The sequence below is a fragment of the Anoplopoma fimbria genome, unplaced genomic scaffold, assembly GCF_027596085.1.
Source record: "Anoplopoma fimbria isolate UVic2021 breed Golden Eagle Sablefish unplaced genomic scaffold, Afim_UVic_2022 Un_contig_7711_pilon_pilon, whole genome shotgun sequence".
Taxonomy (NCBI): Eukaryota; Metazoa; Chordata; class Actinopteri; order Perciformes; family Anoplopomatidae; genus Anoplopoma; species Anoplopoma fimbria.
This window is the reverse complement of record NW_026551973.1, coordinates 1-72,089: the sequence shown is the minus strand read 5'-3', so window position 1 is coordinate 72,089 and position 72,089 is coordinate 1. Positions and strand designations below refer to the sequence as shown.

At 42.6% G+C, this 72,089-nt stretch overlaps 1 protein-coding gene, 2 long non-coding RNA genes and 1 pseudogene across 3 annotated transcripts in view; 1 reads left to right on the top strand and 3 right to left on the bottom strand.

The window, feature by feature from the left end:
- LOC129115870 (uncharacterized) overlaps window positions 1–2,358 on the bottom strand; it is a 6,573-nt gene extending 4,215 nt beyond the window's left edge. Inside the window, exons 1-2 of the long non-coding RNA XR_008533269.1 lie at window positions 2,313–2,358; window positions 1,905–2,021 (exon numbers count right to left, since the gene is read on the bottom strand). This is a non-coding gene — a long non-coding RNA (uncharacterized LOC129115870). The remainder of the gene's footprint in view (window positions 1–1,904; window positions 2,022–2,312) is intronic.
- A 10,143-nt stretch (window positions 2,359–12,501) lies between these two features.
- Window positions 12,502–28,805, bottom strand: LOC129115869 (NLR family CARD domain-containing protein 3-like; annotated as a pseudogene).
- Window positions 28,806–36,181: 7,376 nt separating this feature from the next.
- Window positions 36,182–62,534, top strand: LOC129115867 (NLR family CARD domain-containing protein 3-like). Its single transcript, XM_054627096.1, is given in 14 exon segments — window positions 36,182–36,237; window positions 38,881–39,033; window positions 39,325–39,441; window positions 51,168–51,281; window positions 53,706–53,784; window positions 53,940–54,168; window positions 54,331–56,134; window positions 56,243–56,416; window positions 57,776–57,949; window positions 58,321–58,494; window positions 61,103–61,149; window positions 61,319–61,642; window positions 61,645–61,725; window positions 61,728–62,534. Coding segments are annotated over 13 exon segments (3,624 nt in total). The 5' UTR covers window positions 36,182–36,237; window positions 38,881–38,899; the 3' UTR covers window positions 61,901–62,534.
- On the bottom strand, window positions 62,264–65,353 carry LOC129115868 (uncharacterized). Its single transcript, XR_008533268.1, has 2 exons — window positions 65,275–65,353; window positions 62,264–64,243 (listed from the first exon to the last, which is right to left on the bottom strand). It is a non-coding gene; the product is annotated as an uncharacterized LOC129115868 (long non-coding RNA).
- Window positions 65,354–72,089: the final 6,736 nt, after the last annotated feature.

The following is a 72,089-nucleotide window of genomic DNA, read 5'->3' as shown; positions in this document are numbered from 1 at the left end:
GAGCGCAACTACTCCACCGTGGAGAAGGAGGCCCTGGCCATTAAATGGTGCCTGGAGAAGTTGCGCTACTACCTCCTGGGGAGGGAGTTCACCTTAGTCACCGACCACGCCCCCTGAAGTGGATGGCGGGGGCCAAAAATACAAACGCCCGGGTGACACGGTGGTTTCTGGCTCTCCAGGATTTTCGGTTCCGGGTGGACCACCGACCGGGCCGGGAGCATGCCAACGCCGACGCCCTGTCACGTCGGGATGCCTGTCTGGGTGGGTTCCCCAGAGACCAGGGGCTTGAACAAACGAGGGGAGTGTGGCATCCCGCCCCTGAAGCCTCGGCCTGAACGGCCCCGTGGGACCGTGAAGGACGGGGTGTACCACCCCCACCCACCAGCCGGCGACGGAGAGCACCGGGTCCTTCCCCCACAATCAGCGGGATGGGGAACACCTGGCGGCTGGGAGGAGGAAGGCCCGGAGCCACTATAAGAGAGGCAGAGACACGCATGGAGAGGAGAGGCAGAGACATGCATGGACTGCAGAGGCTTGAGGCTCACGGAGACCCAAGCGTACCCTTGTCCTGTCTAAATATTGAAATAAACGCCGTCGGCTTAAACCTACCATTGCCACGTGTTTTCTCTGAATCCCGGCGGCTTCTTCAGTCCCGGACACCACAATAGGTAAGCAGCTGGTGATGAGAATCAGGTGTGTGTGACGGGAGCTAACAGGTTTTGACCGTGTCGTATCCTGTCGGGTCGTGTTCTGTAACGTGTTGGTGTGACTGGCATGCTAACATTCTTTGGTAGCTGAATTTAGATTGAACAATGCTGATTTAATGCTATGGTGTCATCATCATCATCATCATCATCATCATCATCATCATCATCATCATCATCATCATTTGTTTTCATTCAAGTTTGTTCATCATCAGTTTAAATCCTCACCTTTGAACAACAGAGTGGCGTCCATCTTTGAAGTATAACATATATAATATAACATTGATATATAATATATTACTGTGTCACTGTGTCTTTGAGCAGCTTAGCTTGAGTTGGTTCTGTTTGAACTGAGGTTAGAAGGTCTAAATGTTGTGGTGGACCAACAGTCTAAGACACAGCATGTAACAGTGGAGTCTCAGGTTCAAGTCCACACTCTTTCCTTTTTTATGTCTGTTTTCTGTCACTTTCTACTGTCAAATATCAAATGAAGGCATGAATTCAAATATAATATAAAAACAGAAGTGGTCCAAATGTACAGTTGACCATTTCCTGTCTGTTTTTTTTTCATCAGATAACTTTTACATCAGTACTGCTCCTGGATGTTTGTTCTTGACCTTCAGGAACAATATATGGAGGAGAGAATCTAAACTCAAAGGTCCACTTACTAATGATTTAAAGCTTTCAGCTGAAAGCTCTGAACCACGGAAATAAACCTTTGAGCTTCATTTTTAGTAGTTATTTAAAGAACAAACTCAAACATCAACACACAGAATCAAAGTGAGCAAAGCTTTTCTACAAATGCTTTTTCACCACATGTTGCACAGTTATGATGTGCACTGATTCAAGAAGCACCTGGTAGGTCTGAACAGCTGATTTGAGTCAAATATGAGAAAATGAATTAAACATTTGAAGCACATTCTCCCACATTATGAACAGTGACTATAAAGTTTGGGCAGAAATATATGAGTATTTTCTTGAAGAGTAAATTCTGAAATGGAGGTTCTCAGGTGTTTTGCTCCAGAGAAAAACATCAGTAGTTTGTGGCTATAAAACCCAGACTAAGATCATCTTAGTCTGAAACAGTATCTGCACTAATAGTTCTGCATCAGCAATATAAATCTTTGAGCAGAATATTTTGTCTTCATCCTCAATGCATCATCTTCATCAGGTCAGCTCACAGTAAAAACAGTCTCTTACTTTGTGTCTGAGGGTCCAGGTTCATTACTGAAGTCTGGAGGATGATCTTTGGACCGATCACTCTTCATAGACAGACAGCTGGATACTGGAGACTCTGCTCTCTGTCTGTACTGAACTCTGCAAACACCAACATGATTTTATTCATAATGAATCCTTGATAACAACAAAGACATTAAAGGAGCTCTGAATACACAAACTACTGTTACTGCTGATATTTAGAAGGTTTAACAGTTTGTATTAGTCCTCTTAGATTACATTACAGCTTTTCTAGGTGACTGACAGCGGTCACTGATAATAAGAGGAAGAACCTCAAACTCAACTTAAAATCTCTAAATCAACAGAAAACATTGTCAGAGGTACAGTAACTGAAAATGACTCCTATTAATGAGTTAGCAGCAGTTCTCTTACTTTGTGTCTGAGGGTCCAGGTTCATTACTGAAGTTCAGAGGAAGATCATCTTTGGACCGTCACTCTTCATAGACAGACAGCCGGAGACTAGAGACTCTGCTCTGTCCTCCTCTTCCTCCACACGATTACTCATTATCTGATCTGAAGTCAGTCTGAGAGTAAAACAGTAACACTGACTGTGAGCTCACAACACAAGAATCAAGACCGAGAGAACAGGAAGTAACACACACACACACACACACACACACACACACACACACACACAGTACAAAGTGTACACACACAACAGTACAAAGTGTAATAACAGCAGACAGTTCATTCTAACATGTGTCTCCTCTACAGTCCACAGGGAGAAAACTGACTCACAGACTTTGACAGTAAAACAATCAGATGTTGGATTAACACTCACCCTGCCTCAGCCTTCAGTTTACCTCCTTCTGCTCTGTCCACTCAACATGGAGTCTGAACTGACGCACTGAACTATTCAAGGTTCCCCTTCTGTTCTTATCTAACTGGACCACTTGGTCACTGCTGCTTCTCCCCTCTTCATTTACTGGAAATCAGCTGAGTTCATCTAGAAGTGTGTGTGTGTGTGTGTGTTGTGTTTTTATTCCATGTGTGTGTGTGTGTGTGTGTGTGTGTGTGTGTGTGTGTGTGTGTGTGTGTGTGTGTGTGTGTGTGTGTGTGTGTGTGTGTGTGTATTGTGTGTTTATGAGCGTCTCTCTCGGCTTAAACAGGTTGAATTAAAATGAGTTCTGGTCAAAATGTTGCTGCATTATCTTCATGTTTTAAATCATGAACATAAATCTATTAGAGCTTTCTGTGTAAAGTTTTCTGTTACAGACTGTGAGGGAACAAAAACACAGTTGAACATCAGCTCCTTCATATTCCACTGGATGTGGAGCTTTCTGTGTGACAGGAGGAAGAGTGTGAAGGTGAACCACCTTTCATCTTGACCTCTGACCCTCAGGAGACCCCCAGGGCTGTGTCCTGTCCCCCTGACTCTTCTCCCTTTACACAAATTAGAGACTCTGCTCTGTCCTCCTCTTCCTCCACACAACCACTCATCTTCTGATCTGAAGTCAGTCTCCACACACACACACACACACACACACACACACACACACACACACACACACACACACACACACACACACACACACACAGTACAAAGTGTAATAACAGCAGACAGTTCATTCTAACATGTGTCTCCTCTACAGTCCACAGGGAGAAAACTGACTCACAGACTTTGACAGTAAAACAATCAGATGTTGGATTAACACTCACCCTGCCTCAGCCTTCAGTTTACCTCCTTCTGCTCCGTCCACTCAACATGGAGTCTGAACTGACGACTGAACTATTCAAGGTTCACTCCTGTTCTTATCTAACTGGACCACATGGTGGCTCCTCCCCTCTTCATTTACAGGAAATCAGCTGAGTTCATCTTGAAGTGTGTGTGTGTGTGTGTGTGTGTGTGTGTGTGTGTGTGTGTGTGTGTGTGTGTGTGTGTGTGTGTGTGTGTGTGTGTGTGTGTGTGTGTGTTTATGAGCGAGTGACGACCAAAACCACACAGGAGAACAACTGCCAAAGTGACATACTTACACAGAACTGTTCACTCTCTTTATGCGCCCAAAATGTAGTTGTCACCACAAAAAACAGCTGATTACATTTGTATCTGAGCTTGTTGCTCAACAACTTTCACTGCATCCATCAAGTAGTCGTCCACACAAGATGTTCATTAAAGTGTAGTTTCAGGAGAAAGTGATTTAGTTCTAGAAGTTAAGACTAACCTGCTTCCTCCGAACTCTTAGTTTCCACGCAGCCAGCTGTCCAGTCATGACAGATCATTGATGAAGGACAGGGGAGCCTCACTGTCCTCAGGAAGAAACAAACCCACTGAGATGAAACTCACAACATCCTCAAGTGTTTCCATCTGTGACTGGAGCTCCTCTTCCTTCACATCTGAGCTGCTGACAAGAAAACAGAGTTTAAACATCTAAAACCAAATCAGTAAAACAGTGTGAACTGTGTGTCAAACATTTATCAGACAATTAGACTCCACAACATGAACACAGTGATGCTTATCAGACAGTGACATCTAATGCTTCATTTTACATCTAAAAACAGAACTGATCCAGGTATCAATCTGAATTATGATTGACAGCTGATTAAACATCTTACTGATAATCATTATTAACATTAAACAGGAGAACCTGATATTTATTGAACAGCTTTATATCACCAAAATATTTACCCAAACTTTGGAGCTTATTTATCATCTTTCCTAACAAGCTATCATGACCTGATTACTGCCAATGGATGCCTTAAGTTTTCTAGTTTAATGTGTTATAAACCGTCACTGGAGCTCTAAAACCTGATAACAAACAGCCTCTGGAAGAAGAAGAAAGGAGGCAGAGTGCGTCTCAATGAGAGGAAGAGGTTAAATCATAATATTGTTAAGAAAACCTGATTTTTAAATTTTCAAATGTTTAGCCCTAAAGTTAAATTAGACAAATATGTTTAAATAGCTAAAGAGCAACTTAACTAACAGTTAACTTAACCTTAAGATATCTCTATAAGTTAGTTTGAGTTACATTAGCTAACAGGTATAATGTAGTTTGACACACACAGATATTTACTCTCTTTATGGTCTAAAACGTTTCTAAAAGAGCCGCTGGAGCCACACAGTCAAGTTCACCGAAAAGACGTTAGCTAACCGGAAGAAACACAGAGGGGAAGGGGAGAAGAGAGAGAGAGAAAAAAGAGAGAGAGAAAACACAGAGGGGAGGGGGAGAGAGAGAGAGAGAGAGAGAACAGAGGGGAGGGGGAAGGAGAGAGAGAGAAAAGGGGAGCGTGCGAGGAGAGAGGAAACGAGGAAATGTGTTTTAAGAGACATGACACGTCATTTCCTCTGTAGCGTCACGTGAAGCGACGTCTGTTTCTGATGACGTCAGCACAGCTGGAGCTGCAGACAGCACAGCTGGAGAAGTGTCCTTTAAGGGCTTTCTGCCAGAACCGTCTTATTTCAATTCAAAGCATCATATTGTTCTAAACCTGAGCAAGTAGGTATTGTTGCCTTAACCACTGCATTCACACACAAACAATAGCCCCTCCACCTGCCAACACAGTCACTTTATTAACGTTTCCATCATTTATTGCAGAGGGAAAAAATCTATAGATGAAGAGCTCATTAGCATAAACAGAGAAAAGCCATCCTTTAAATGAATAAACCAACAGCAGTTTGATTCATGTTGCTGTAGTGGGCAAATAAAAAAATATATATAGTGTGTGATGTGTATATAGTGTGTATATAGTGTGTATATAGTGTGGTGTGTATATAGTGTGTATATAGTGTGTGTGTATATAGTGTGTATATAGTGTGTATATAGTGTGTATGTGTGTATATAGTGTGTGTGTGTGTATATAGTGTGTGTGTATATAGTGTGTATATAGTGTGTATATAGTGTGTGTGTATAGTGTGTAGTGTGTATATAGTGTGTGTGGTGTGTCTATAGTGTGTATATAGTGTGTGTGTATATAGTGTGTATATAGTGTGTATATAGTGTGGTGTGTATATGTGTATGTGTATATAGTGTGTGTGTATATAGTGTGTATATAGTGTGTATATAGTGTGTATATAGTGTGTGTGTGTGTATATAGTGTGTATATAGTGTGTATATAGTGTGTATATAGTGTGTATATAGTGTGTGTGTATATAGTGTGTATATAGTGTGTGTGTGTGTGTGTATATAGTGTGTATATAGTGTGTATATAGTGTATATAGTGTGGTGTAGTGTGTATATAGTGTGGTGTGTATATAGTGTGTATATAGTGTGTGTGTGTGTGTATATATATAGTGTGTATATAGTGTGTGTGTGTGTATATAGTGTGTGTGTATATAGTGTGTGTATATAGTGTGTATATAAATGTATTTATATGTATATTAAATATAAATGTTTTAAATATAATAAATATAAATCTTTTAAATATAAATCTTTTAAATATAAATATAAATCTTTTAAATATAAATCTTTTAAATATAAATCTTTTAAATATAAATCTTTTAAATATAAATCTTTTAAATATAAATCTTTTAAATATAAATCTTTTAAATATAAATCTTTTAAATATAAATCTCCAGCCTCTTCCTCTCTTTGCTCCACATCTCAAAGCCTCGATGAAGGTAATCTAGCGGATAAATGAAAAAGTTCTCCTGCTGATAAACTTTCATGTCCTCTTGTTCTGCTGCATTATCTGCCATCTTATTACTTTGTTATTATAACCTGCAGTCTGTAACTGTGAACAATAAGGAATATGCCCTTTTACACCTGGCGTGTGGACATTATTTTCTGAACACCTGAAGCGCCCTGTTGTCAGGGGAGCCTGGTGCCGTGCAGCATACGTCACTGGCTGTTGGTGGTGTGGCAGTAGCTTCTGCCACAGGGCTGTCATGCTGCTGGCCTGTTGGTTGCTGAGTGTTTGAGTCCTCAGCTCCACCAGGTCGTCTGCCAGGCCGTCCACTCGCTCAATCCCTGGGACACTTCCATCCTCCACAGCCTGGTAAATATAAGAAAAGAATACAAATCTAAAAACACTGTATCACAGGCAGAAGAATCACTCATCTGGCAGAGTGTAACAAGTCAAAAAAAAACTCCTTACCAGCTCAGCGGCTGCTGTCCTTTACCTCTTTAAATGTCAATGTGGCCCATATTCACGTCAACGATACATGAATTATTTTAAATTAATTCATAAACCCCTGGATTTTAATAGTTTATATGTGTTTCTGCAAGATTTCAAAACTTCCTGCACATTCAAAATTTTCCCACATATCTGTGTTCTCTAGATGTTGAGAAAGTCATAATGTTTTGTGAAAGACATAGTAATAGTACGAGAATAAAGTCTCCAATTTAATGGCAATAAATGAATAATATCTTGAGAAAAAGTATTGATATTACAAGAATAAAGTCTCAATTTAATTTAAATAAATTCATGATGATTTAAGATTTTTGTATCTATCTTACCAGAGCGAGCAGCAGTAGCAGAGGAGAGAGCAGCTGGGAGAGAGGTGGGGTAAGGCAAGGCTGAAGCTGAGCTGCTGGTGACAGCAGAAGGGCCAGAGGACGTGGAGATGTGCTCATACACAGTCTGCTAAATGTAATAAAATGAAAAATCTAAATCATACTATTACAAGTAAAACAAATAATATAAATAAATCACCAGCTGGCAGGTGATCCAAAGCTGGCAGTAGCCACAGCAGCAGAGGTCATGAGGTTGGTGGGGAGTGGAAGGACGAAGGCTGAACTAGAGGTTAAAGGTGAAGCCTGTAACAAAGAAAAAAAGAATACAAATGAAAGTCCACACCATACCGCAAGTAAAACACATCATGATTCATCACGTGACAGAAACACTTAGCAGGTGCTGCTGGAATGGTTGGTGTTGAAGCACAGGGACCAGCAGCTGCAGCAGCAGGGAGAGTAGCTGGAAGGCACTAGGGCAGAGCTGGGGAGGAGGGCAGACGGGCCAGAGGGCATGTCTGTGTGCGCATGCAGAGTCTGGAAAATGTAATGCAATCAAAATACAAATTCAAACTATCACGAGCAAATTTGAAGTCCAGTGACATGATATGATAAAAACACGAGACAAGAATAAATAGCGGTTGTTGCTCAGGTGGAAATGAAGGGACAGAAGGAGCAGCAGTGGTCTGGAGGGAGGAGGGAGCTGGAATGCAGGCTGAGCTGGGGGGGGCAGAGGGCGGGTCTGTGCTATTCAATAACCCCATGGTGGGGTCCAAAACACCATCATCAAAGCCCTCATCTAGCAACTCCTCCTCCGTGCCTTCATCCTCCAGCATCCTTCAGGATGAACACTCTGCATGGCCCTTCCTGTCTGGAGGTAAAGCTAATCTCTACCTATCAGCTCCTCTGGGACGGACAAGACAATACAAAGAGATTCGTTAGCTTTCAGACAATTCACGACAATATTATTCTATTTTATGGATCAAAATAAAATGAATCTAATCCCGATGGAAAGGTCAAACTCAGCGGAGTAAACAGCAGGCGGCTGTAAAGAGGGGACAAGCTTCCTTCCAAGCACCTGGACACTGTGAGTGTTGACACAGTGAACAAGGCCCCTGAGGAGCTGAGCAGTGAGGGGGGGCTTGACTGCCAGATGCAGCTCCACGGTCCTGGTTCCATCTGTTGAGGCCCTGTTGGCACTTGTTCCTTAAGAAGAGATTGAATTACTTATTACCAATTCATTTCATTAAAAAGTAACAATGTGAGCAATTACATTAAGTTCAATAAATCTCATTGTGACACTGTTTCCGAGTTACGTAATAAACTAATGTTAAACTGTACATATTTAATCTGGCTGATGATTATTCTTACTGACCTGGAATGAAGCTGTTAAGATGCAAGTGGAAGGACTCGAGCCATGTTGACCCTCTGGCACACCTGTAGTCGGGCAGGATGATGCCGTCCTTGTTGGTGGTGCCGGTCTCAGTGTACAGGAGAACACCTGGTTCCTCCTGGATGCACTTAACATGCCGCTTCTGGATTGGCCAGATGTTCTGCATCCTCTCCTGGTCCAAGAGAGGCACACCAAGAAAGTCTCTGGCCTTCACCCCCATCAGCTCTTTCAGAACAAGTTCAATCATAGAGAGTGTCTGCTGCTCTCCTCTTGTTGGCCTTCTGCAGTGCAGGGACAGCTCGTCCTTGGTGGTCTGCTGGTCCACTGGTTGTTCAGTGATGCCAGGAACACCTTCCCTTTTCCGCTGTTCTTTTTTTAGCTTGACGCAGCAAAGCAACGTCGAAAATGCAGCATGAAAGTTTAGCCATGAAGATCGGGTACAGAGGATGTGCATTTATTCCTTATCAATACTTCCAGTCACATCTATTAATATGTGATGTGCATCTACTGTCACCAGAGAACCTCAGAGTAATGACCTTTATCGGCAGCTTTCTAGTTTTACTCTCTTTAAAGACTTTATGGAACAACTCTAAACATTCTGTCACTCATTTTAAAGCCGTTGAAAAACATACAGAGCGACTTTTATTCTGAAGGACAACGCCAGAAGTGTTGTTTGTTTGTTTGTTTGTGAGTTTGTGCTGACATGAGGAGGACTGATTTATATATTTAATATTATTTGACATACATGAAGTGAAACTATATTTATACCTGATATTATGTTAATATATTAAACTGTTTTATTACAATATAGCTGAGTAACATTTATATATTTTTATTATTTGGTGGCTGTTTTACTGAGAACCTCATGAGATAATACAATTCTAAAAAAACTTTACAATACTTTGTGTATTTGACTTTTATTATTAGCATTATTTAAAACTATACTATTATTTCTACACTTGAATATCTTTGAATACAAATATGCAACATTTTACTTTAATTTAAAATATATATATATATTATTGAATTTATAATTTACAAAATGTTATTTATATGTTAATCTTTATTTTTTAAGTACTTATTATTACATTGGAAATATTTGATTTTGCTTTTAATTATTATCCACGTTTTGCTAATTCTGTGTACACTCTGTGTCCACCAGAGGCCTCCTGTGGTCACAGTGCGTAATTACATATTAGGAGATGTAGTTACACTCTGTGTCCACCAGAGGGCATTAATAAGCTATATATTCAAAAACAAGTTTAAAAATGCAGTGGGGTGTAGTTACAATGTGATCACTGGAGGTGTATGTGAGATATTGTTGTAAATATTAAAAAACATGATTGGATTAAATCATTTTTGTATTACTACTGTTTGTTATATTACTACTACCACTACAACTACTATTTTTTTGCAACACACATTAAAGAACTCACAGAGAATAAATAAATATAATACAATTGAATATATATAGTTTAAATCATACATATTAGTGCTCCGTTGTGTCTGCCTTTACTTTACATTTGATGTGGTTCATTTCATTGGAGCCATTTATAACCAGTGTTAATTACATATTACACATAAGAGATGTAGTTACACTCTGTGAGGCCTCCTGTGGTCACAGTGCGTAATTACATATTAGGAGATGTAGTTACACTCTGTCCACAGTCCTGTAATTAATTACATATTAGGAGATGTAGTTACACTCTGTGTCCACCAGAGGCCTCCTGTGGTCACAGTGCGTAATTACATATTAGGAGATGTAGTTACACTCTGTGTCCACCAGAAGGCCTCCTGTGGTCACAGTCCTGTGGTTTACATAATAAAAACATGATTGTATTACATTATTTTTGTATTACTACTGTTTGTTTTAGTACTACTAACACTACAACTAATATTTTTTACTAATCAGGGAACTCATAAAATACAGTATCAATTAAATTATATTAAAATAAAAGATAATAATATGGAACTTTTATATATAATCATTAATCATTCCCCACAAATCTTTCATTCTATTTCACAGTATTTTTGAGATGAGATGAGAAAAACAGATTTAAATAATTTTCTAACCAAACAGATAAGGGCTTACTATTTTTAAAATTGCTACGATGAATGACTTGTCATGTCAGAAGACATACATATAAAAAAAAGGAGTAATGTCAGAAGTGATTAATTTAGTTTATTATATTAGACACAGGTTATGAGATAAACAGTGTATGTGAGATATTGTTGTAAATATTTATATTATATTTTATAAAAAACATGATTGGATTAAATCATTTTTGTATTACTACTGTTTGTTATATTACTACTAACACTACAACTACTATTTTTTTCAAACACACTCGCAGAGTTCAAATCAAACTTTAATTTAATGATCTAAAGTTATGACGTCACTCTGTTTATCTCTGCTTTGTGTTAACCAGCTAATGTTGGTGCTGTTTAAACCGTTTAGTTCAGCTGTCTGCTGGCTGCAAACATCACTAACACAGCTGTCTGTTCAATAAACCTTATTTAATATTTAGTTAAACATAACTGTCACTGTTATTAATGTAGAGATAATAAAATGACCTGTTTCATTCATATACATATATGTCAACAGTCCAGTGGAGTTGTAATGTAACCGTGGAGGTTGAGACTAAACAGCAGAGACCATGTGACCTGATAGTTTTAGTGAAAGCAGCTCCGTTCTCCTCCTGATGATGTCATGAACCCAGACACGACAGCGTTGGTTTTCTACTTCACTCTGACCACTGGAGGAAAACTTTGGAATGAAGTGAAATTAAAACTTTATAGAAAAAACTGTTGAGTAGAAAACAAAAGATTTATTTTGTTTCAGAGTGAAAAGCTGCAGATTATTGAGTCTTTTAGCGGTTTGACGTCAGACTAATGTGACACTATCTCTACTATACTAACGCCAACATGTCGCTCTGATCTCTTTTATATTTGTTCATTCAATGATTCTTTATTGAATGATTGATTTCCTCACTACAGCTCCACCACAAGTTCACCTCTTTAACACAAGTGATTTTTGACATCAGTCCTTAAACCTGCAGATTCCTCCCAAATCATTTGGACTCTTTCAGGTCCTCATTAGTTTCTCACTTTATACCTGATCTGTGATGTTTGAAAATCCACCAACTCTCTGAATTGATCAGCCTTTCATTGAATAAACAGCTGAGTTGGTTCTTGATCAGTAGTTTGGTTCAAACTTCTTTTGTCTCTCTTTTGATTTGTTTCTATGAGTTTCCCCAAACTAGCACACCGTCAGTGATGAATGGAAGTCAAAGTGAACAATACAACGTGAATAATGAAGCTTTATTTAATAAATCAATCATTTTATACAGTGTTGTGATGGATTTTGTCATTTTTCCTTTGACATGTTTATGTGGCTTATTATCTAGAATCATCCCAAAACTTTGATTTATTATTATTTCAACATCACTTATCAAAGTTTGTTCATTTGTTACACAATGACACAAGATTAGTTTGTTCTAATCAAAACAACTCTTTACACGTTGTGATTATTTTCCCACAGATGATGAATTTGATCCAGAAAGACTCTTGTTTGACATTCGTAGGTTTTTCTTCACACAAACAAATGTTTCAAGACAACAAAGTTCAGTTTTATACACAAAGTAAAACATGTTTCACACCTTCTCTCAGACAACTGATCATTTCAGGTAATTACATGGACCTCGCTCAGCTCTTTCAGCCATCCATCTGCAACACCACAAGTCCCAGAGAGCTCTCAACCCCCCAGAGTCCAGACCAGCTCAGGTACCCCTCACCTGCTCAGACTGCATTTACAACCACTGAGAGATCAGGTTGGTACTAACTAACATCAGCTGTGTGTGATCCTGTACAGACTGAACTATCTGGTCAGCAGAGAGAAAGTTTCTCTACCAGGAGGAGACTCTCCCTCCTACAGAGAACACAGAGACACTGAGGAACCAGATGACCAGAACCCAAACCCAGGATAAAGAGGTTCAGTGAATGTGGTGTTGAAGGTGTGGAGGTGGATCAGTGTGTCAGAGGAGACTCTGTAGAAGGACAGAGAGCCAGCAGGACAGTCCACATACACTGCTACTCTACCAGAGGAGGAGGAGGAGGAGGAGGAGGAGGAGGAGGAGGAGGGTGTTACTGTCTTATTGTGACGGACATAGTAACCACCATCAGAGCAGAACAGACTCCAGGACTGATCATTCCATCCAAACAAACAGTCTCTACTGTCTCCTCTCCTTCTGATTCCTCTGTAACTCACTGATATATAAACGTCTCCTCTCCACTCGACCTCCCAGTAACAGCGACCAGTCAGACCAGTTCTACACAGCAGCTGCTTCCAGTGGTCAAATCTGTCTGGATGATCAGGATATGACTGATCCTCCTCCACATGTGTCACCTTCCTGTTGTTGTCAGACAGTTTGAGGTTTCTGTTCACTGTGTTTGTGTCGAGTGTGAGTTCACAGGAATCTGATGGAGAGAACAAGACACAATACAGCTGCAGTTATTAATCTATCATCTGTTCATCTGTTGACACTGTGATGATGACATCAGAGATGTGAATGAGTGATGTCACAGTTTGAAGATGGTTGAATGTGTGCTGCTTTGTTTTCATGAGTCAGATTCAAAGCACACTTACACTTCCTCAGACCTGGTCTGAACCATCGGACTCCAGCAGGCTCCACCCTGAAAGGAGGAGGGGGGTCAGAGCAGCATGGAAACATGGACATTACATCGTCTCATACACAGAGCTTTGTATTCATGTTCACATGGAGCACTTATTATTAATCACATGATATTCTTTTACTTCATGGAGCTTCTTCTGATTGGCCGATGACGACAGCTCATTATGTTCACTTATTCATGTAGCCCTGGTGTAAAAGTTAGGGATTAAAATAAGTTCCTAATAGTTTATTATAAAGTTGGATGAAATGACTCAGTAAGGCAATTAAACTGAAAGTAATTTAGTTTAATAAAAATGGTTAACTGAGAGATTAAGATACTTTAGTCATAAATAAGGCAGGATTTAAATAAGTGAATAAGAGTTGAAATAAACAGTTCTAAACAATATTGAAGGCAAACAGTGGGTTTAACTAAGTTAAAGTTAAAAGAAAAGTAAACTGATTGTGCCTTTAGTTTGAGCTATGGTGTTTGATTGGTTACGCAAGGTTTCAATCAGCCCCACCTGTGGTAATTGGGCGTAGCTAAAGGAGGGGGCGGGGTTAAAGAGAAAGGAAGAAGTAGTGAAAGAGAGAGTGAGAAGGACAGAACGGGAGAAACACAGAGAAACACGAAGTAGATAACTTGATGAATGTTCAAGTAAACAGAAGAAAAACTGAAGCTGTGGACACTAACGCTCATTTATTGATTAAATCTCAGTTGATTTTGAATGTTTGTGCGACTGTGTCTGTGTGTAGCTAAAGTTTGTCGGTCGCTGGAACAGAGGACGCCATTGTGGACTGAAGGACTGTTGGTTTGTGTTTCTGATGAGTGACCTGCCGTCACCTCGCTGTCGCCTGGTTTTTCTTCTGTTGGACAACGAACTGTTTCTACAAGACTTTCACTGAACTGTGAGTTTGACTTTCTGTGTCTTTGCTCTGCTGAGGACTCTGAAGGCAGCAACACACCAGAGCAACGCACACGCCTGTAACTTTTCTTATTTTGTGTGTGTGTGTGTTGGGCCCATGTGTGGTTTGGATTCTAACTAAGTATTTATCTGCTGTAGTAAAAAAGGGTCAAGAAAAAGGGACTTAAATAAACCTCTTTGGGCTCTGACACACCATGTCCACAATCTGCTGTTGGTGCGGTTGACTGTCACCTGTAGTTTCAACAAGTCGACTCTTATCAACCAGGGAACTCGCTCTCCGTGCAAAACAAACCAAAACCAGGTGAAGCTGAACTCCTTTAAAACAGCAAAACATTCCTATTGTGATGATTTATCAAGACGGTTTAAACAGGTTGATTCTTTGTCTGTTTTGTCTTTTCACAATAATGTCTGGACTAAAAGGCAACACACACTGGTGGCAGATGAAGAGCATCAAATCATCCAACTATTGTTTGATATGAGCCCACAAACCTGCAGCGTGACAACGTTGAGGCATGATGGCCGTCAACGTGTCAGGATACACCACTGTCCTATTTTCTAATGTTGAAACAAGACAACGCTCCAGAAAAACAACAGTTTCATCACCTTCCCTCCCTGTTCTGGCTCATCCTGGCTACTGTTCCCTGACTACTTCTGTCTGTATTGATCGTCTGATGTGGGACACAAACAGTTTGATGAGTCTCTGGTAGTTTGAGGTCAGTTTGGTGTGTCAGGGTCATATTAACCAGCTCTACCTCCCTCTATCAGACTGATTGTCTGTGGCTGCAGCAGGCCTCTTCATACCTGAGAGTTTCCAGTCTCCAGTGTGGATCCTCCAGACCAGCAGACAGCAGCTTCACTCCTGAGTCTCCTGGATGATTGTAGCTCAGGTCCAGCTCTCTCAGATGGGAGGGGTTGGAGCTCAGAGCTGAGTCCAGAGAAGCACAGCCTTCCTCTGTGATCAGACAGCCTGACAGCCTGCAAACACACCAAACAACACACATGTCACATGATCTGAGGGAACTGTGAGGGCTGGAAGGTTTCTGCAGTACTGAGATACTGTCGGCTACTGTGGGGTTCCATTAACATTGGTACTGATTGGTTTCTAGTCACAACCAAACACCCAATAATGTCATCAACAATCTGACAACATTACTGGTATCACTGGTTTTTGATATTTCAAATCATAACAGCAGAGTGAGAAGAAACAATCTAGTACATGTTAATATAAATATATTAAAATGTAGTATGTGATTGAAATCACACAAGCAGAGAGAATCTTATGAAAGTTACGAGTTTACCCATTAATGTAAATCAGGATTTAAGTGGACGTTCAATCTTAACCTGAGAATTTCCAGTTCACAGTGTGGACTCTCCAGTCCAGCAGACAGCAGCTTCCCTCCTGAATCCTGCAAGTCGTTATTACTAAGGTCCAGCTCTCTTAGACTAGAGGACTGGGAGCTGAGGACTGAGGACAGAGCTTCACAGCTTATCTCTGAGAGGTTACAGCCACTCAGTCTGAAGAGACAACAATCAACAACAAGAAAAAATTATAATTGTGTTAAAATGAAATCCTCTTTGATAATGAGTCTGTAATAAAGTAGAACCAGAAGGAACAAATATAATTTCTTTAGTGAAAGTGGATAAAATGCTTGCTGTTCTACACTAAACACGATACAATGTAGGTTCAGTGTACTCTACTGTATACAGGAAGGACTGTAGTACCACTATCAGGATGAGGGGTGGATATTTATATTTATATTATTATTTAGGAGATGTACTGCAGGTCCTTCCTTCCTGCTGCTGTCAGGCTGCACCACCATCTCTGCTCCCAGTAGACCACACATACAAAAAGACTGACTATATGAATATGTGTATTATAAAAATATGTCCACTGCACTGTGTAATGGTTAGCACTGTTGCCTCACAGCAAGAGGGGCCTGGGTTAATTCCCGGGCTGGACAACCTTCTGTGAGGAGTTTGCATGTTCTCCCCTGTGTCAGCGTGGGTTCTAATCCTTATTCTCCGATCTTCCTCCCACATGTCCAAAGACATGCAGCTTAGGTGCATTGAAGACTCTAAATTGCCCGTAGGTGTGGATGTGAGTGTGAATGGTTGTTTGTCTCTATATGTCAGCCCTTACAGACTGGCGACAAATTCCAGGGTGTACCCTACCTTCGCCCATTGACAGCTGAGATCGGAGTTCCAGCAGAGGGGATGAGACCCTTAACTGGATAAGCAGGTTACGGAAAATGGATGGATGGATGGATAAAAATATGTGCAATTCATCCATCCATCCATCCATTTCCTTCTGCTTATCCGGGGCCGGGTCGCAGGGGCAGCAAGCTAAAGGGTCCTCCAGACGTCCTTCTCCCCAGCAACACTTTCCAGCTCCTCCTGGGGAACCCCAATTTCGTTTTCCAGGCCAGACGAGATATATAATCTCTCCAGCGTGTTCTGGGTCTACCCCGGGGCCTCTTACCAGTTGGACGTGCCTGGAAAACCTCTAAAGGGAGGCATCCTGATATGATGCCCGAGCCACCTCAGCTGGCCCCTTTCGATGCGAAGGAGCAGCGGCTCTACTCCGAGCTCCCTCCGGATGTCTGAGCTCCTCACCCTATCTCTAAGGCTGAGCCCAGCCACCCTACGAAGGAAGCTCATTTCAGCCGCTTGTATTCGCGATCTCATTCTTTCGGTCACTACCCAAAGCTCATGACCATAGGTGAGGGTTGGAACGTAGATGGACTAGTAAATCGAGAGCTTTGCCTTACGGCTCAGCTCCTTCTTCACCAAAACGGTCCGGTACAACGCCCGCATCACTGCTGATGCTGCACCGAACCGCCTGTCCATCTCCCGCTCCATTTTACCCTCACTCGTGAATAAGATCCCGAGATACTTGAACTCCCTCCCTCTTGGGGCAGTGACTCACTCCCAACCCAGAGGGTGCAATCCACCGTTTTCCGGAAGAGAACCATGGCCTCAGACTTGGAGGTACTGACTCTCATCCCGACCGCTTTACACTCGGCTGTGAACCGCCCCAGTGCGTGCTGAAGGTCACGTTCTGAAGAAGCCAACAGAACCACATCATCTGCAAAAAGCAGGGATGCGATTCTGAGGTCCCCAAACCGGAAACTCTCCTCCCCCCAGTGCGCCTTGAAATCCTGTCCATGAAAATCACAAACAGGATTGGTGACAATGGGCAGCCCTGGCGGAGGCCAACATGCACTGGGAACAAGCTCGACTTTGTGCCAGTATCCGGACACAGCTCTCACTTTGGTCATACAAGGACCGAATGGCTCGTAGTAAAGAACCAGGTACCCCATATTCCCGCAGTACCCCCACAGGACTCCCCGAGGGACACGGTCGAAGACCTTCTCCAAGTCCACAAAACACATGTAGACTGGATGAGCAAAACTCCCATGCACCCTCCAACAGACCTGCAAGGGTAAAGAGTTGGTTCGCTGTTCCACGTCCAGGACGGAATCCACATTGCTCCTCCTGAATCCGAGGTTCGACAATCGGATGGAGCCTCCTTTCCAGCACCCTGGAGTAAACTTTCCCGGGAGGCTGAGCAGTGTGATACCCCTATAATTGGAGCACACTCTCCGGTCCCCCTTTTTGAAAATGGGAACCACCACCCCGGTCTGCCACTCCACAGGCAATGTACCCGACTTCCACGCGACAGTGAAGAGACATGTCAACCAAGACAGCCCAACAATGTCCAGAACCTTTAGCATCTCCGGTCGAATCTCATCCACTCCTGGCGCTTTGCCGCTGAAGAGCTTTTTAACTACCTCAACGACCTCCGCCAGGCATATGGACGAGTCTTCCCCTGAGTCTTCAGACTCTGCCTCTTCCACAGAGGACGTGTTGGTCGGGTTCAGGAGTTCCTCAAAGTGTTCTTTCCACCGCTCGACAATGTCCCCAGTCCGGGTCTGCAGTTCTCCCCCTGCTGAGCACAGCCTGAGAAAAGCCCTGTTTCCCCTTTCTGAGTCGTCTCACGGTTTGCCAGAACTTTCTTGAGGCCATTCAAAAGTCCTTCTCCATGGCCTCGCCGAACTCCTCCCACACCCGGGTTTTTGCCTCAGCAACCGCCGCAGCTGCAGCCCTTCTGGCCAACCGGTACCTGCCTGCTGATTCAGGAGACCCCTCGGCCAACCAAGCCCGAAAGGCCTCCTTCTTCAGCTTGACGGCCTCCTTCACCACTGGTGTCCACCAGCGGGTTCTCGGATTGCCGCCACGACAGGCACCGATCGCCTTCCGACCACAACTTGAACATGGCCCACTTGGATTCCATGTCCCCAGCCTCCCCCGGGATGCACGAGAAGTTATTCCGGAGGTGGGAGTTGAAGACCCTGCGGACAGGATCCTCAGCCAGACGTTCCCAGTTCACCCTCACTACACGTTTGGGTTTACCTGGTCTGTCCGGCAGCCTCCCCCACCACCTGATCCAACTCACCACCAGGTGGTGATCAGTTGACAGCTCTGCTCCTCTCTTCACCCGAGTGTCCAAGACATACGGCCGCAGGTCTGATGACACAACTACAAAGTCGATCATAGACCTTTGGCCTAGGGTGTTCTGGTACCAAGTACACTTATGAACCTCCCTAAGCTCAAACATGGTGTTTGTTATGGACAGTCCATGACAAGCACAGAAGTCCAACAACAAAGCACCACTCGGGTTCAGATCGGGCAGGCCGTTCCTCCCAATCACACCCCTCCAGGTTTCTCCATCATTACCCACGTGAGCGTTGAAGTCTCCCAGAAGAACTATGGAGTCCCCAGTCGGCGCCCTTTCCAGAACACCACCCAAGGACTCCAAGAAGGCCGCGTACTCCGAACTGCTGTTTGGTGCATAGGCACAAATGACAGTCAGAGACTTTCCTCCTGCGATTCCCAGTCGCAGAGAGGCCCTCTCGTTCTCCGGGGAGAACTCCAGAACAGCGGCGCTCAGCCGGGGGCTTGTGAGTATCCTCACACCCGCCCGGCGCCTCTCACGCCTCTCACCAGGAAAAAGTCCAGCCCCTCTCCAGGAGTTTGGTTCCAGAACCGGTGCTATGCGTGGAGGTGAGCCCAACTATATCTAGCAGATAGCGTTCCACCTCCCGCACCAGCTCCGGTTCCTTCCCCGCCAGAGAGGTAACATTCCACGTCCCTAGAGCTAGTCTTTGATGCCGGGGGTCAGCACGCCCAGGTTCCCGCCCCAGCCTGCTGCCCAGCTCACATTGAACCCGACCTCAATGCCTATCCCTGCGGGTGGTGGGCCCACAGGGTGGCGGCACGATGTAGCTTTTTCGGGCTGGGCCTGGCCGGGCCCCATGTGCCAAGGCCCGGCCACCAGACGCAATCGCCGGCGAGCTCCCCTACCGGGTCTGGCTCCAGGAGGGTGCCCCGGTTTAACTATTCCGGGCGAGGTGCCACAAACTCGCATTGTCCGATTCGTTGTGCAATCCACTGCAATACTAAAATTATTCTATCTGGTTATATAATATTTTAATTATTGTGGATACTCTGCATGGAGCTGATAGTTTAGAGACACATCATTGAACTTGATCTGACCTGAGATTTTCCAGTTTACAGTGTGGACTCTTCAGTCCAGCAGACAGCAGCTTCACTCCTGAATCCTGCAGGTTGTTGTTATTCAGGTCCAGCTCTCTCAGACTAGAGGACTGGGAGCTGAGGACTGAGGACAGAGCTTCACAGCTTCTCTCTGAGAGGTTACAGTCACTCAGTCTGAAGAGACAACAATCAACAAAAAGAAAAATAATAATAATGTCAGAAAGAGCAAAGATCATTACTTTTGTGAAAGTGGACACATTTATTTTTGTTCTACTCTAAACAAGCTGAACATTTTAAGCACTTTGTGCTCTACTGTATAGAGAAAGTACTGTAGTATTGATATCAGGATGAGGGGTTGAAATGTATTGTTGTTTATAAGTGTTTAAAACAGAGTAAAAGTTTTTCTGGTGTCTTCCCGACTCAGAAAGATTTAAAAAGAGAGAGGCTGTTTACACTGCATTGAGCTGATAGTTTAGAGACACATTTAAATCATTGAAGAGAAACTAACTTGATCTGACCTGAGAGTTTCCAGTTTACAGTGTGGACTCTCCAGTCCAGCAGACAGCAGCTTCACTCCTGAATCCTGCAGGTTGTTGTTACTCAGGTCCAGCTCTCTCAGACTAGAGGACTGGGAGCTGAGGACTGAGGACAGAGCTTCACAGCTTCTCTCTGAGAGGTTACAGCCACTCAGTCTGAAGAGAAAAGGATGAGCAAAAAATAAATAATAAGTAGAAAATTCTGGAGTGTATTAAAGTTTTGATATATGAATCTAACTCTCTCTGTACTTACAGAGCTTTGTTGGAGGCTTTGACCACTGGCAGCAGCCTCAGAAGAGCCTCCTCTGAAGCAGAGTATTTCTTCAGGTCAAACACGTCCAGATCTTTTTCTGATGACAGTAAGATGAAGACCAGAGCTGACCACTGAGCAGGAGACAGTTTATCTGTGGAGAGACGTCCTGAACTCAGGGACTGTTGGATCTCCTCCACTAGAGAACCATCATTCAGTTCATTCAGACAGTGGAACAGATTGATGCTTTTCTCTGCAGAGAGATCCTCGTCGATCTTCTTCTTGATGAACTGGACTGTTTCCTGATTGGTCTGTGAGCTACTTCCTGTCTGTGTCAGCAGACCTCGTAGGAGAGTCTGATTGGTCTGCAGTGAAAGACCCAGGAGGAAGCGGAGGAACAAGTCCAGGTGTCCATTTGGACTCTGTAAGGCCTTGTCCACAGCACTCTGGTAGAGATGTGTTAGTTTAGGTTTGTCTCTGAAGACTTTAGACCACCAGGAGGTTGTTTGTTCTTCTGACAGCAGATCGACACCAGAGTTGATGAAGGTCATATGGACATGAAGAGCAGCCAGAGAAACTCCTGAACACTCAGATGGATGAAGCAGAACACCTTGTCCTGGTACAGTCCTCTCTCCTCTCTAAAGATCTGTGTGAACACTCCTGAGTACACTGAGGCTGCTCTGATATCGATGCCACACTCTGTCAGGTCGGATTCATAGAATATCAGGTTTCCTTTCTGCAGCTGATCATAAGCCAGTTTTCCCAGAGACTCAGTCATCTCCCTGCTCTCTGGACTCCAGTGTGGATCCGTCTCAGCTCCTCCATCATACTTGATCTTCTTCAGTTTGGACTGAACCACCAGGAAGTGGTTGTACATCTCAGTCAGGGTCTTGGGCAGCTCTCCTCCCTCTCTGGTCTTCAACACATCCTCCAGAACTGTAGCAGTGATCCAGCAGAAGACTGGGATGTGGCACATGATGTGGAGGCTTCGTGAGGTCTTGATGTGGGAGATGATCCTTCTGGCCTGCTCCTCATCTGTGAATCTCTTCCTGAAGTACTCCTCCTTCTGGGGGTCAGTGAACCCTCTGACCTCTGTCACCATGCCAACACACTCAGGAGGGATCTGATTGGCTGCTGCAGGTCGTGTGGTTATCCAGAGGCGAGCAGAGGGAAGCAGTTTCCCCCTGATGAGGTTTGTCAGTAGCACATCCACTGAGGTGGACTCTGTAACATCAGTCAGGATCTCATTGTTGTGGAAGTCCAGAGGAAGTCGACACTCATCCAGACCGTCAAAGATGAACACAACCGGGAACTCTTCAAACCTGCAGATTCCTGCTTCTTTGGTTTCAGAGAAGAAGTGATGAACAAGTTCCACCAAGCTGTACTTTTTCTCTTTCAGCACATTCAGCTCTCTGAAGGTGAATGGAAATGTGAACTGTATGTCCTGGTTGGCTTTGTCTTCAGCCCAGTCCAGAGTGAACTTCTGTGTTAAGACTGTTTTCCCAATGCCAGCCACTCCCTTTGTCATCACTGTTCTGATTGGTTCCTCTCTTCCAGGTGAGGCTTTAAAGATGTCTTCTTGTCTGATGGTTGTTTCTGGTCTGTCTGGTTTCCTGGATGCTGTTTCAATCTGTCTGACCTCATGTTCATCATTGACCTCTGCAGTCCCTCCCTCTGTGATGTAGAGCTCTGTGTAGATCTGGTTCAGAAGGGTTGGGTTTCCTGCTTTAGCGATCCCCTCAAACACACACTGGAACTTCTTCTTCAGGTTAGATTTGAGTTCACGCTGACAAACTGCAGAATGACTTCCTGAATAAAAACACAACAACAAACCAGTGATCAATGACAATCAAAGAATTAACATTTGATTTCAACATGTATAGTTTTCCTCAATTAGTTGTATTTATCAGTGGAGGACAAACAGACTATATGATGAAGATCTCATCATATTGAGACATTAGTAAAGGTCCCATTCCTCCATTTCCAGCATGTTAAATCTGTAAAATCCTCTTACTGCTCTGCAGACAGTCAGCCAGCTCCTCCTGCTTCATTCTCCTCAGGAGGTGCAGTGTGATCTTCAGAAATGCCTCTCTGCTGCTCCTCCTCTGCTCTTCATCCTCACCTCTGATCCACCCTCTGACTCTCTAAGCATTCTGGGTAATCTGAACTCAGAACACTTCTGGATCTTCTTCAGCTCGTTCTTCACAAAAGTGAGGATGTTCTCCTCCAGCAGCTGGAACAGAATATTATATGAAGGACACAAACTAAAACCATGGAACCAAACATCAGATCCATGTTGGACAGACTGACAATCCACTGGTCTAAAAAGTGCAGCATGGAGATGATTGTGAACAGAATAGATGTAAAAGTAGTTGTACATGTACAGACCATAAATATGGAGTCCAGGTGTGTTTGATGCTGCTGGGCAGACTGACCTCTGGGAACCTGTGAGCTCTCCTGGTCCTCTCTGTGGAGGAATCATGAAGAATCAGCTCACATTGTGTCTGTCCACACAGAGACAAACACAAGGTAAAGGTCCATGAAGTGATATGTGGATGTGGATCAGATGACTCCCTGTACTGGTAAAGGTCTACTGGTCCTGCTGATCCCACTGAGAATCAACAGCTCCGTCTTTCAGCTCACTGTTTTCTTCAGCAGTCAGTTTGGTTTAGTCCCAACAGCTCTCACCAAGCCCTCCATGTAGCTCTCCCTCCCTCACTGTACACTGCTGAAGAGCCCTGGAGCAAGGCACCCAGAACCTCCAGCTGCTCCAGTGGAGCGTCTCAGTGTCAGACTGGTTGTACTGGGCAGCTCCCAGTGTGAATGTGTTTCAATGAAGAAGAGTGTTGGTGCTCAGAGAACTTCATCTGAGTCAGTAAAGGTTTAAAAACTGGAGATCTCACAACAGAGAGTCTGATAGAAACACATCATCACTTTGTTTTCATCATCAGTTTAAATCCTCACCTCTGATCATCTTTGAAGACTAAAGGAAGATCCATAGACCAGTCACTCTTCATGGACACACAGCTGGGTTCAGGTTGTTCCAGCTTCCTCCTGATAGAAACAAGAGATAAATTCTGCACTGAGACAAAACCTGTCAGTGATTTAATATAACTACTGTACTCAGTGTATTTGTATCCTGGTAGTTTTAGGAGACATTTTGTATGAAATCAATGTTTAATTTAGAAATGTTTCAGTGTTGATGTTGAAGCTGTATTCAGTGCAGCAGAGGCAGGAAATGATGCAGTGAGGTGACCATAATGGTTGAAGAGTAATGCTGTCCAATCAGGATGAAGAGAGGAACCATGTGGTGTTAAAGCAGAGAGTTTTACCTGAGTGACCTTCTGACCTCATCATCATCATCATCATCATCATCATCATCATCATCATCAGTTTAATGATTCATCTCTCACCTTTGATCAACAGAGTGGCATCTTTCCATCTTTGAAGACAGACTAGGATGTTCCATAGACCGGTCACTCTTCATGGACACACAGCTGGGTTCAGGTCCAGGTCCAGGTCCAGGACAGTCTGGTCTCTGATGGATCCTGATCCCATATTGATAAACAGAGTGAGTGAATGAAAGACTGTGTGACATGGAGAAGAGTGGTGGACAGTTAGAGATGGTCCTCTCACCTCTGACCTTTGGTCTGGCTGTCATGTTCCCCACACAGAGTGCTTTTAGAGGGAGGGACTCCCTCCTCTCTGTCCTCACACTGATTCATAGCAGAGTCCACACCTTCACACCAACACAACAACCTGCTGGGAGAGCTCACACATTATTTCTCTTCATCATGACAAACACACAGAGCTCATTCACCTCAATACTAAATACACTCATGGGACAGTTTCCATGTTGAAGAGTCATATCTAAGAAATGACATTCACAATGCTCTTTAGTCTTTAGGCTTGTTTGAAGACTAGAGGAATACACTTCATGTGGCTTTTTATCTGCCTTTCTTTGATTCAGATCACTTTTCACTTCTATATGTATATACTGCTGGGTGGCTCCATCTTTCATACATAATTTTCATACATAATATTATTAGTTGATTTGTATTTTTAATTACTGATATGGATCTGCAAACTAACAAATGACTGAAGTTATTAAATAAATGTGGTGGAGTAAAAATTATAATATTAGGTTAAAAAATGTGGTGGAATAGAACTATAAAGTAGCAGAAAATGAAAATGAAAAGCTAAAATACATGTACAATAAAAATGCACTTTAGTACAGAACTTGAGTGAATGTACTTAGTTACATTCCATCAGTGGATTTGTGGCAGTAAGAGATTGTTGTAAGGAAACAAAAAAGAGAACTGAAACATTCAAATATAAAGATGTGACTCATTACTAGTCTCTGCAAGGGACTTTTACATTAGATAAAAGTGACGGTAAAAGTACAGCTCCATGTTTGAACCATTGTTAACAGTTCTTGCGTCCGTTGCGCTCAAACTCACTGTCATCTCCCTGGATGATCTCTCAGTGCATTGAACACTGTATCTTTCATTCTTATCCATACTGCAAAAACAATGTGTGAAATTACTTTTTCAAATAGTAAAAAAAAAATAGGATAGTTAAATTTTGTTTGTTTGTGTGTTTTATTTACTGACTTTTTTTTTCCCATTAACAATTGAAACAATTTGCATTATTTTATGTTTACATTTGTTTAAATGTGTTTTGAATTGTGTGATGGCAAATTTAGGTTTTAGTTATACTGTGTGATTTATATTTGTGTATGTCTGAAGATATACTGTGTAAAATTTATTCCACATCCAGGTGCAGGGAGGTAAACACCTCTGTACAAAATTTTGTCTTTCATCCTTTAACCTTCACATCTTCATCCCCACACACACAGTACAAAGTGTAATAACACTTAATGAGTTAGCAGCAGTTCTCTTACTTTGTGTCTGAGGGTCCAGGTTCATTACTGAAGTCTGGAGGAAGAAAACCTTTGGACCAATCACTCTTCATAGACAGACAGCTGGATACTGGAGACTCTGCTCTCTGTCTGTACTGAACTCTGCAAACACCAACATGATTTTATTCATAATGAATCCATGATAACAACAAAGACATTAAAGGAGCTCTGAATACACAAACTACTGTTACTGCTGATATTTAGAAGGTTTAACCCTCCTGTGTTGTTCGTTTCTCCCCCTTACTTTAGTGTTCCCGGTCAAATTTGACCGGTCTGTTTTAACTGCTCTTACATTAACAAAAAAAACATTAATCATCACCAAATTTTATTTAACACCTTTTTAAGCTGTAAACAACGTCTCAGACTAGTGGTTTACATGAATAACTGCTGTGAATATACAAAGAATAGACACTGAAAATGCTAAATTAGGTCCAGAGCCTCTCTGACAGAAAATCGCCTCATCAGTCGCCTACTCATTGTGTTCACAGAGTAAAATGAGAGCAAGGCACAAATAAAGGTTTATATAGGGGGAAAGTGAGCAGATATGAAACATTGTTTAGTCTGGAAGGTGTGGTTCACGTGGGGGGATGGCACATAAGCGCAGGGATAGAGATGGGTTCCCATAACAAACACCTGATTTTTTTGTTTGAAGTTTGAAATGTGTACAACTTTATATATGGGACTGTGAACAGGTGTTCACACAGGTACACACACATGTGTGTGTGTGTGTGTGTGTGTGTGTGTGTGTGTGTGTGTGTGTGTGTGTGTGTGTGTGTGTGTGTGTGTGTGTGTGTGTGTGTGTGTTACAGTGTGGATTTAAAGATATTGTGACATCTTTTATCCAAAAAGCGACTTACAGGAAGTGTATTCAACATAGGTATTCAAGAGAACTACTAGTCACCAGAAGTCATAAGTGCATCTCCTTTCTTAAACAAGCATCTTAAAGCATAAACCAGAGCAAGAGTATAGTGCAGAGGCAAATTACTACGAAAACAATAATTGCAACAGACTAATACGACATAATAAGTGCTACAAACTACTACGAATGGATAAGTGCAGTAGAAATACGAATTCAATAAGTGTGTAGTTGTGGATGTGTGTGTGTAGTTGTGGATGTGTAGTTGTGGGTGTGTGGGTGTGTAGTTGTGGGTGTGTAGTTGTGTAGTTGTGGATGTTTGGGTGTGTAGTTGTGCAGTTGTGTGTGTGGGTGTTTAGTTGTGTGTGTGGGTGTGTAGTTGTGGATGGGTAGTTGTGGGTGTGTAGTTGTGGATGTGTAGTTGGGTGTGTGTTAATCTGGATGTGTAGTTGTGGGTGTGTAGTTGTGGGTTGTATTGTGTAGTTGTGGATGTTTGGGTGTGTAGTTGTGTAGTTGTGGATGTGTGGGTGTGTAGTTGTGGATGTGTGGGTGTGTAGTTGTGGACCACTTGTAGTTGTGGATTGTGTATGAAAGGTGTGTAGTTGTGGGTGTGTATGTGTGGGTGTGTAGTTGTGGGTGTGTAGTTGTGTAGTTGTGGATGTTTGGGTGTGTAGTTGTGTAGTTGTGGATGTGGTGTTTAGTTGTGGGTGTGTGGGTGTGTAGTTGTGGATGGGTAGTTGTGGGTGTGTGGGTGTGTAGTTGTGGGTGTGTAGTTGTGTAGTTGTGTATGTTTGGGTGTGTAGTTGTGTAGTTGTGGATGTGTGGGTGTAGTTGGATGTGTGTGTGTGTGTAATAGTGGATGTGTGGGTGTGTGTTGTGTAGTGTGTGTGAGGTAATTGTGGATGTGGATGTGTGGTGTGTAGTTGTAGTTGTGGATGTGTGGGTGAAAACATGGATGTGTGTGTGATGAGTTGTGGATGTGTTATTGTGTGTAGTTGTGGTGGATGTGTAGGTGTGTAGTTGTGGATGTGTGGGTGTGTAGTTGTGGATGTGTGGGTGTGTAGTCAACAGATGTGTGGAATGTGTGGATGTGTGGGTGTGTGTGTAGTTGTGGATAGTGGGTTGTGGATGTTGTGGATGTGTGGGTGTGTAGTTGTGGATGTGTGGATGTGGTTGTGTAGTTGTGGATGTGTGGGTGTGTAGTGTGTATGGGGGCTGTTTTCCATCTGATGAATGGACATAATCTAGTGTTTCCCATTCATTTCCTATGGTCACTTTTGACCGGGAACACCATGGGTGTAACAAAGTTGACTAAACCACTCAAAATTCAATGAAAGTAGTGATCAGCAATTCCATATGTTCAAATGCCTAGTGTGGAGGATATCATAAAGCCTTGGGGCAATCAGATGTAAAACACAATAGTTATGATTGATTAAAGTTGTAAATCGGTCAGATTTGACCCGAACACGACAGGAGGGTTAAACGCTTGTATTAGTCTCTTAGATTACATTACAGCTTTTCTAGGTGACTGACAGCGGTCACTGATAATAAGAGGAAGAACCTCAAACTCAACTTAAAATCTCTAAATCAACAGAAAACATTGTCAGAGGTACAGTAACTGAAAATGACTCCTATTAATGAGTTAGCAGCAGTTCTCTTACTTTGTGTCTGAGGGTCCAGGTTCATTACTGAAGAGAGGAGGTTCAAGTTTTGGACCGATCACTCTTCATAGACAGACAGCCGGAGACTAGAGACTCTGCTCTGTCCTCTCTTCCTCCACACGATTACTCATTATCTGATCTGAAGTCAGTCTGAGAGTAAAACAGTAACACTGACTGTGAGCTCACAACACAAGAATCAAGACAAACAGGTTTGTTCAAGAGCCACACCCAAGACCGAGAACATGAAGTAACTAACACACACACACACACACACACACACACACAACACACACACACACACAACACACACACACACACACACAGAACACACACACACACACACACACACACACACACACACACACACACACACACACACACACACACACACACACACACACACACACACACACACACACACACACACACACACACACACACACACACACACACACACACACACACACACACACACACACACACACACACACACACACACACACACACACACACACACACACACACACACACACACACACACACACACAGTACAAAGTGTAATAACAGCAGACAGTTCATTCTAACATGTGTCTCCTCTACAGTCCACAGGGAGAAAACTGACTCACAGACTTTGACAGTAAAACAATCAGATGTTGGATTAACACTCACCCTGCCTCAGCCTTCAGTTTACCTCCTTCTGCTCCGTCCACTCAACATGGAGTCTGAACTGACGCACTGAACACAACAAGGTTCTTTTCCTGTTCTCAGGTAACAGGATCACCTGATCACTGTGACTCCTCCCCTCTTCATTTACAGGAAATCAGGTGAGTTCATCTAGAAGTGTGTGTGTGTGTGTGTGTGTGTGTGTGTGTGTGTGTGTGTGTGTGTGTGTGTGTGTGTGTGTGTGTGTGTGTGTGTTTCTAGAAGCTTACAGACAAACAGCACAGTGCGCCTGCGCAGACAGAGCAGTTCGGCAGACTTAATGAAAGCTGAATCCAAACTATTTATTATCATCGTGAAATCTCTTATTTACATTAATTCATATTGTGGTTAATTTTCTGAATCAGAGGATTTGATAAGAACCAGAACCAACAAGCAGAACCAGAAGAACAGTTCACATCTTACCCAACTTTAATGTGGATCTTCTTCACTTGAATTAACAGTGGTGGAGGAAGTATTCAGATCATTTACTCAAGAAGTACCAGTATGAGAAATACTTCATCATAACTTAAAGTACTGCATTCAACATGTTACTTCAGTTAAAGTACAGAAGGACTGCAATGATTCAAAGTAAAAGTACTCATTATGCAGAATGCCCCCTCTGTGTTTAATTATTATATTATTGGATCATTATTATTGATCATTATAATGTAGAAGGTACTTTAACATGTAGCTGGTCCAGATGGAGCTCATTTGAACTTCTTGTTAATACTGTTTGGTAGTTTTATCTAAACTAATGCTTCATATTTAATAAACTGATCACATGTTTAGTATTTTAAATATTAATCTGATAATAACTATAGCTGTTTAATAAATGTAGTGGAGTAAAAAGTACAATGTTCCCTTCTGAGATCTAGTGGAGTAGAAGTATAAAGTAGCAGAACATGGATGTATTCAGGTACAAAGTACACATACTTCAAAACTGTACTACAGTACTTGAGTAGATGTACTTGGTGTCTTTCCACCAGTGGAAATAAAGAAAACAAAGATGGTGGTTTAATGTTTGACTTCAACACTGAATCTAATCCAGCTGCAGCAGTTTTCCAACCTTAAAGCTGCTTGAGGGGAAATCTGAGGAGAGAAGTGGATTTAAAGAGGTTGATGGAATGTTTCACAGCTCAACTTGATATTCATGCTGATGGGTTTAATTTGTGTCCGTGTCACAGGTTTGATCCCCGCCCGTCTCCCTGTGTGTCTGTGTGTCTGAGTGCAGAGGAGACAGAAACACTGTTGTGTGTTTGAGTCTCATTGTTGATGCAGCAGCGTCCCCTGCTGTCCAAACCAACAAACTACAGCTGAAGTCTGATCTGCTCTCCAAAGTAAAGTCATCCTTCAATCTTCTCTGCTGTGTGGCTTGTTGTCAAATTATAAAGGAAAACTTTATGACAATGTTGTTTAAGCTTGACAAAAGAAACTATGTTCAGCTTCAAACAGCATCATCATCATCATCATCATCATCATCATCATCATCATCATCATCATCATCATCAGAGTAGAGTTACAGACCGGCTTCAGTTGCATCTACTGTAACCTAAAAACAGATAATATAAACATGTGCTATATCTAACTCAAAAGGGATCAACTGTTAAATAATGTCATTAATCCTTTTAAAAATCTCAAATCAATTCCATCATAAATATAGAAGTGAATAATAATAATAATAATAATAATAATAATAATAATAATAATAATAATAATAATAATAATAATAAATTAATTCAGCTTTTATATAAAATTTAGTCCATGCAGTGTTTTCTGTTGATATCGTAACATGTTCAAACAAACTGACAGAAGTACAACAGAAATACTAAAAACCTAGTTTTTAATACCTAAATACACTAACTTTGAAATAAATAGATTATTTAAAAAAACTAAAATAAAAACCTGTCTGTCTGTCTCTCTGTCTGAGTGTCTTTGGGGTTTGGACTGTTGGTTGAACTAAACAAGACGTCAATGTCATGATAGAGTTCTGTGTTTCAGCTTTCAGGTACATTGTTTATCACTTTGATAAACACTGTACCTGACACTTTGACCCAGTCTATCCACTGATCCAGTATAGCCTGGGCCAAAGGTCCGTCCCATCCAAAGCCTCTCTGGCAGAGCTCCTGTAGCAACTGCTTAGCTGGGAGAATGAGAGGAGCTAGGAAGCCAAGTGGATCAAAGATTGAGTTTATGACAGAAAGTATGCCTCTTCGGGTATGTGGCTTCTGGCTGAGATGTATGTTAAACACACTTTGAATGTTGGGATTAGAAAACATAAGGAACATCACTGTGTTCTGAATGAAGAGGTCCTCAAGGGAAAGAACAGTTTTCCGTTGAAGTTTGACGCCGCTTGTTTTTGAACAGAGCACGTTGCTACTTGTAGAAATGGATTTAGAGTGAACGTGTAATTATGAATGAGTCATGTGTGAACAGTATGTTATGGGAAAACATTAACTGGTTGCTGTGTTGCACAACAGGACTGAACAGGTCTGAACAGGTAGAGATCCTCAACACAGCACGAGGTGTCACTGGCATTTCAGTTCAAGGGATCAGGTGAAGTATTAAAAAAAAACAGATTCCCAATGTTAATCTACCCATGGGCTTTAGTCTGCATATATCATGTGGAACCACTCAAGTGTTCAAGATGTGATTGATAAATATTATGACAAAATATATAAAAGCATTGCACATTAAATATATAAGATAACCAGTCGGCTTATTGTGAAGCAATCTTATTTCAAAGGCATAATATGTTCCACTTTTTATTCACATTTTCAATCCTTTGGGACGGCTTCCATCTACTGGAGAGGCCAAAGTTTATTACCCCACACATTTCCCCCAGATTCAGTGTGGAAAGCTGACTGTAAATCCTCTGAGGCTGCATGATTATTATGGCGAAGATGATTATTGTGATCATTATTGAGATCACAATCATTGAATCATGAATTTGGGGGCAAAATATTTGGATTGCTCTGCTTTCACTTCCATGTTGTGCTACATTCCTGTTAATGTACACATCTCTGCATCAAAGTAAGACTGGTCCTTCTTCACAGTGCATCTCTTGGAAGCAAAAATAAACTTTTAACCCAAAATGAAACCAACATCTGGAGCTCCCCTGGTGGCTGCTTGTTCAGGAAGCCCTCGATATGATATGCAGCAGAGTTTTCTAAGAGCATAAAATGCATTTTAAACATTAATATATATATAGTCAATCATGTTCATTTAATTGGGGGAAGCCAAAATCAAGATCACAAAATGCAGCACTAATATCCTCCAACTTACTCGAACAGTGTTAAACAGACTAATCAAAAGCATCATTTTAGATAACATGATATAAATAAAAGAGGGATCATAATAGGATAACTGTAAAATACTCGAATCTGGCTTGTTGTAAAATAAAGTCATATTAAGATATTTAGTGTGACTCATCTATCTTTATCTATTCAGTTTTTTATTAGAAAATCAAAACTCACACTCATTACATTTAAAAAAAACCCAGCCCTCTGTTCAGTCAGAGCAGCATTTCATTGTGTTGTTTGTTTCAAAGACTTCAGAGCTGGAAGGATGACGCCCAGGTGACTCACTCCTGAAAACACACACACACACACACACACACACACACACACACACACACACACACACACACACACACACACACACACACACACACACACACACACACACACACACACACACACGCTGCATCAGCATTCTCAGAGGCAAAAACACAGTACAAATTGTATTTTTCATATTATTATTACTGAAATAATAAGATGCAAATATGTTTTATATGTATGTGTTGTTTTGCCAACCTTGCAGCATTTGTCTTTACATGTATTGTGATTGTGTCATGTTTACCTAGAGTGTGTAAAATATCCATAATGAGGGCATGGAAGGTTTTGTCCTAAAACAACCTGGCATCCTGACAGGACGGGGCGGGAATATTGAGCAAGCCAGTTTGGGAGGCACGTGGCCGGACTCCTCCCACCACATCCACCTGCTGGAGCTTGTTGCTGTCGACAAGGTGCTGCACCATTTCACTCCACAACTGAAGGGGAAGCACGTTGAGGCAAGAAAACTGTGGATGTGAACTTCAACAGACGGGAGTTTGTCAGATCCCCGGCCCTACACAGGGCAGCAGTGTGTCTTAACGTGGGCAGATCATCACCTTTTCTCTCTCATTCACAAATAGAGAAAACAACCAGTGACCCCCGTTGGCCGACCTGGCCCTCCATCCTGCTGAATGCCTTGCCCCCCTTTACGCCTGATGATGCAACTACAACAGGGTTCAAAGCAGCACCTGTTCATGTTACTGGTAGCTCCGTAGAGTCCAGGCACCGGGTGGGTCCTGCACCTTGCATCACTAGCGGCCCTAGTGGGTACCGGACCTGCCCTCTGCTCTGCAGGTAGAGGGCTCCATCCCCTCAAGGCCGAAATATGTAATGACACAGTAAAAGTATAATAAAGAAGTAAAAAAATAACAACAAAAATAACTAAAGTATGATACAAACGAACAGAACGGGTGTTAATATTGCACAGTGGATACATTGGATTTATATTGCACATGAATGAATGAATGAATGAGAGATCAGATGAAATTAGGATCAAGGGCCTCACACCACCTTCCTGCTCCCTTGAGGATATCTTGGCTTTCCTGCAGGTGTTTTCTGACAGTGGTCGTGCTGTATCCACCTTGGGGCTGTTTGCTGCAGGAATCACAGCTTGTGTTCCACATTTGTTCACAACTTAGCTGTTCGCAAGCCAGCATGCTTTCCGGGCTATTCTGACCCAAAATCCTTTGCACAGCAGATATGTGAGCAAGAGGGTCAAAGTTCAAGGTGCCATGTTGGGAGGATGTAGTACGTCCCAGTTGAATGCATTCTGCATGCAGCAGTATGTACTCTGTGAGGAAGCTGCAGTATGTCCTAAAAGTAAAGATAAAAAGTATTTGATTTGGAACGCAGATTAAGACGGGTATGTGGGTAAGTTGTCCCGCCCAAACAGGTTCAACCAGATCAACAATGTGAGTCTTTCTCATGTGACACATTTCTGTCTCTGTTCCAATGTGAAAACATTTCCTCAAGTACACTGATGAGCTACTTGTACTTTACTGCAGTATTTCATGTTGTGCTACTTGATACTTGTACTCCACGACATCCCAGAGGTACATGTTGTACTTTTTACTTCACTACATGTATCTGACAGATACAGTTATAGTTTATTTACAATTTAAAGTCTCTGCACAGCCACACAGCTGTTTTCAACCACTCTGGCTGATTAGACCTCTAGTCAGGTGGCAGTTGGGTGGAGCTGTGCTGGGAATTATGGGATGTCACCAACTATTTGCACTACACTGACAAGTTCAACCAGATCAACAAAGTGGAGTGATGAATAAAAACACTCTCAGGTCAGACTCTGTTGTCTTAGTGAATGTATTTATTCAAGCTAAACTCTACACAACATTTACATTTACAAAGGTTCCTGCTTGATCATCTGTTCCCTCCTCGTCTACAGATACAAGAAGACAAGGTGACAAAGAGGGGCGTGCATGGATCCTCTAAACTATCTGGTCCAAACAACAGAATTCAGGCTGTTGTCATAGCAACTCTTTACAAGTTGTAATGATTTTTCCACAGATGCTGGATTTGATCCTGAGAGACTCTTGTTTGAGCTGTGAGGAGGTTTGTGTTCACAAAGACATCTGATCCTGTGAACGCAGCTCAGACTGAGACTCAGTCCAACCAGTCAGACTGCATACTTTGATGGTGACGTGAGGACACACCCTCTCTGATGAAGGATAAGAAGCTGCGTCACTTCACTTCGTCTGATAGAAGTTTAAGCTGAAGTGAAGCACGGAGCTCCTTTTCTACACAGACCTGCTGAGGACAGAAGAGAGCTGCACACTGATGAAGTTCATGGCTAAAAGTTCAGTAAGTGGAGCTGTGATTGGTTGAAATGACCTCATTGATTGTTGTGAACGTGTGATTGTTTAAAGCTGCTATCAAACTAAAAACATCAGCTGGGAAACAGAAATGTTGAAAACCAGATGAAATGTTGCTTTAAATGATGACACTGTGATGAAGAAGATGAGCTCCGTCTGATCTGGGGTCTGTCAGGACTGTTACTGATGTGGAGGGGAAGGTAACAGACAGACGAGCACTAGGACCCAGCAGGGACCAGAGAGCTCACCTGGGCCTTTGTTCCTGCACTGAAACACACCTGAGAGACTCTGTTTGCTCTCACCTGCTGCTTTCAACCCTTTAAGTCCACAAAGCTTCATGTTCATTTCCTCATTTGATCTTCAAGAGATTTAGTCCATTTCTTATAGTGTTTCAATGTGTTTGTGTTTTCTTTAGTGTTCAGTTTTTCTCTCATTGATCACCAGGTTGTAGTCGACCTTTTACTAACTGATCAAATGGTGAAGTGAACAATCCCATTAAATGAAAGCTTCCACATGTTACCATAGCGACCACAGTGTTTTCTATTAGGACAGTCACATGTCATTTCACTGTTCTGGGTTTTACTGACTTCTGGACTCTGAAGGGAGATCATGAGGAGAAACAGCACAGCTCCATCTGGTGGAAGTTGATGAACAATATCTAACTTGTAAACACTGTAAATTTATAGGATGAGCATTTAAAGTGACATATTTTAACATGTTGTTATTGTGGTTTAAAAGAAGGTAAAGTGAAGTTTGTTTAATCTCCAGAAATCTGAACTTTAACAGACAGATGTTGAAGATTAACTGAATAATTCTATGAAATAACCAAAGTTCAATTAGTTAAATTCAATATGCTATTCATGCAGTATTCTTTTAACCTTTTACATGTTTTTTAATAATAACTTAATGTTACTGTACCAAAGTTAGTCTGCAACTAAGTTTATTTACTGCCAACATCAGTATTAAATGGTATTGTATTGAAGAAGAATGTATTACATTTCACTGAGTTTCAATGGGAACTTTTGCTGCCCTTTTTATTTCTCAAAGTCTGCACATTAATCAGCAGGTTGTAATCAACCTTTTTTTAACTCAACTGGCTGAGACACTTTTTCTATTTTACTTTTCTTTTCAGACTTTGTGTTAAAGAGGAGCTGAGCAGCAGAGACAGAATGTTTTCTTTTGTGCTTTGAGTTTTAACTGTAAAAACAACAAAATTCATAATTAACAAAAGGTTTGTTCACTTCAGTCTTTAGTCCAACAGATGTTGAATCACAATTAATCTGAGCGAATCACAGTTTGCCAAAGTTGACATCTGCGTTCGAGCTGGGTGAAAACAACTCTGTCTGTCTGTATGTTTTGACTCCAACACAGTATGAATTTTAAACAGGTCTCAACTCGACTCCAAAGCAAGTTCTAACCAAGTTCGCTCCCTTCCTGTTCTCCCTTTAGTTTAACTCTGGGAGCTCGTGATGTCGCAGCTTCTTCTTCTCTTCATCTAAAGGTTAGTAAGAGACTCTTTTCTCTGAGGGACTCCTGAAGACTCTTTGCTCTACTAGTATTATTAATAACTGGTATTTATGTAACTTCTTCTGGTGAGACTGAACTCTAAAGTCACTTTGGTTCCTTTCTAAAGATCAAATAAGGACTGAAGAGTTTCTGAGATGTGTTCTGTTCTTCTTCTCTGATCCTCCTCTGAACTCCTCCTCAACTACATGTGTTTATTAAACCAACTGAATACAAATAGAGTCTAAATAAAGTTTAGTATGTTCAGTGTTATAGAATGTCCACTGTAAAGCTACCGCACATCCCTTAAAGGGATACTTCAGGTCCGGATTTCAAAATAAAAGATCGAGTGAGTCTTCGTTTAGGTTATTTGTGGTGAAGGAACAGAACAGTAATTTATGAGCCTATTATTTGGACTAAGTATTATTTAGAATACAATAAAAACTAATATGAAGTACTTTAACTGTGTACTTCTTGAGTTATCTAATGTAAAAGTCCCTTCCAGAGACCAAGATTCAGCCTTTTTGTCTAACTTTGATGTGGAATAAAAACCCTTTATTCCATAAGTAGTTTATAACCTTTTTATTTTTGTATGTATGACCTTATAGACGACATGCACCAATAATATAAAGTACTTTAACTGTGTACTTCTTGAGTAATCTAATGTAAAAGTCCCTTCCAGAGACCAGGAATGAGTCACATCTTTATACTTGAATGTTTCCGTTCTCTTTTTTGTTTCCTTACAACAATCTCTTACTGCCACAAATCACTGATGGAATGTAACTAAGTACATTCACTCAAGTTCTGTACTAAAGTGCATTTTTGTTGTAATTGTATTTTAGCTTTTAATTTCCATTTTCTGCTACTTTATAGTTCTACTCCACCACATTTTTTAACTTAATATTATAATTTTTACTCCACCACATTTATTTAATAACTTCAGTCACTTGTTAGTTTGCAGATCCATATCAGTAATATAAAAATACAAATCAACTAATAATATGATGTATGAAAATTGATGGAGCTACCCAGCAGGATATACATATAGAAGTGAAAATAACAACAGGCATGCCAGAGCACTAATGGGCTCATGGTACGTTTGACAGAACTAGCTAATTTAAAAAAAGCTTGTTTTTGTTGCAAAAGGTAAGTTTCAACACATTTAACAACTCTAATGCTTTGATAACATGTCCTACATTACATCTAAACTATTTTAACCATTTCTCAAATCAATTTATATATAACAAGTTATGAAAATATCGGAGTGACAGATGTGTCACATCGGGCCTTTAATCTTAAAATTGTCTCAGAAAAACCAATGTGAAGTATTTGTCACAATAAGAAAAAAGTAATGAGCTGACCAATTGATTTAGCTGATTGAATTAATAAATGTTCTGTTGTTCAATTCAAAACACATTTAAACAAATGTAAACATAAAATAATGCAAATTGATTCAATTATTAATAAAAAAATGTAAAGAGTTTTTACATATCAGTAAATAAAAGATTTAACTATCCTATTTTTTTTACTATTTCAAAGTAATTTCACACATTTTTTGCAGTATGGATAAGAATGAAAGATACAGTGTTCAATGCACTGAAGATCATCCAGGGAGATGACAGTGAGTTTGAGCGCAACGGACACAAGCAAGAACTGTTAACAATGGTTCAAACATGGGGCTGATGTTTTCCCTCGGGATGTTTTTTTGTTTTTCATGCACTATGTGCATGTTTTCTTAAGTTTACAACATAAGTTTGATGTTCAGTTGTATACAGCAAAAAAAGGCCAAGTTGAGGAGTACAGTTATACCTAAACGCCCATTGTGACATATATGTAACATTTCAGATCATTGGCTTTAGGTGGTAGTATTTAAAAAATATTTTCAGAAATGTGTTCCTTGTGGTCCATTTAGTCTGTTTTATATCCCCTATAATTTTCCTTTAAGGACAAATGGGTCTGGGTTCTTATGGGTTAAACACATTTCCTTGTTTCCTCTCTCCAGTTTCCATGGTTTCCATGGTTTCTGGGATGCAAGTGAGGGAAATGTGGATGCAATTAAGAGACTTGGAATGTACCCAGGGAGGTAGAGAGGAGAGACTCTGACTGGGCCGTGTTACTGGGAGCTAGAGAGGAGAGACTCTGACTGGGCCGTGTTACTGGGAGCTAGAGAGAGAGACTCTGACTGGTTAGGGAGCAAGTTAGAGAGAGAACCACCATCTTTTCTTCGTTCTCACTAAGTAGTTTTGTTGCTTAAACCTAAACTTCAGTGAAGATGGAGGTTTATTTTGAAAAGCCACTATAAGGCTGAGGCAGGGTGAGTGTTAATCCAACATCTGATTGTTTTACTGTCAAAGTCTGTGAGTCAGTTTTCTCCCTGTGGACTGTAGAGGAGACACATGTTAGAATGAACTGTCTGCTGTTATTACACTTTGTACTTGTGTGTGTGTGTGTGTGTGTGTGTGTGTGTGTGTGTGTGTGTGTGTGTGTGTGTGTGTGTGTGTGTGTGTGTGTGTGTGTGTGTGTGTGTGTGTGTGTGTGTGTGTGTGTGTGTGTGTGTGTGTGTGTGTGTGTTACTTCCTGTTCTCTCGGTCTTGATTCTTGTGTTGTGAGCTCACAGTCAGTGTTACTGTTTTACTCTCAGACTGACTTCAGATCAGAAGATGAGTAATGGTTGTGTGGAGGAAGAGGAGGACAGAGCAGAGTCTCTAGTCTCCGGCTGTCTGTCTATGAAGAGTGATGCGTCCAAAGATGAACCTCCACACTTCAGTAATGAACCTGGACCCTCAGACACAAAGTAAGAGAACTGCTGCTAACTCATTAATAGGAGTCATTTTCAGTTACTGTACCTCTGACAATGTTTTCTGTTGATTTAGAGATTTTAAGTTGAGTTTGAGGTTCTTCCTCTTATTATCAGTGACCGCTGTCAGTCACCTAGAAAAGCTGTAATGTAATCTAAGAGGACTAATACAAACTGTTAAACCTTCTAAATATCAGCAGTAACAGTAGTTTGTGTATTCAGAGCTCCTTTAATGTCTTTGTTGTTATCAAGGATTCATTATGAATAAAATCATGTTGGTGTTTGCAGAGTTCAGTACAGACAGAGAGCAGAGTCTCCAGTATCCAGCTGTCTGTCTATGAAGAGTGATTGGTCCAAAGATGATCCTCCAGACTTCAGTAATGAACCTGGACCCTCAGACACAAAGTAAGAGACTGTTTTTACTGTGAGCTGACCTGATGAAGATGATGCATTGAGATGTATATGACATAAATGATTCATATAATAAGACTACTTATAATAACAGCAGCAATTATTACAGTAGAATTATAATTATGAAAATAGGGATAGTAATGTGATTAATAATAATAATCGAAGTAGCAGTGGGTGTCAGTTGGCTCACAGCAGGAGGCACGACCACGGTCCAGGTACCACAACGATTCATGGAAACCTGCAGAGCGAGAATGCAAAAAGGGCTTCAGGGTGGAAGTAAAGCTAAAATGCTTAATGGTACAGGTAATGGTAATAGTAATGTGACTAGTAATAATAATGGTGGTAGCAGTCGGTGTCAGCAGGGCTGTAGCAGGATGCACGACCACGGTCCAGGTACAGCCACGATTTATAGAAGCCTGCGAAGCAAGAAAGCACAAAGACTCTAGGGTAGAAGCAAGTCAATAAGCATAATAGTACAGGCAATAATAATAGTAATGTGACTAATAATTAAAGTGGTAGTAGTAGTGGGTGTCAACAGGGCCTCAGCAGGTGGCACGATGACAGTCCACATATAACCCCGATTCCTGGGAACCTGCGAGGCGAGAAAGCACAAGAACTCCGGGGAAGAAGCAAAATCAATAATGTGCATAAATAGGAGATTAATACATAAAGAGGGAGTGAGAGAAGAGGAGAGAGGAGCTCAGTGTATTCTAAGTAGTCCCTCGGCTGTCTAGGCATATAGCAGCATATCTAGGGGCTGGACCAAGGCGAACCTGAACCAGCCCTAACTATAAGCGCTATCAAAAAGGAAGGTCTTAAGCCTGCTCTTAAAAGTGGTGAGTGTGTCTGCCCCCGGACTGAAACTGAAACCTGGTTCGACAGAAGAGGAGCCTGATAACTGAAGGCTCTGGCTCCCATCCTACTTTTATATACTCTAGGAACCACAAGTAACACTGTGTAGCCGACTCTCGACTACCGTAGGTTTTCCCCAACACAGATACGGCTTCCGTGGGTAGGTTTCAACAAAGGTATATTTATTTCATCAAATATAAATGCGGACCATTGTGCGCTCCGCTTCGCTGCCCGGCTTCTGGGCGCACTCGGTCCAACGTTGCCGTAACGCCACCTCTCTGATGGCTTCCCGCTCTCGTTCCCGTGACGCCACCTCTCTGATGGCTCGCTGCTCTGTCTCAGTCCTCGTTCCTTGGGTGTGACTGTCCCTCCTCTCGAACTCCCTCCTGCTACTGCTTAAATACATTTCCGCATAATTAGCACCACATTACAGCCGTGTTCATTGAACTCACCCCGGCACTGTTCCCATGAACCACTCCCACACCTCTCCCGCCTGCAGCTGAGCGCAGGCCTCTGCCACACTCTCCATGCTTTGAGGAGGTTGAGGTGGTAAATTTGTGTTGCCCCTCCCCTGTCAGAACGCACAACCTCATAGTCTACATCGCCCACTCGCTGTGTGACCACAAAGGGCCCTTGCCACTTAGCGAGCAGTTTGGAGCTGGAAGAGGGAAGTAATACAAGTACTTTATCTCCCGGTGCAAATTGTCTCAGCCTAGCCCCTCTGTTGTACAGGCGTTGTTGACGCTCCTGGGCCCTGAGCAAATTCTCCCGTGAACATTGCCCCAGTGTGTGGAGTTTTGCTCTCAGGTCCAGGACGTATTGAATCTCGTTTTTGCTTGGGCTCGGACCCTCCTCCCAGTTTTCCTTAACTAGGTCCAGAACCCCACGTGGTTTTCTGCCAAACAGCAGCTCAAAGGGAGAAAATCCTGTGGAGGCCTGGGGCACCTCCCGCACTGCAAACAACAGAGGGTCAAGCCACTTATCCCAATTTCCGACATCATCGTGTATGAACTTACGGATCATGGACTTCAAGGTTTTATTCAGGCGCTCAACAAGGCCGTCGGTCTGTGGGTGGTAAACACTAGTCCGAATTGCCTTGACGCCCAATAAACCGTATAGTTCCCTTACTGTGCGTGACATAAACGAGGTGCCCTGGTCGGTCAGAATCTCTTTCGGGATTCCAACTCGGGAGATGACCTGAAACAGTGCCTGCGCAACACTCTTTGCAGAGATAGTGCGCAGCGGCACCGCTTCAGGATATCGCGTTGCGTAGTCCACAGAACTAACAAAAGCGATATCCTCGAGTGCTCCGGTGAAATGGCCCGATGAGGTCCATGCCAATGCGCTCAAACGGGACCTCCATTAGTGGCAATGGGCGCAATGGAGCTCTTGGGATGGCCGGTAGGTTTACCAGTTGGCATTCAGGGCAAGAGGCACACCAACGGCGCACCACTCCCCGAATCCCAGGCCAATAGAATCGGGCCATTATCCGGTCTAGTGTTTTGTCATACCCCATGTGCCCAGCCATTGGGTTATAATGAGCCGCCCGGAAAACCATTTCCCGACGGCTTTCCGGCACCAACAATTGGGTAGTATCTTCACCAGTCTGAGTGTCACGACTCACTCTATACAGTCTATCCCTAATCAATGAAAAGTGTGGGTATGTCGGTGGTGTGTCAGGGTGTACCATGTGACCATCAATTTGTATCACTTGGTCGAAGGCGAAGCGTAGAGTATTGTCACGAGACTGCTCCAGTGGAAAATCTTCCATGGAGTGTATTTCGGGAACCTGCGGGGCCCCTTGTGAGGGCACCACCGGTTCCCCCTCCCCTTCAGCAGCGTCGGACAACCTCGCATCACCACTGAGCACAGCACACATCCCACATGTCCCTGCCGGTCGCGATCGCACACCCACACATTGCCCCACTAACGTATGGAACCCAGACCAATCTGTGCCTAAAATCAGTGGGTGTGCAAGGCGGGAGCTAACCGCAGCCCTAATTCTATGCGTTTTGCCCCTGTGTTTAATTTCGACTGACACAACAGGATATCTGTGAACATCCCCATGCACACACCTTATCTCCACCCACTTTGCCTCTACCAACGCCCCGGGCCGAACCAAGTTCTGGTGGACCATGGACTGTGTACAGCCCGAGTCCACCATAGCCTGGTGTACACCCCCTTGAATCCTTACCGGAACGCTGTATGTCCCCCGGACCGGAGGAGGGTGCTGGCGGTCTGGCTGGATCCCGGATCACCTGGCCGACCTCCATCAGTGGACATTCTCTGCGGAAGTGACCGGGCTGCCCACACCTCCAACACTCCTGCTCTGACGCCTGAGGGGCCCCCTGTGGGTTGGGAACAGCGCCTGGAGCCTGGCGATGGGAGGAAACAGAGGGAGGGTTATTGCGCGGTTGAAATGCATGAGCTTGTGGGGGCCGATGGAGGGAGGCTGAGGTGAGGAACTTCCTGCGAGGAGCAGGAGTCGGTCGGACAGGCGCTGATGTCCACCCCTCCGCTCCCTGTCCCCGGGGTGGACGGCGAGGTGATCCTCTGCGAGGATAATGGCCGCCCCCAAGTCCCCAGGTCGGTGGCACCGCACCCATTCCGACGTCCCAGTCGGGAGGCCCTCCACAAACTGTTCGACTGTGATCCTCTCCAGCATCTTCTGCTCACCATCAGACTCCCTGGCTGTAGCCACCTGTTAGCTGCGTCCCTCAGCTTCTGGGCATACACGAAAGGACGGTCGGTGGGTGTCCATTTCGTGCCCCGGAACCGGCGACGGTGGTCCTCGGGGAGAAACCCGTCCTATCAAGGACGGCTTTTTTTATGTCCTGGAAATTTCCCCGCGAGGACGCTGGCAGGCCGAGCGCCGCAGTTTGGGCCTCCCCTGACAGCAAGGGGAGCAGGCGCACGGACCACGCCGCCGCCGGCCACCCGCACGCCACCGCCGTCCCCTCGAACATTTCCAGGAAGGTCTGTGGGTCGTCTTCCGCGGACATTTTGTGGAGCGCGATGCCCGTGAGCGGTGACGGAGGGGGTGGAGCCGCCGCCCCCGACCGGGACATCAGGCTCTCCAGGACCCGGGTCTGCATCTCCGCCTGGCTGTGGAGTGCCTCCATCTGCCGCCGGTTCACCTCCGTCTGCTGTTGGTGCATGGCCGCGATCTCCCCCAGCATCTGAGCCAACGCCGCCACCGGCTGTATCTGCTGCTCCGTCATCACGGTGTTGAGGTCCCCGTTTAGGCGCCAGTGTAGCCGACTCTCGACTACCGTAGGTTTTCCCCAACACAGATACAGCTTCCGTGGGTAGGTTTCAACAAAGGTATATTTATTTCATCCAACATATAACACACACTGCGGACCGTTGTGCGCTCCGCTTCGCTGCCCGGCTTCTCAGGCGCACTCGTCCAACGTTGCCGTAACGCCACCTCTCTGATGGCTTCCCGCTCTCGTTCCGTGACGCCACCTCTCTGATGGCTCGCTGCTCTGTCTCAGTCCTCGTTCCTTGGGTGTGACTGTCCCTCCTCTCGAACTCCCTCCTGCTACTGCTTAAATACATTTCCGCATAATTAGCACCACATTACAGCCGTGTTCATTGAACTCACCCCGGCACTGTTCCCATGAACCACTCCCACACCTCTCCCGCCTGCAGCTGAGCGCAGACCACGCCCACGCCACACACTGCATTGATTGAGTGCAGCTCTCTAGTTGGGTAATATGGAACTATAAGTTCCTTAAGATAAGACGGTGCCTGGCCAGTTAGAGCTTTGTAGGTAAGTAAAATCATTTTAAATTCTATTCTTGATTTAACAGGGAGCCAGTGCAGAGAAGCCAATACTGGAGTAATATGATCTCTTTTCTTAGTTTTTGTTAGAACACGCGCTGCAGCATTCTGGATCAACTGTAAAGATCTAAGAGACCTATTAGAGCAGCCTGATAATAAGGAGTTACAGTAATCTAGTCTAGAGCTAACAAATGCATGAACTAGTTTTTCTGCATCGCTTTGAGACAGGATTTGCCTGATTTTCGCAATGTTACGTAAATGAAAAAAGGCTGTCCTTGAGATCTGTTTTATATAAGAGTTAAAAGACCTGGTCAAAGATAACTCCAAGGTTCTTAACGGTAGTGCTGGATGCTAGAGCAATGCCATCTAGAGAAACTATATTGTTAGATAATTGATTTCGAAGGTGATCTGGGCCTAGTAGGATAACTTCTGTTTTTTCAGAGTTTAACATTAAGAAGTTACAGGTCATCCAGGTTTTTATGTCCGTTAGACATGCTTGAAGTTTAGAGAACTGGTTAGTTTCGTCTGGCTTAATTGATAGACATAACTGGGTATCATCTGCATAACAATGAAAGTTTACTGAGTGTTTTCTGATAATATTCCCTAAGGGAAGCATATATAAGGTAAATAAAATAGGTCCAAGAACAGACCCCTGTGGAACTCTGTGACTGACCCTGGTTTTCATCAAGCTTTCATTTTTTACATATACAAACTGAGATCGGTCTGATGAATATGACTTAAACCAGCTAAGTGCGGTTCCTTTAATGGCTATCAGATGCTCCAATCTCTGTAATATGATTTGGTGATCAATGGTATCAAATGCAGCACTAAGGTCTAAGAGATAAGATAAGATAAGATAATCCTTTATTAGTCCCGCAGTGGGGAAATTTGCAGGCTTACAGCAGCATAGAGTAAAGACATAGTAAAAGAAAGACAAGAAAAAATGAAATAAAAAAACAAGTATTATGAATAAGCAATAAGAAACAGTAGAAAAACAACAATAACTGAAATATTATATTTACAGACAGAAAAAACAATTTTAACTATTATTGCACAGTGTAATGTATTGCACAGGTTTTTATTGTCATGTTTTTATTGTCATGTGTCATGTGGTCTGCTGGGAGCAGAGTTGGTTGTTCAACCTGACAGCAGCTGGAAGGAAGGACCTGCAGTACCTCTCCTTCACACACTGGGGGTGAAGCAGCCGGTGGTGAAGGAGCTGTACAGAGCTGCCAGGGCGTCCCGCATGGGGTGAGTGGTGTTGTTCATTAGGGATGACAGCTTGGCCATCATCCTCCTGTCTCCCACCACCTCCACCGTATCCAGTGGACACCCCAGCACACTGCTGGCCTTCCTGAAAAGCTTGTTGAGTCTCTTCTTGTCGGCTGCTGAGATGCTGCTGCTCCAGCAGACCACTGCATAAAAAATGGCTGATGCCACCACAGAGTTGAAAAAGGTCCTCCGGAGTGCTCCCTGCACTCCAAAGGACCTCAGTCTCCTCAGCAGATAGAGGGCCCTATTTTAACGGTCTGAAACGCAAGTGGAAAGCGCAAAGCGCAAGTAGCTTTGTGGGCGGTTCTACGGCGCTATCGCTATTTTACAGGCGGATAAATGACACTTCCGCCGCGGCGCAAGTGTCAAAAGGGTTGGTCTGAAGCAGCCTAATTACCCGTAGGTGTGGTTTGGGCGTAACGTGCAATGAACCAATCAGAGCGTTTTCTCGCATCCCCTTTAAGAACGATCGGCGCATGTTCCATGGCGGATTGCTATTATGATGGCGGGTTTGCCAGGCGCACGCAATGAAAGGTTCACCACAGAAGATACCGATGTGCTTGTCAGAGCAGTCAAAGAACGCGAGTTGGCTTTATATGGGGATGGGAGAAACCCACCCAAAATTGCTTCCGTGAAAGCGGCTTGGTCGGCACCCAACCCGATGCACCAGCTGTCCAACCCGAAGGTACATAAATAAAGTTCACATAAATAGAGATGTCTCGTGAAAATCTTTTTAATCATTTTTGACATTTAATAAATGTAACACAGCCATAAAATAAATCAAAACAATGTCACGTAGCTTCTCAGGAAGAAGACCCTGGCCTCGGGACCAGTGCGCACGGGGCAGCTGAGGGAGCAGCAGCAGCGGCGCCCCCGTCAAGCAAGACGCCGTGGCAGCAGCAGCAGCATGAGACCGCAGGACCACCCGTTCCTGCAGCTCCCCCTGTTGTGCCCCTTCCTCCCCCTGTTGTGCCCCTTCCTCCCCCATTCCATCTCCGTCCACCCGCTCCACCAGGAGCACATCCAGCGTCGCCACTCCCGGACCCTCATTTGTTGGATCCCGCCGAGGCAGGCGTAAAAGGCCTTACAGAGGAGGGAGAAAATAAATATTTTTTCCTTCAAATCTTTGCAACTTTTCATTTTTCGTTTTGTATTATTTTTTTTCATTTACGCCTAACATTTGGACAAGCCGAATAAAAAATGTCTCAAGGACATACTATACTTTCCGATGTTTTGGGCTCACTTTCTCTGACTCACAAGGTTATGAATGCATGGTAATATTTGTACAATGCTAAACAATAGAGCGGAGATGTCATTAGTTTGCTTACCTCACTATATACGATGCAGCTCCTCTGACAGATGAGCTCTCCTCTCCCGTGCTGCTGCTGGGGCATTTGGACGTAATGGCATCGGCACATGCAGTTCAGCATCACGTCTCATTAAGTCCTCTAATCTATCCTCATTAATGTCATCGACACATCCATGATTCATGGCAATGTTGTGTAAAACACAACATGCCACAAAGAATGCTGCGACTTTTTGCACACCACAATGATTTTCCTTGTGTGGTAATATTTTATTTTCCTTGTAATTATGTATGGTTTGCAAAAATGGGAACTGCTGTCCGTGTAGATGAGAGAAGCAAAGTGTATGCGCGAGGTGCACAAGCAATCCGTATGCATCGCATGCGCCCTTAAAATAGCATCTGAACAACGCGCCACTGACTTTAAACCAGGTATTTCCTGGTCAGTAGCGCAATGGTTTTCAGAAACGGCAAAATACCGTTTGCGCCAGAACACGCCTCCTCCTTCCGCCGAACCGCCCCTTGGGGCGCAAGATCATTCCCTAATTTACTGGCGAGTGGCGCTGGTGGCAAAAGAACGCTCTGCGCCAGTTGTAAACTAGCAACGACACATGCGCCAGTGACTAAGTCACTTGCGCCGGATGCAAGATAGGGCCCAGAGTCTGCTCTGACACTTTGTATACAGTGCATTTGTATGATTAGTCCAGTCCAGTTTATTGTTCAAGTGAACACCCAGGTACTTATAAGATTGCACAATCTCAATGTCCTGTCCCTGGATGTTCACTGGTTCCGGAGGACAGTGTTTACCCGGCGGAAGTCCACCACCAGCTCTTTGGTTTTACCAGAGTTGATCTGGAGGCGGTTCCGCCGGCACCATCCTATGAAGTCCTGGTTCAGTTCTCTGTATTCCCTCTCATCACCGGCGGAGATGAGGCCGACGATTGCAGAGTCGTCAGAGAACTTTTGCAGGTGGCAGGTAGCAGAGTTATATTTGAAGTCTGATGTGTATATGGAGAAGAGGAATGGAGCCAGAACGGTTCCTTGTGGGGCCCCTGTGCTGCAGGACACCCGATCTGACTCACACTCCCTTATCCTCACATACTGTGGACGGTTGGTGAGGTAGTCCAGGATCCACGCAGTGAGGTGGTGGTCCACCCCGGTCTGCTCCAGCTTGTCCCTCAGAAGCAAAGGCTGGATGGTGTTGAAGGCACTGGAGAAGTCGAAGAACATGACTCTCACAGTGCTTCCAGCCTTTTCCAGGTGAGAAAGGCATCTTTGTAGCAGGTAGATGACAGCGTCATCCACCCCGATGCCAGATTGGTAGGCGAACTGAAGAGGGTCCAAAGATGAGATCACCAGGGGGCGGAGGTGCACAAGGACCAGCCGCTCCAGGGTCTTCATCAGGTGGGATGTTAATGCCACCGGCCTGAAGCTGCTGAAGTCCTTGGCCCCCGGGGTCTTTGGGACTGGTACCACGCAGGACGTCTTCCATAGCTGTGGTACCCTCCCCAGCTTCAAGCTCAAGTTAAAGATGTGCTCCACTATCCTGCACAGCTGGTCTGCGCAGGATCTGAGGAGCCTTGAGCTGATGCCGTCCGGACCCGTGGCTTTTCTCACCTTTATTCTCTTCAGTTCTTTTCTCACCTGGTTAGTTGAGAGGGACAAGTTGGGGGAAGGGGGCTGTGTGCTGTAGGTTGTTGGAGTGGGGGTGGGGGTGGGGTGTTGGTGGAGTGCAGTGTTTGAGGAGTGTGGAGGGGAGCCGAGTGTTGTGGAAAAGGGGGTGGAGGAGGAGGAAGAAGAGGGGGGTAATCCACAGGGGGTGCAGACGATGGGGGCTGCAGCGGCAGGGAGGTCTGGGTGGGGGGAGGGGTGGGTGGCTGATCAAATCTGTTAAAGAATAAGTTCAGATCATTCACCCACTGTTGGTCCCCCACAGGTTGTTGGTTGGGCCCCTTGTGGCCAGACATGGCCTTGAGGCTCTTCCAGACTCCGCTGATGTTGTTCTGCTGCAGCTGATCCTCCATCTTTGTCCTGTAGACATTTTTCCCTTCCCTTATCTTCCTCCTCAGCTCCCTCTGCACAGTCCTCAGCTCCTCCTTGTTTCCTGATCTAAAGACCCTCTTCTTCTCCTTGAGGAGGGTCTTTATCTCAGGATTGATCCAGGGTTTGCTGTTGGAAAAACACCGTACAGTCCTGGTGGGTACGGTGTTCTCCACACAAAAGTTTATGTAGTCCGTTATGGTGTCTGTGAGACCCTCGATGTCCTCCCCATGGGCATCACTGAACACTTCCCACACAGTCGAGTCGAAACAGTCCTTAAGAGCCTCCTCGGCTTCATCGGACCATCTTTTGACTGTGCGGGTCACAGCTGGCTGCCTGTGCACAAGAGGTTTGTACACAGGCCGGAGGTGCACCAGGTTGTGGTCAGATCTTCCCAGGGGAGGGAGGGGTGATGAGGTGTATGCCTCCTTGGTGTTGGCATACAGCAGGTCCAGGGTTCTGTTGTCTCTGGTGGGGCAGGTGATGTACTGGGTGAAGGTGGGCAGAGTGGAGGACGGAGGGGCATGGTTAAAGTCACCAGAGAGGAGGAGGAGGGCATTGGGATGTTGTGTCAGCAGCCTGCTTGTCGCCGAGTGTATGACGTCACAGGCCGCTTCTCCGTTAGCAGAGGGGGAACATACGCAGCTATTGTGATAACGTGCGAGAATTCCCTCGGTAAATATACCGGCCTCATGCTAACGGCCAACAGCTCAATGTCCTCTGTACAGGTCTGCTCCTTAACAGTGATGTGTCCAGAGTTACTCGCAGTGTGTACTTGTTTTGGCTGATTCTGTTGTCCTTAAATCCTCAATGACCATTCTGAGGGACTAGTTGGAGAGATCTGTTTCTTTGCTCTTTCATTTGAACAGTGAATCATAATTATCCTATAAATCTATAAAACAGATACTGTCGTTAGATTAAATTCTTATATTGGACTTCAGTTTGGACTTTGTTAGTTCACTGATTTTAGAACCAAGAACCAATGTACTTATTTTTGATGTTTCTGTATTGATACATTGACGTTTATTATTTGGATTTGTATGTTAGCTGCAGTCAGTGAGTTTTTTTCACATTTAATCTAATGGAAACAAATGAGAGCCTCTGTGAGTGTGAAGATGATCAGCTGAGGGTTCCTTGTCAGAATAATATGAGCTGTGTGAAGAGTTTATTTATTTGTGTTCTATATTTACTGTAAATTACATTAAGTGTAATTTTGTGTTTTACTGTCTGAGCAGCAGACTGAACATTTTAAATAAAGTTTTTGATACAAATGCTGACTTGAGCTCTTTAGACAAACTCTGAGTTGGATCACAGGTTCAACATGTCATGCTGTATCCATGGCAACGATTCAAGTCTCCATGTTAACCCTCTGGACCCAGCAGTGTGAGAGTCTTAACAACGGAGAGCATTTGAACACATCACAGAGTGAGCAGAGTCTTCTGGAGCTCAGTGTTCAGGTCCAGAGGGTGGAGGTTTGTTTCTGCTGCAGCTGCTGAGCTCCCCCTGGTGGTCAGTGAGGTTTACAGCTGCTCTCAGTGTTTCCTGTCAGTCCACTTAGCTCATGTTCAGCTGTGATTAATTGAGCTTAATTACTTTTTAAAGTTGTTTTACATATATTAACAGCTTAAAATAAACAACTAAGACAAAAACTTTCTTAAATTCCATCTCTTCCAATTTTCCAAGCTTTTTCTCTTTTTTGAATCATTGTAAACTGAATATCTTTGGGTTTGAACTGAATCACACACATCTTGTTTTTGAAAATTGTCATGGATAATGTTTTGTTCCTTTTACACTTGGACATTAAACCGTTAATCTAAAACAATACAACAGTTTGTTCCATCTCTGTGTCAGATATACGTATTCTTGGTGCAGTGTGCACCTTGTTTGTTTAACGTCATCAGCTGAAATCCCGGCTGTGTGAGAAGATGCAATGTGTCACTTAATTACAGCTCCTTTAGTGAACTCACACACATTCTTCAGGAAATTATTTAAAATATAACTCTGCTGTGTTGATCCTTTTCTTGTTCATAGCTGCTAGTTTTTCCAACAGCTGCTGAGGCTAAAGACTAAAATCTGAATTCCCTTCCTCTCTATGTGCCAGGATCCATCAAAGACCAGAGTCCCCTGGACCTGAACCTGAACCCAGCTGTGTTTCCTCTGAGACTAAGCAGTCACACAAAGATGGCATTGCTTTTGAAAGACGTAAATTCTCTTCTGCAAAGTAAGTAGAAATTAAATAAAGAATGTACCTGACAGCTTCCCAGTATAATTGATCTTCTACTGCTGATATTCAAGTACTCTGTTCTATTTGGTAGAATAAAACAAACAAGTCACCATAAAAAAGTTGTCTTTTTGCTGTGTTAAAAACACAGTTTTTAATGACAATAAAATAACTTTAACTGTTACAATGTAGGAAAGTAAGGACTAGAAATCCTGTATGCTCAGTAATTGACAGTGTTTCTATCAGTTCACAGCAGCACAGAGGAAAGTCTCCTGTACCCAGCTGTGTGTCCATGAAGAGTGATCGGTCTAAGGGTGATCTGATTAACTTCAAAGATGGACGCCAATCTAATGACCCACTGTAAGTACTTAAAACATTATGAAACAATGAGCTAGCTGTTCTTATCCCTAGTTATGATACACAATTGGTCGTGCATCAATTACATTACAGAGGTCTGGGGATAGCTGCAGAGGTCTGGACTGGTAGTTGAATAAAACTGGGAAGATGTAGTCTAATGTGCAGTAAATCTGGGATTAGCTGCAGAGGTAAGCAGACTACAAACAGAGGTTTGGCAGACTACCAGCAGACCTGGTGGCAGAAAGCAGTCTATGAAGTCAGAGGTCTCAGGTTAAAGTTGCCTGTCTGATTAAGGTTGTCCTCAGATTAGAGGATAACAAGGTTTGTTGGGACTAGTGCTGTGAGTTGAACACATAAAAAAACATATTCAAACTACAACGTTTTTTACATGTGTGAATATTCCAAATATTCACATTTACATGGAGCAGATCTTTGACTTATAACCACATCCTAATATCATAATGTGAATAAACAGTAGAATGGCAAGAGCAGATGTTTTAAATGTGTTTTTAAAGTTTTCACTGGTGAAGTCAACTTGGTGAATAAAACATTTTATTAATGAAAGGTAAACTGAAATGACATGTTTCTCTCAGTTCACATCAGCACAGAGGAAAGTGACTTCAAACAGGACGTAATGACCCACTGTAGTTTTGATGAAACAATGAGCCAGCTGTTCTTATCCCTAGAATATGGGTGCAGAGTTCTGGACATTAGCTGCAATAAAACAAGTGAAAACAGAATGTTCAGTAAATGTCAGTGTTTCTATCAGTTCACAGCAGCAGACAGTAAAGCCCTTTGTACCCAGCTGTGTGTCCATGAAGAGTGATCGGTCTAAGGGTGGTCTGATTCACTTCAAAGATAGAGGCTGTTCTTATGAACTAGTGTAACTACTTAAAACGGATAAAACAGATGGTTTAGCTGATGCACAGATACAAATTTGGGTGTCCGTCATTTATAGTCTTTGATCTATCACTATGATCTTATTTTCTCATTATGATCATGACATGATGAAATATCTTGAACTAATTGTTGTAGGTGTTGCATCAGACAGGAACTAGCATTCTGGACATAATCCTACCTCTAGTTGCAGAGGTCTGGAGACTAGTTTCAGATGTCGGGGGACTAGAAAGACAAGCATGAGGAAGTCTGCCCAAGGGTTCTGGGACCAAAACCAAATACAGACCCTTTGTTTCAATTGGTGTGGCAGATCAACAGTATTAACTCTTGGTACATCTGAATAACAACACACTGGTAGAATAGAAACTACACCAAATACGAAAAAGTATCACATCAGAGGTAATTATAGTTGTTTCTAGTTGTAATTGTACCTATGGCTGGAAGGTGTAGAAGCTATAGAAAGTACACCGGTATGAATTTTCCCACAAAATTATGTTTGACTATATTGTGCTGGTGTAACCCGGTTAAAAAGTACCCTACATTGTAATAAAAATGTTAAGATAATAGTTATGTTGATAAATAAGATAAACCTTAGGTCTTGTTAAAAGCATGGTTAAGAAAGCAATTTCATACGAAGTTTAGGGATGGTTCCTAAATAGATTAAAACTGTAGAGTATAATAAATAAGTTTGAAAGGTACAGATGTATAGAGTTCATGTGGTTAAAGGAAGTAGGATTCGTGAATAAAGGTAATACTGGTTGTTCATTGGTTGAGATAGGTGGGAAGTTGGAGTGAAGAGTGTTGTTTACGTTGGGTGGCTTGACGAAGGGAGTCGTGACGTGAGCATGTGTGAAAGTTTGTGCAAATAAGTATGTAGGTGGTGTCTAAGATTATCTACTTATATATTTCTTGTGCCGGCTGTGTGAGTGTGTGTGTGTGCTTGATGAGTGTGGGCCCACTGAGTTTGAATTAAATTGAGATATATCATAGTAATTCTAACCGAAGGGAATTATTGTTGCAACTCGTGTTATTTAAGAAATTGTGAAGTGATTGAGACTGAATGTTTTTATTTTGTTATTTTAAAATTCCCCAAGTAAATCATTGAAATGTTATATTTCTAAAATGTGATTACAGTGTGGAGTCTGGTCATTTTCTTAGATAGAGGTGTCTAAAGGTAAATTGTTTGCATAAAATGACAGGTTAATAATAATAGTGACTCATTTCATTCAAGGTTAATATAGAAACGCAAGACAACCAATCAAGTATTAGTAATTGTAGAGTGAGTTATATGTTTTAAAGAACTCAGGGCCCTTCCCTGACTAAACTAGGGATAAGTGGGCTACACTGGCATTGAAATATTTTTTGCTGTCCAATACAAGCAGCAGTGAAAGAAGAGATAGAAATGTTTTTTTTTTCATCTGGTTTTCATTATGATCAATCATGACAGAACACAACATCTTTAACTAATTGTTTTATTTGTGTACATGGTACAAACAGAATGTGAGCTGATTCTTCATGATTCCTCCACAGAGAGGACCAGGAGAGCTCACAGGTTCCCAGAGGTCAGTCTGCCCAGCAGCATCAAACACACCTGGACTCCATATTTATGGTCTGTACATGTACAACTACTTTTACATCTATTCTGTTCACAATCATCTCCATGCTGCACTTTTTAGACCAGTGGATTGTCAGTCTGTCCAACATGGATCTGATGTTTGGTTCCATGGTTTTAGTTTGTGTCCTTCATATAATATTCTGTTCCAGCTGCTGGAGGAGAACATCCTCACTTTTGTGAAGAACGAGCTGAAGAAGATCCAGAAGGTTGTGAGTTCAGATTACCCAGACTGCTTAGAGAGTCAGAGGGTGGATGAGGAGGTGTTGGAGGGTGAGGATGAAGAGCAGAGGAGGAACAGCAGAGAGGCATTTCTGAAGATCACACTGCACCTCCTGAGGAGAATGAAGCAGGAGGAGCTGGCTGACTGTCTGCAGAGCAGTAAGAGGATTTCTCTAAAGATTTAACATGCTGGATAAATGGGACCTTTACTAATGTCTCAAGAGATGGACCAAAATATATTCATATACTCTTCTTTGAGGATACGACATGTTGAAATCTATTCTTTGACTCATTGATCTTCTTTGTTGTGTGTTCATTCAGGACTTCTTGCTGCAGTTTGTCAGCGTGAACTCAAATCTAACCTGAAGAAGAAGTTCCAGTGTGTGTTTGAGGGGATCGCTAAAGCAGGAAACCCAACCCTTCTGAACCAGATCTACACAGAGCTCTACATCACAGAGGGAGGGACTGCAGAGGTCAATGATGAACATGAGGTCAGACAGATTGAAACAGCATCCAGGAAACCAGACAGACCAGAAACAACCATCAGACAAGAAGACATCTTTAAAGCCTCACCTGGAAGAGAGGAACCAATCAGAACAGTGATGACAAAGGGAGTGGCTGGCATTGGGAAAACAGTCTTAACACAGAAGTTCACTCTGGACTGGGCTGAAGACAAAGCCAACCAGGACATACAGTTCACATTTCCATTCACCTTCAGAGAGCTGAATGTGCTGAAAGAGAAAAAGTACAGCTTGGTGGAACTTGTTCATCACTTCTTCTCTGAAACCAAAGAAGCAGGAATCTGCAGGTTTGAAGAGTTCCCGGTTGTGTTCATCTTTGACGGTCTGGATGAGTGTCGACTTCCTCTGGACTTCCACAACAATGAGATCCTGACTGATGTTACAGAGTCCACCTCAGTGGATGTGCTGCTGACAAACCTCATCAGGGGGAAACTGCTTCCCTCTGCTCGCCTCTGGATAACCACACGACCTGCAGCAGCCAATCAGATCCCTCCTGAGTGTGTTGGCATGGTGACAGAGGTCAGAGGGTTCACTGACCCCCAGAAGGAGGAGTACTTCAGGAAGAGATTCAGTGATAAGAAGCAGGCCAGCAGGATCATCTCCCACATCAAGACCTCACGAAGCCTCCACATCATGTGCCACATCCCAGTCTTCTGCTGGATCACTGCTACAGTTCTGGAGGATGTGTTGAAGACCAGAGAGGGAGGAGAGCTGCCCAAGACCCTGACTGAGATGTACATCCACTTCCTGGTGGTTCAGTCCAAACTGAAGAAGGTCAAGTATGATGGAGGAGCTGAGACGGATCCACACTGGAGTCCAGAGAGCAGGAAGATGACTGAGTCTCTGGGAAAACTGGCTTTTGATCAGCTGCAGAAAGGAAACCTGATCTTCTATGAATCCGACCTGACAGAGTGTGGCATCGATATCAGAGCAGCCTCAGTGTACTCAGGAGTGTTCACACAGATCTTTAGAGAGGAGAGAGGACTGTACCAGGACAAGGTGTTCTGCTTCATCCATCTGAGTGTTCAGGAGTTTCTGGCTGCTCTTCATGTCCATCTGACCTTCATCAACTCTGGTGTCAATCTGCTGTCAGAAGAACAAACAACCTCCCGGTTGTCTAAAGTCTTCAGAGACAAACCTAAACTAACACATCTCTACCAGAGTGCTGTGGACAAGGCCTTACAGAGTCCAAATGGACACCTGGACTTGTTCCTCCGCTTCCTCCTGGGTCTTTCACTGCAGACCAATCAGACTCTCCTACGAGGTCTGCTGACACAGACAGGAAGTAGCTCACAGACCAATCAGGAAACAGTCCAGTTCATCAAGAAGAAGATCGACGAGGATCTCTCTGCAGAGAAAAGCATCAATCTGTTCCACTGTCTGAATGAACTGAATGATGGTTCTCTAGTGGAGGAGATCCAACAGTCCCTGAGTTCAGGACGTCTCTCCACAGATAAACTGTCTCCTGCTCAGTGGTCAGCTCTGGTCTTCATCTTACTGTCATCAGAAAAAGATCTGGACGTGTTTGACCTGAAGAAATACTCTGCTTCAGAGGAGGCTCTTCTGAGGCTGCTGCCAGTGGTCAAAGCCTCCAACAAAGCTCTGTAAGTCCAGAGAGAGTTGGATTAATATACCATTAATATATCATAACTTAATATATGCTGCTATTTTCTACTTATTGTTTATTTTTTTTGCTTTTGTTGTCTCTTCAGACTGAGTGACTGTAACCTCTCAGAGAGAAGCTGTGAAGCTCTGTCCTCAGTCCTCAGCTCCCAGTCCTCTAGTCTGAGAGAGCTGGACCTGAGTAACAACAACCTGCAGGATTCAGGAGTGAAGCTGCTGTCTGCTGGACTGGAGAGTCCACACTGTAAACTGGAAACTCTCAGGTCAGATCAAGTTAGTTTGTCTTCAATGATGTAAATGTGTCTCTAAACTATCAGCTCCATGCAGTGTAAACAGCCTCTCTCTTTCTGAATCTTTGAATTAGTTCATCAGGATTTCAGATTTCATAAACCTCTTTTTCACCAGGAAATGAACCAGAACTATGGAACCAGAGGAACTAATCTCAGAGACTAAACTAGAGTCCAAAAGTCCTTTTTGTGAATTCCTGTTTGTTTTTCCATCCCATCTTAAGAACCTTGTAGAACAGACAAACTTGATCCACAGCGGATTAAAAAACGATGGTGGAGTTTGAAACATAATTCACATTCACAATAAAACATCACAGGGTCATCCTGTTGTTGCTCTTATTTATGCTTTATGATGTTATGTTTGATATAATTAATGAATGAAAAGGAGAAATGCAGAGGTGGAAAGAGACTGAAAACTTGAATGTCTGTCTCTACAGTGACGATCTGCTGAGAGTTTGATGGTTGTTTATTTCTGCTTTAGAACGTAACCGACATGATGGTTGTTTATTTCTGCTTTAGAACGTAACCGACATGAAATCAGTATATGAAGTTTAATTTGTGTTTTTCACTCACTTTGTTCTCTCTCTCTCTCTCTCTCTCTCTCTCTCTCTCTCTCTCTCTCTCTCTCATTAGCTCACTCGTCCCCTCTGCTGGTCACAACTCCTTGTTCTCTCTTTTTTTTTTTTAAACGAGTCGGGAAGACAACAAAAACGCTTGAATTTGTTTTAAACGCTAATGAACAACAATAAATAAGATAAGATAATCCTTTATGAGTCCCACAGCGGGGACATTTGCAGGATTACAGCAGCAGAGAGGATAGTACAAACAAGATACATAGTAAAAAACAAGATCAAAACAAGTATTATAAATAAGTAATAACACAGTAAAGAATAATAAATAAGTAATAAACTTAAAATCCACAATAACTAAAATATTATATGAACAGACAGAATCATTTTAGTATTGCAGTGGATTTCACATATTTTTATAATACACATATTTATATAGTCAGTCTTTTTGTATGTGTGGTCTACTGGGAGCAGAGATGGTGCAGCAGCCTGACAGCAGCAGGAAGGAAGGACCTGCAGTACCTCTCCTTAATAATAATATAAATATAAATATCCACCCCTCATCCTGATAGTGATACTACAGTACTTCCTGTGTACAGTAGAATAAACTGAACCTACATTGTATCATGTTTAGTGTAGAACAGCAAGTATTTTATCCACTTTCACTAAATAAATTATCTGGTTCTACTTTAGTACAGACTCATTATCAAAGAGGATTTCATTTTAACACAAATATCATTTTTTCTTCTTGTTGATGTCTCTTCAGACTGAGTGTCTGTAACCTCTCAGAGAGAAGCTGTGAAGCTCTGTCCTCAGTCCTCAGCTCCCAGTCCTCTAGTCTGAGAGAGCTGGACCTGAGTAACAACGACCTGCAGGATTCAGGAGTGAAGCTGCTGTCTGCTGGACTGGAGAGTCCACACTGTAAACTGGAAACTCTCAGGTCAGGATTCAATTAATGTCCACTTAAATCCTGATTTACATTAATGGGTAAACTCGTAACCTTCATCAGATTATCACTGCTTGTGTGATTTCAATCACATATTACATTTTAATATATTTCTATTAACATATAATAGATTGTTTCTTCTCACTCTGCTGTTATGATTTGAAATATCAAAAACCAGTGATACCAGTAATGTTGTCAGATTGTTGATGGACATTAGTGGGTGTTTGGTTGTGACTAGAAACCAATCAGTACCAATGTTAATGGAACCCCACAGTAGCCGACAGTATCTCAGTACTGCAGAAACCTTCCAGCCCTCACAGTTCCCTCAGATCATGTGACATGTGTGTTGTTTGGTGTGTTTGCAGGCTGTCAGGCTGTCTGATCACAGAGGAAGGCTGTGCTTCTCTGGACTCAGCTCTGAGCTCCAACCCCTCCCATCTGAGAGAGCTGGACCTGAGCTACAATCATCCAGGAGACTCAGGAGTGAAGCTGCTGTCTGCTGTACAGGAGGATCCACACTGGAGACTGGAAACTCTCAGGTATGAAGAGGCCTGCTGCAGCCACAGACAATCAGTCTGATAGAGGAGGTAGAGCTGGTTAATATGACCCTGACACACCAAGCTGACCTCAAACTACCAGAGACTCATCAAACTGTTTGTGTCCCACATCAGACGATCAATACAGACAGAAGTAGTCAGGGAACAGTAGCCAGGATGAGCCAGAACAGGGAGGGAAGGTGATGAAACTGTTGTTTTTCTGGAGCGTTGTCTTGTTTCAACATTAGAAAATAGGACAGTGGTGTATCCTGACACGTTGACGGCCATCATGGTGGGTTGACATGCCTCAACGTCGTCACGCTGCAGGTTTGTGGGCTCATATCAAACAATAGTTGGATGATTTGATGCTCTTCATCTGCCACCAGTGTGTGTTGTCCTTTAGTCCAGACATTATTGTGAAAAGACAAACAGACAAAGAATCAACCTGTTTAAACCGTCTTGATAAATCATCACAATAGGAATGTTTTGCTGTTTTAAAGGAGTTCAGCTTCACCTGGTTTTGGTTTGTTTTGCACTGAGAGCGAGTTCCCTGGTTGATAAGAGTCGACTTGTTGAAACTACAGGTGACAGTCGACCACAGACGCTCAGTGGAGAACCAACAGCTGATTGTGGACATGGTGTGTCAGAGCCCAAAGAGGTTTATTTAGGACTGGACCAAAGTTATAGGGGGACACAGGCAGTGCTCTGTGGCTGCAGACGGACTTGAACTGTAATATTCTAAACCTCCAGATTACAGATAATAGAAACCAGTGTTGACTGTTGCTAGGAGACGGGATGTGAACAGCAGTGTCAAAGTCAGACACTTTGTACATCCAACCATCCACCCCGACCTCCTCCATCAGAGGTTTTGTGGTGCTGTAGTGATTTCAGGCTACTTTCTCCTTTACTTCTGAGAGACAACAGTCATTATAACACAAACACAAGAGGTCGCTTGTCAGGACCAAAACATCCAACAATCAATATTTCTTTATTTACAACCGATCAGCTGACTCTGTGTAATGGTGAAGAGTCGTGTGGTGGTGATGAACCCACAGAGAATTGTCTCCATCTCTGCAGCTCTACAGAGCTTTTTAGCCTCTTTTATCTCCTAGTTTTGGTTCTGCAGCACATTTCCTGTTTGGTTCAGTCTCAGTGTTTCCAGCAGCTGTTTTCATCCAACAAGCTGTGATGAAGCCTCTGTACACTACCTGCTCAGCAGCAAACAGCAGACAGACTCAGTTAGAGACTAGCTGGTGAACATAGTGGAGCATTTAGCAGCTAAAGAGACAGATATTTCCCTCAGGAGGTGGTGGAGACCAAAAACAGAGCTAAAAGAGAGAATATTGTACTTCCATTCATCAGGTGACACAAACACAAAGACTCCTGATGAATCATCATGTTGATCTGTAACTGCTTTACTTCACCATTTCGGGGGACAATAAACAAAAACACAAATTAGACCCCTTTAAAATAAGACATAGCACTTTCAAAATATAATCAAATTTAACATTTAGCAAAATGATAAAGTCAATGAGTTACTTGGAAAAATATGCAGAACTGAATTAGTTTAAAACAAAATATTACAACATACAACTTAAATCTATTCAGCTTCCTATGGCTAAATCCCTATTTCTTGACCCTTTTTTACTACAGCAGATAAATACTTAATTAGAATCTAAACCACACATGGGCCCACACACACTCACACACACAAAAAAAAAAATAAGTAAAGTTTCAGGCCTGTGCGTTCCCGGTGCGTTGCTGCCTTCAGAGTCCTCAGCAGAGCAAAGACACAGAAAGTCAAACTCACAGTTCAGTGAAAGTCTTGTAGAAACAGTTCGTTGTCCAACAGAAGAAAAACCAGGCGACAGCGAGGTGACGGCAGGTCACTCATCAGAAACACAAACCAACAGTCCTTCAGTCCACAATGGCGTCCTCTGTTCCAGCGACCGACAAACTTTAGCTACACACAGACACAGTCGCACAAACATTCAATCACTGAGATTTAATCAATAAATGAGCGTTAGTGTCCACAGCTTCAGTTTTTCTTCTGTTTACTTGAACATTCATCAAGCTATCTACTTCATGTTTCTCTGTGTTTCTCCCGTTCTGTCCTTCTCACTCTCTCTTTCACTACTTCTTCCTTTCTCTTTAACCCCGCCCCCCTTAGCTACGTCCAATCACCGCAGGTGGGGCTGATTGAAACCTTGCGTAACCAATCAAACACCATAGCTCAAACTAAAGGCACAATCAGTTTACTTTTCTTTAGACTTTAACTTAGTTAAACCCAATTTTTGCCTTCAATATTGTTTAGAACTATTTATTTCAACTCTTATTCACTTATTTAAATCCTGCCTTATTTATGACTAAAGTATCTTAATCTCTCAGTTAACCATTTTTATTAAACTAAATTACTTTCAGTTTAATTGCCTTACTGAGTCATTTCATCCCACTTTATAATAATCGGCCAATCAGAAGAAGCTCCATGAAGTAAAAGAATATCATGTGATTAATAATAAGTGCTCCATGTGAACATGAATACAAAGCTCTGTGTATGAGACGATGTAATGTCCATGTTTCCATGCTGCTCTGACCCCCCTCCTCCTTTCAGGGTGGAGCCTGCTGGAGTCCGATGGTTCAGACCAGGTCTGAGGAAGTGTAAGTGTGCTTTGAATCTGACTCATGAAAACAAAGCAGCACACATTCAACCATCTTCAAACTGTGACATCACTCATTCACATCTCTGATGTCATCATCACAGTGTCAACAGATGAACAGATGATAGATTAATAACTGCAGCTGTATTGTGTCTTGTTCTCTCCATCAGATTCCTGTGAACTCACACTCGACACAAACACAGTGAACAGAAACCTCAAACTGTCTGACAACAACAGGAAGGTGACACATGTGGAGGAGGATCAGTCATATCCTGATCATCCAGACAGATTTGACCACTGGGAGCAGCTGCTGTGTAGAACTGGTCTGACTGGTCGCTGTTACTGGGAGGTCGAGTGGAGAGGAAGAGTTTATATATCAGTGAGTTACAGAGGAATCAGAAGGAGAGGAGACAGTGAAGACTGTTTGTTTGGATGGAATGATCAGTCCTGGAGTCTGGAGTGCTCTGATGATGGTTACTATGTCCGTCACAATAAGACAGAACACACATCTCCTCCTCCTCCTCCTCCTCCTCCTCCTCCTCCTCCTCCTCCTCCTCCTCCTCCTCCTCCTCCTCCTCTGTAGAGTAGCAGTGTATGTGGACTGTCCTGCTGGCTCTCTGTCCTTCTACAGAGTCTCCTCTGACACACTGATCCACCTCCACACCTTCAACACCACATTCACTGAACCTCTTTATCCTGGGTTTGGGTTCAGGTTCTGGTCTGGTTCCTCAGTGTCTCTGTGTTCTCTGTAGGAGGGAGAGTCTCCTCCTGGTAGAGAAACTTTCTCTCTGCTGACCAGATAGTTCAGTCTGTACAGGATCACACACAGCTGATGTTAGTTAGTACCAACCTGATCTCTCAGTGGTTGTAAATGCAGTCTGAGCAGGTGAGGGGTACCTGAGCTGGTCTGGACTCTGGGGGGTTGAGAGCTCTCTGGGACTTGTGGTGTTGCAGATGGATGGCTGAAAGAGCTGAGCGAGGTCCATGTAATTACCTGAAATGATCAGTTGTCTGAGAGAAGGTGTGAAACATGTTTTACTTTGTGTATAAAACTGAACTTTGTTGTCTTGAAACATTTGTTTGTGTGAAGAAAAACCTACGAATGTCAAACAAGAGTCTTTCTGGATCAAATTCATCATCTGTGGGAAAATAATCACAACGTGTAAAGAGTTGTTTTGATTAGAACAAACTAAATTCATCATCTTGTGTCATTGTGTAACAAATGAACAAACTTTGATAAGTGATGTTGAAATAATAATAAATCAAAGTTTTGGGATGATTCTAGATAATAAGCCACATAAACATGTCAAAGGAAAAATGACAAAATCCATCACAACACTGTATAAAATGATTGATTTATTAAATAAAGCTTCATTATTCACGTTGTATTGTTCACTTTGACTTCCATTCATCACTGACGGTGTGCTAGTTTGGGGAAACTCATAGAAACAAATCAAAAGAGAGACAAAAGAAGTTTGAACCAAACTACTGATCAAGAACCAACTCAGCTGTTTATTCAATGAAAGGCTGATCAATTCAGAGAGTTGGTGGATTTTCAAACATCACAGATCAGGTATAAAGTGGTTCAGCACTTTGTCTCCGGGCGGCGTTCTCTGTCTGCGGTGGAAATAGAGGCCCATGTTAAGAAGATGGTGGCCCCTAAACCTGCATTTACAGGCAAGTCCATCCTAAATCATATTCAGAGTTAGTTCAACTTTATTGAAATGCTGCGTTCACTGTTTATTTTCTGTGTTTGTTCTCTCTCGTCATGTGATAACAACCTCCCAGTTCAGCCCCTTCAGACCAGATGTGTCCTCCTCAAAGTCATGTGAGGAGCCTCCTCAGTGTCCCAGTACCAGACGCTGTCCCAAGCAAAATCCCGTCTGGATGCTCCGAGTCTTCTCTTTTTATTCTCCCGTTGAACCATCCCTCTTTTCACACTCTTCTCACCCAGTTTCTCATGATATCATTCATTTTGATTTAACACTCACACCTTTCATTCCCCTAACAGGATACACTTCCTTATTTGGTCACATAGGAACTAGATTGTGTCGCTCTTGTACTCTCGGGGTTACATGAGTACACACTCAGCAGTTGTTATCTCTAGGTAAGGAGACCTTCAGCAGCTGTTGCGTCTTCAGTGCTTTTCGTTAACTGAATCATTATTACAATCACATAAATCACTTCATATTCATTCACAATACATAAATGCAGTAAGCAGCTCTTTCTAATCATATGAGCTCTGTGTCCGTCGGCCTGGTGTTTATATCCCGGCCTTTATGCCTTTCTTTCTTCTGGGCAGCTCTTCTGGGATCTCAACTCTACTTGACAAGGTATACTCAAACATTTAGATAATCGATAGTGATAGTCTATTATGATTAAATCAAACTCCAACACGTGCAATATGAAGTTAAACACTTTATATGTAAAAGATGAGGATCATTTTATTCTCTTTTATACAACAAGGACACGTTTGTCTTATATTTTAAACTAACATTCCTTGTTTTCAATATTTCTTATAGAGAGAGGAGAGAAAAGGGGATATAGGAAATCAAAATGAAGTTTGAACTCTTACAGAAAAAGAAAATATAATCTAATGGTTACTAGATTCCTTGAACTTCTATTCATCTCTTCACAAGTGAAGTTTTTGACTATTAGTCCCTTTTATCTTTCATATGCTTTTTTTTTTTTTAAAGTGAAGAAGTGTAAAGACAATAAAACATTTCAGAGAGAAGATGAGAGGAGGTGGAGAAAAGAGGAGGTAGAGTGGAGAGGTGGTGACAGGTGACGGGCCGATCATCTGGAGAGGTGTTGCACATGTGATTCTACATGGAAAGTTATGTTTTGAGTGACGTCTTAGACTCACATGAAAAATGACAGCAAACCACTTTCCAATGAAGGACTTTTTCATTTTTCAACTGGTGTTGTACACGTGATTAACATGTCAAATGTGGGTCACATGATGGACGGTAGACGTACACGTATGACTAAACATGCAATACTAGGTCTAAAACTACTGGAATCACTAGAGATTGGTCCGATCCTGTTTCAGTCCCGATACCGATATCGATACCTGGACTCTTGATATCGGCCCGCTGTGTGGAAGAGACAGGAATCATTATTTTATGAGTAAGGCAATAATCAGGCTGGACTGAAACATTGCTTTCCTAACTTTGTAAAACAAAATAGAATAAATAACAACATAGATTTAAATGTAATAAATTGTTTTGTTTTTAATTCAAATAACACAATTAAACAGGAATAAGTACTTAAATATTCCATTAAGTAATGTTTATAGTATACATCCATAGAATCACCCTACACAATGACCTATAATTAACCAAAGCACTCGGATAAACATATGGAGGATAACTGAAATGAAGATGGAACGTGAATGAACTCAATAACAGAAACACGAGTTACATAGACAAAAGACAGGAATTACACATAAGTTGGCCTAAAAACACAACAACTACGGACCCACACTGAAAGCAAAGAACATTACATTTGATATGAACGATCTAAAGTACGTATTCATTCAATGACAATGACTGTATCCTAAACACTCAGACAGCATATCCACTGACACTGTGGCTGTGTGCTGAACATTAGTCACCACAAGATGGCAGACATGTTTCACTGCTTCTTCACATGCACCAGTGTCTCTATTAAACACATATCTCACCACTCAATGTGACATTACTGTATTATACAAATATGTTTCATAACTGACCAGTCCAAAATCTGTAAAGAAGAGAATTAAAAATCAATCAATAGCTTTTGTTTTTTGGACTGCAGGAACACTCCCCAGGGACGAGGAACCTTTAGAAGTTCATTGCATTTTGACTTCCTTTTGTCCCACATTCTGTTAAACAAAACGTTACGCTAATTATTATCATTTATTAAGCTGTGTGAGGCATTAATTAGCACACATTGCTATGTCAATATGTTTTCATGTTCATATTAACACTGACTAAACCTTTAGGCATCACAGACATTTCATCAATCTTTCTTAATTTATGTGTAAATCATGTTTCATGTGTTCAGATCCTCTATACAGGGGGAGCCAGTGGTGGGTTATGAATCATGTATAAAATATGACTATTTCACATGAATGTATACTCACACAGGCAGTCTCTGTTAGACTCCATAGACTCTGAGATTACACACAGATAACACTGCTTTATCTGGACCTTTAGCTCAGTGGTGGCATTTGTAACCACTGGTGGAGGATAGAATAGGTTTCTTTACTGCTGTGTATTTAAAAAAGCAACTCTTCATCAACAAAACACATTCACTAGAGTTCTATGGTGTTAAAACAGTCTCATAAGTATTTACAAACAAATGTAGAGTTCATAACTTTTACTGCACAATGCACAAATAAATGCAGAGTGAACTTTATGTTTGTTTCTCTCTGTCTCTCTGTCTATCTCTCTCTATCTTTCTCTCTTCTCCCCTCCCCCTCTCTCTATCTGTGTGCAGCAGGAGGCGTGGCTTGTTTTCCTCCAGAGAGGTAACGAGGCTCACCTGGTGTCAATCATCCTCACTCACCTTCTCCATATGAGTCCGGTCATGACTCCACTCCTGTGGCAGATAGTTCTGTTTGTCCAGTAGTGCTTCTGTTAATGTCGCTTTCTTTGCTCTGGTTGTTTGTTTTTTTAAATACTCTCATTGCTGCAGTTTTTTTGTTCTTTGTAACTGACTTTTTGTTCTCGTGTGTTTTTGTTCCCCCTGTTCTTCACTCCTCTCCAGACGCCTTTCATCCCTCGTTCCAGCCTGCTTCCTGCCGTCCACACCTGTGCTTTTTTGGTTTCCCCCCCTTTTTTCACTCATTTGTGTGAAACTTGTTCTATTTAAATATTCAATAAAGACCCGAGTCTGTCTCCGCCTTTGTTGGTCCAGAACACTGAACATACCATAACATAATATGTTATACATTTCTGTAATAAAGACGAATAGAAAACAAATCAAGACAAAAGTAAAGCTGCTGGCCGCAGCATGAACTTGTGCTGCCGTTGCCGTAGCAACTCTTCCTGTGTGCGTTGGTATCAGATCTTCTATTTCCTTCGTTAACATAGCATTAGTACATTTTAGTGCATGTGCTGAGCTTGCTGGTCAACTCCCAGCTGCTGCTCTGCACTGCTCTCATAGGCTGGTAACAGCTGATAACCCTCCAGACTGACAGCATCATTGTGGGAGAGAAGGTCCACCCTCATGTAAACACCGTTAGCTCTGTCAGCCCTTTCACTGCTGTTAGCACTGTAAGCTATGGGCCTTGCAGTCGTCTTTAGATATTACACCTTTAGCTATATCTATAACTGGATACCTTCATGCATGCACATTATTGTTTGGATTAAACAGCTTACAAATCTGAAATTATTAAACATACAGAGAAGTGGGCTATTGGCTGATTACCGATCACATTGTGGTCTTTGATTGATGTTATTAATGAAGCATCATGTTTCAGATGTCCATCCTGTCTCAGTCAGTAACTAAAAACATATTTAAAGAAACTTTATAGAAGATTTAAAGTTTGCCCTGCTCTGATAAAAAAGGTTTTAATGCTTTTATTTGGTTTTCATGACAACCTAAGAATCAGCAGCTGAACTGTCAGAACATTGTCTGCACAGAGAGTTAGTTTTTATCTCTTTTTCTCCACTAGTCGGTGGTTCGTTGCTGCTCGGTCCGGTCCAGAGGACTCCAGCTGTTGTGCACCTGTGGTGAAGCTGTGATGCACCTTTGGCACAAGTGGGATAAGAAAGAACAGTCCTGAGGGAGTCATAATTGGGACGAGAAGTGTGAAGTGATTCTCAATTCTTCGTGGAGCTGTGTGAAATGTTTTCATTGCGTCTGTCTCTAACAAGTCTGTTGATTCACAGAATAAATTGTTTAATGTGACAGAATCACGGGGTCTCTGCTGTTATTCATCAACAGCCTGAAGCTGGTTGCACAAAATGTCACCAGCGGATCTGCTGTGAGTCATTTTGGCTGGACAGTTCCACTATTGACTAGGCTAAAACAAACCTCACATAGTCTCTTGCAGGCCACACTTTGACCTTTGTTGTTGCTCAAAAATTGACATCCATAGAAATGTTTGGTCTTATGTTCGGACAAACCTGGCTGAGATGATTTATAATGACTGGGCAGGTTCAATGCTAGAAACGTGTCCATCAAATTTGGTATCAGTTAGTTTGTGATTGGTTTGTAGATACTGAGAAGTAACTTTCTTTATAAAGTTTCACCAGATGATCACTAACACGGAGCATAAACACCCAGAATCCCTTCTCATAGTTCTTGGGGACTTTAACAGAGCAAACCTCAGCAAAGAACTGTCAAAATACAAACAACATATCAAGTGTCCCACCAGGGACAAAAACACACTGGACCACTGCTACACTATAATAAAGGATGCCTATCGCTCTGTCCCCCGTGCAGCCTTGTGTCATTATTAATATTAGTACAGTGATGATTACTTTGTGTCATGTATCGTCTGATATTTAAGAGTCCACATTTAATTGTCCAGTTTTGTTGCGTTGATGGTCTTAACGTTTATTAGGTTATTCTGTATAACTCCTCTTCTGTTCACTTTTGAATTTAATGTATTTAAGGGACCGTGGGTCGGACATTGTCTTTGCATATGAACACACTGACTCCACATTAACTGTAGAGACCTCCGAGCGACGTAATCGGGATCGACTCTGCTTCTCCCTCCACCTTGAAGCACTGTGCTGATCAGCTGTCTCTGGTATTTTGTCCTTTAACACCTCACTGGAGACATGCCACACAAAAGCCTTCTTTAAAACCTACCTAACCATCCCCGTCCTGAATATGATATCGTAATATCAGATATGAAGAATTCACACGAAGCGTTTCAGGTGTTTACATGTACAAACATATATATAACACGCTAAAGGAAAGGGACAGCTAGGTCAGGTCCTCTAATGCATCAATAATAATTATAATACAATAAAATAATATTATTCTGAAATGGTCCATTGTGCATAAGGAGTGCTTTTACTGGAACAGAGTATTTACAGTGTGTATTAGTACTTCTACTGTAAAAGATGTGAGTACTTCTTCAGTCTCTGCTCTCACAGGAGAAACTTTATAAAGTGCAACAACAGACTCAGTTTTAATCAGAAGTTTACTAAATCATCAGAACTAATAAACAACAAGAAACTATTCAGTGAAGAAGAAACAAGCAAACTGTGACACATGCATGTAGTATGGATCACCATAGCAACACAGGAAGGTGGCGTGATGTGCTCAGAGAGATATTGATCTGTTGATTGACAGTCAGATGGACCAGTCAGTTTGTGTACAAGCCTCACTTAAACCGTGGGAGGGACTGAAAGAGTTAATGCAGCTAAAAACAACACAAACAGAGTCACAGCTCCAGATTCATTCTAAAAGGAAAAGCATGGATTAAAGATGAGCCTACAGAGCAACACAATATGAGTTGATGTGAATAAAGAAAGCAGCTGAAAACATCCTGCAGCTTTATGAAGGACTTATTAAAGTAAAGAACACAGAAACATGATGCCAGTGAACTGAGTGAGACACAGTTACAGAGAGAGAACCCAGACAGGAACACACACACTGCAGTAGTAGTAGTAGTAGTGGTAGTAAGTAGCCGTAACTGTGGATGTTAACACATCAGAAAGAATTAAGAACACACTGACACCATCACTCTGACCTCAGCCTGTCCTGGTTGTCATGGAATCAGTCCTCTAATCTGTCATCAGTCAGCAGCTTCTTGAGAAATAAGACATCCTCAGTAAAGGTCCTCCTCTTCCTGTAGGCAGATATACACTGAGGACAGCACATGAGAGCATCAGAGACAGACAGAGAGACAGACGGCAGAGAGACGGTCTACCTGGACGTCATGGATCACCTGTTGATGCTGTTGCTGTTGCTGTGGAGCTCAGGTAGGACTCTGCTTTAGAGATGAGGCTTAATAATAATAATAATAATAATAATAATACTATTAATCTTCTTCTTCTCCTTCTTCCGTACAAAAGTGTGTGTGACCTATGAATCTCAAAAACAGAGATGAGGAGCACACACACACACACACACACACACACACACACGAACACACAACACACACACAACACACACACACACACACACACACACACACACACACACACACACACACACAAACACAACACACACAATAGAATAGTAAAACTGCTAAATAATTTCTTTGCATTTCAACAAACAGTTCAGACAATGGTGTGACGTCTTATTCTCATGTCTTTAGAGATGAAAGCAATAAAATAAATAAAAGTAAAAAAATAAATAAAAGTAAAAAAATAAATACAATAAAAGTAAAAAAATTAAATAAATAAAAAAATTATTCCTACTGATAAATAAATACATATGTGTCATTTATCTTTGACTGCAGTGTTCCAGCCCCCATGTCATAAAACAGGCCACATACGTTTCCTCCCAGCTGATGAAACGGGATGTTTGGCCCTAAACTTGTTAATTTCAAGTTAAAATCCCCCAAATTTTCATCATAAGTAAATTCTTGATTGTATTTGTAGTCAATGAATATTCCTGCATTTAAAGTATATTCATTAATGATCTCTCTGTTCAGTGTTGTTCATGGTTTGAGGTGGAGTCTGTCATAGATTCACACTCATCAGTGACACTGATGGTGATGTGATTGATATCAGCCTCACTGTTTCCTGTTCACTCTCCTACAGCCGTATCAGAGCATCATTAAGCTACTGCTAATGCTAACGCAACATCTCCTGCTGCTGCAGCTTCACATTAAAACACCTCAACATGACAATCACACATCTTTTATTGTGAAGCACTCACAGGAAACACAATGTATTCATCACTGAGGTTAAAAACAGGAGAGACCGTCATGACTCGCTGCCTCTGATTGGCTGAACCCTTCTAGGTGTTCCCGGTGTCTGCTCAAAGCTAACGTTAGCTTATGCTAAGCTCTACTACACATTAGAAAGGCCCAGGAGGAAAGCACCTAAACCACAGCAGTTCACCTTTTTGTTCCCGTAGTCCAAAGTTAGTCTACCCGGTCTGAAGAACTTTATTAAATTAGAATTATAATTGATATCTGGCCTCAAATATTTTAACAATGACGTTGTTGTGAGTAACAGACAGATGAGCTCCTACAGAGCACATAGAAGAAACACAACCAGACTGAGACACAACGGTTTTCTGTAGAACTAATACATTATTTATTTGGTCGTCTTGTGTTCCTTTATGGTCCTTGTGTTCTTATTCACAGATTGTGCAGATGTAATGCTATGTTATGTCATAAATGATGACCTTTAACCTCCTCTTCTGTGATTGGCTGAGAAGGAAGGAGATATCTAAAATAAAAGACTTGTTTGTAAATGCAGGTTTAACTGTCTGTATATAAATGTAACAAGATCTAAATAGGTTTGTGATGAAAGCTGCAAATACATTATAAAAAATATATTTGTTGATTTCTATTACATTTTCTTAAAACAACAAATATGTGCATATTTCTCCAGGACTCCAGGCTGAAGGAAATCACACATCAACAGGTAAATAGAAAAAGAAAAGAGAAATAAAGATTCAATGAAGCAGAATCAGCAGTCAAGGTTGAGTTTGATCTTAATTAAATTAATTTCTTTACTGACGACTCTCTTGTTTCTGTTCAGAGTCTGTCAGGTCTCGGAGCAGCATTAATATAGGATCATCATTTAAACAGAAACAACGCCTCAGACGGTCAACAAAAGTGTTTTCTCAACTTTCACTGGACGATTTCTCTCAAAGTGTCTCTTCTACTGAGGACTTGGTACATCCCGAGCAGAACTCCAGACTCACAGAGACTGAGGACAGAGACACAGCTGACGTCACCATGGACAATGTGACATCTGAACACTTTGAGTGTCTTCAGTGGTTTTCTGTGTGTTTGACCGTCGACACCTTCAGACGCCTTAAAAGTTCACTGATGTTTAGTCAACCGGCTCTGCCATGAACACTGCCCACCCCGATGATACAACTCATTAATAACGAGAGGCCAAATGAAATGTATTTATTAAAATAAATAAAACAACATATCTAATTCATTCTATCAATAAAATTAAATAAAATCTAACATGACGTCGACTTGTTTCTGTTGTTTTCGTCCATGCTTTGTGCATTGGAGTGGTTTAATGCTGGGAAAAAATGCAACCAATCAGATCTCTTTCTCTCCGTGTCTCCGGGTAGAATATCCTCCATCCGGGGTATTCTGTGTCCTCCATAGAACGCCCTGACAGCTGAACGTAATGAGAGCGTGAACGTTTGGAGTGACACTTTCATCAACCAATCATATTTGAGTTTGTAGCCAGTGGGCGTGTCCTCTCAGAATGACGTCAGAAGGTGGAGGTGACAATACGTTTCTATGGGTTCGTGGTTCCCATTTTCAAAAAGGGGGACCGGAGAGTGTGCTCCAATTATAGGGGTATCACACTGCTCAGCCTCCCCGGGAAAGTTTACTCCAGGGTGCTGGAAAGGAGGCTCCGTCCGATTGTCGAACCTCAGATTCAGGAGGAGCAATGCGGATTCCGTCCTGGACGTGGAACAGCGGACCAACTCTTTACCCTTGCAGGTCTGTTGGAGGGTGCATGGGAGTTTGCTCATCCAGTCTACATGTGTTTTGTGGACTTGGAGAAGGCCTTCGACCGTGTCCCTCGGGGAGTCCTGTGGGGGGTACTGCGGGAATATGGGGTACCTGGTTCGCTACTACGAGCCATTCGGTCCTTGTATGACCAAAGTGAGAGCTGTGTCCGGATACTCGGCACAAAGTCGAGCTTGTTCCCAGTGCGTGTTGGCCTCCGCCAGGGCTGCCCATTGTCACCAATCCTGTTTGTGATTTTCATGGATAGGATTTCAAGGCGCAGCCGGGGGAGGAGAGTTTCCGGTTGGGGACCTCATAATCGCATCCCTTCT